We start from the raw sequence: 60,948 nt of genomic DNA, 5'->3' as shown, positions 1-60,948 counted from the left end.
CGTCGTCTTACTAGCGCCTAACGTCTTTTGGAACCTGCGGTATTACTCAATGCAACAATGGCAGGGGATCATTTTGAGCTTTGATTTATACCTATATGCATTAACAACTTATAATCACGAATACCTGTAGTCTAGCATTCATGTTCATTTCATTGTAATTACAACATTCATGCATTGTATGAGTAATATCTTTGGAAGATATGGGAAGTTGTGAAAGCTCATTACAAAAGTCACAGCAAGTGGCAGGGAAGAGGAAATGTTTCAGTGTCGTATGCGCCATAAGTCAACTCCAAAATCTGCGTATGTGTATTCGGGGGCACCACACGAATAAAATCCTCTCATAGAAAGTGGTCCTTTGGGACTCGCAGGATAAAAAAGACTAGCAATTTCAAGGATTTGACTGCAAACAAGAAGCATAAAGAGGATAGGATCACTAAAATCTAAAACGATTCGAGGACGTCACTCTTACATAGACAAAACATGAGACAAAATTACTTGGCTCCCTTTAGTGGAAGCACTCGCTCTCTTACCTACTCGCAAATTACAATATCAAACGTGAGTTATTTCTATCCACGTGTAAAACTGTGATCGAACACAAGCCTATCAGTAATCCAACATGACAATATGCAGCCTTGAACACGAGCCAATCAGTAATTACACATTTTAACCAGAGCCGTCAGATTCCGTTAGGTTAAATGATTTACCTTCATTTAAGTGTGTAACTTATAGATGCAGCCTGACCTCATGGGCCATCAGCATGAAATCATAAAACTCCTTTTCGGGGAGAACAAAAGGTGGCTCCACTCCGTGAAGCCCATTCCACATTGTTTTCGTTAGTGCCCATTAGAGATTTATGATTGGTTTGGTATTTCTGTGCTTTGAAAAAAAACTGTTTTTGCTGTGCTATGAGAATAAGCAGTTGTGAAATAAAGCAGCAGAGTGTTTGGTAAACTTTTTTGTAAAAGTGCTTTTGAAAAAAAAAATAGTATTATAGTGTTTGGTAAACTTTTATGTAAAACAGATGTGAAAAAAAGCAGGTTTTTCAAAGCTGGGTTTTGCAACTTCTTGTTTTTGGCTTTTTTTCACCCAAAATTATGAAAAAAAGCTGAAGCTGAATATTTACCAAACACAACAACAGTTCCCAGTTTTTTTTGATAACTTTTTTCAAAATCACCTCAATACCAAATCAGCTCTTAAAGCTGTGCTGCTTTTTTAGTTGGCTAGAAAATAAGCACAGTTTTGAGAAAAATAATTTCCGCACTCGTATTTTTTCTACTACTGTTTGTTTGCTGTGCATGGGACAAAAAGAACGTGCAGAAATCACTTTGACTATGCGAGCGCAGCGCTGCCACAAATCACTCAAGCTACAATAATTTCGATTTTCTTTGATCAAATAAACTGGAAAGTTTGGATCTTGAGAGCGAAAAAACTTGAATTAAAAGCATTAACAGTGAGAATATTTATTAATACAGGAAAAAACCCATATCTAGGTGCTGATTCTGCTGAACAAAAAAGAGCATAATTATTTCCTCAAACGAGAATCTGTAAAATTGTACGGAAAAGATTCGCTACCTCCCAGACAAGAGATATAACAGTCACACTACTCTCATCAGGTCCAACTCTTCCTAGACAAGAGACCTAACAGTCACACTACTCTCATCAGGTCCAACTCTTCAGTCTTTAGGCACTCTTCTTCACCTCCGCTGACTTGATGATGTCGATGAACTCAGGCTGGAGACAAAAAGCACAACAGAATCACAAATGTCGATAAACTTGGTGATAAGAAAGCTTTTATTTTACTAACGAAACATAGCACATGCATTTAGTATGCATTGCGAATGAACATTACCTTTAGAGAAGCTCCACCAACCAAAAATCCGTCAATATCAGGCTGACCAGCCAGCTCTTTGCTGTTTGCACCATTCACAGACCCTGAAAAAATTATACAATTCAGCCAAGTGTTGTGAATGGGAACAGAGAAAGATAAGTGGACTCCTTATCTTTCCCATATATACAAAGGAGAATGCGTGCGTTTTAGTCAACAGAAAGCCATGATAACTGAGTGCACTCCTTAAATCAAACACAAAGACATAATGAATTCTTCGCAAGAGAACAAATATGTTTACAACTCAAAATGACTTTGGCACATGATAGCTTCCATCCATACAACAGATGAATCCTACCCTCTAACCCCTTTCGAATTTCAATCTTTCACCCGAGTCAGTCATAGTAAACTATGTTTTAATAAGCATCCATTTTTGTATATAAGCAGAATGGAGACTTAAAAGTCCATGCTCTAGGGTAAAGAAACATGTATACAAATTGTCGTAAGCTGCATTATTGGGAGAGTCATACAACTTTTCAAAAAGTCACCGACTCTTTTATTAGTTCTATAGATATTATTCATCTTGGAGGGGGGAAAAGCTCATCAGTCAACAGAAATATATTTTAGTTGATTCAGAGTTGCAAGTGAGAAAAGGATGGGATGTCCAAGCAGATAAACAACAAAATGATGCAGTAGAGGTGTGAAACATACCTCCATAAATAATGCGCGTTGATGCAGCAACTTCAGAACTGACGTTTGCTTGAAGCCATTTCCTCAATTCAAAATGCACCTGTTGTATGGAGAAATATTTGTGTGAAACACAGACAGGGTGCAATATGTATATACATACACAAATGCATACATATAACATATGCATAATATCAGTATATGACCCAGGAAATCCCAACCACAAAAGTGGGTTGGTGACGGTTTAGAAATATTTGCTCATTCAAGCACCGTTTAATTCAGTTTTATCTGACCTTAAAGACAAAGAAGGCTACACAATCTTCTTGAATTGTGCCCATTTTAAAATTTTTACCAATAACATTTTTTCCCATGCTCTTACATACACAAACAACATCGAGTTCAAACTGAAGCTAATATACAAAACCACATCCAGCTAATCAGATAAAGGCACCACTTACTTCCTGAGCCTGAGCTGGAGATGCAACTTTCCCAGTTCCAATGGCCCACACAGGCTCATACGCCAAAACAATATTAGTCCAATCTTTCACTTTCTCTGCAATAGAAAGCATCATTTAGATGAGTAAAGAAAGAAAATTAAGCAGACTCACAAGTCACAACAAAACAAATATTCTTCAAACTAACAGTAGGCCAATAAAACAGAGTTCTGATATGCATTATGTACCTGCAATTGCCTTGGTTTGTGCGGCAACAACCTCCACGGTTGTGCCAGCTTCTCGCTGCTCAAGGGTCTCACCGACACAGGCTATCACCTTCAAACCTTGAGAAAGTGCGTATGCAACCTTATCCGCAACAAACTGAATGAAGTGTGTGATATATGAGAAACTATTACGCAGTCATTATTGATAAATTGATTAACAATACAGGGGAAGGGGAAGCATACCTCATTGGATTCACCCAAAATCAGTCTTCTTTCCGAATGACCAAGAATGACCCATGGAACCTCGAGATTGACTAGCATCTCAGCACTGAATATACACAACAAATCTTTTAAATTTACTTAATCAGAGTAAAATGCGAAGTGAAAAATAAAAATTCAATAGACAGGGCATGTATGATGCACATTCAATATATTCATGCTTATATGCCTATAGCTCATTGAATTTGTCACTACTAATTCATCACTCATCATCTAAAATATTTCCAGAAAGTCGAAAGTTGAAACTAAGTGATAAGGGTTTTGTAAACAAACGATCTTCACAGATTGATGCTTCGTTCTAATGTATTCAATTTTTTTTTACATCAGAACAGATGCCTCTTACTCCGATATTTCCTTATCAGCAATATAATTACATCTCTAATAAAAGTATCAATTTCTAGGCACATCATCAAATCATTAAAAATACACAAAAATCAGCAATATACATTCTCAATTTCTACAATTCACCGAGTTAAATCCAGATGTCAACACTACGAATCGAAAGCTAGTAAATCATAAATACACACACCTAACTTCACCAGTGAAGGCACCACCCTTCTTGACCCAGCAGTTCTGTGCAGCGACATGGAATTCGGGCCTCAATGAACCCTTCACCACCGGAAGAAACACATACGGAGGGCTAACCACAACCTCTGCAATCAGAAAAAGCCACAGAACAAATTAACGGTTTGATAACTCACACAGATCAGTAAATCTCATCAGTTGATTGAAGCAGAAAAAGGCAAATAAATCAGACTGAAATCGGAAGTAAATAATCGGTGCAATCAACTCACCCACAACATCTTGCGATGGAACTTGCCCCTCATTGAGTATGTTCACGATCTTCTTCACCTCATCGAAGGTTCCGTTCTACACACAGATTCAGAATCAGCTCAGATTTAACTAAATCACCACTCGGTTCGATCGAAATCAGAGCATAAAACAAATCGGAATCGAAAAAACAAGGATCTGTTTGGTTGCTGAGAAAGTATCGGAATCTGATTATTTTCCGTGAATTTCTTTGATTTTCTCAGCAACCAAACAGATTGAAAGACTAAAAAAAATAAACACATAGGAGATGACGAATCGGAGAACTCACGCATTTCCAGTTGCCGCCGACGAAGAACTTCCTGCCCATATTTTCTGGATATTATCGAAATCGGCACAACAGAGGGTGTAAACTGTGTTTTAGCCTTTCGGGTTTTTGGGGTCTGATTTAACTGCGGCTTTCCTTGTTGCCCAAGGGCATGGCATCTGTGGATTCCATTTGCTTGGGCCCACATTATCGGGCGGAATTACGTTTTTGGTCTAGGAATTTGGAATATGCTTGGGCGCATCATTTGGATTATGAGTAATGGACGAGGGGTAGGTTCGTCTATTAATGTGGTCTTAAGGGCCCGCTGGTTTTCTTTCCCGTGTGTCACGGGACGTGGGTGGTTGTTAGCGGATTTGTTAGCGGATTAGGTGGAGCCTTGGTGAGCTGAGTCCATGGATTTTTGTATCCACATTTGTATATGGGTACGGGGCTTTGGTATCCACATTTGTATATGGGTACGGCCCGCACAGGTCCACGCGGACCACACCACAATCTTGAGGGAGTAGAATTCTCTCTTCTATTATTCTTATCTCCTTTCCGCTCTTCTTCTATAGCTTTACTTTTTGTCTTATTGGCTTTTATTAAAAAATTAATATAAAGTATTAACGTAGTTTAGTCATGATTATTTAAGTAGGAGAAGAAAAAACGAGAGAGATATTAGAAAGAAAGAGAATCTTTTGAGTGTCAATACATGAAACAGTGGGGATCTCAAATTAAAAAATGGTGGGACCATGTGATAATTTTTGAATTTGAGCCAGAGAGGACTAAGGAGGTTTGGCTTTCGACTTAAGACTTTCTCCATCAAAAGTATAAATTTAAAAGTATTAACATCTAACTGTCTGAAGTTCCACTTGAAATGAGCTGCTCAAACTAAAATCAATGTCACAGATGTTGGTTTAACCACAAGTCTAAATGTTTCGCCATAATTCAAACCAAGTTCTTGGTTAAATCTTTGGCAACTAATCTTGTCGTATGCCTTGCTATAGAACCGTCTGAATTCTCTTATTTTTTTAAATCCATTTGCAATCCACTAAGGCCTTGTTTGGCAGCTCGGACTGTACTGACTATTTACGTCGGATAGGATAAATAGCCACCGGATAGTACTGACTAAATTAGTCGGGCGTTTGGTGTAGTATCGGACTAATAATTGTATTATTTATACTGTGTTTGATATTATACCGGATAGGAGGAATTCAAAATATTATTATTTTTAAGATAAAAATTGATGATTAATGGAAAAAAAGCACTTTGCAGAAATATTTATGGAATTCAAAATAAAGCACTTTGATGATTAATGGAATTCAAAATATTTATACTGTTGTTTCTTCACTTTGCACTGCAGAAAAAGAAGCAGTTTGCTTCTCCCATTCCCAAAGCAAAATGAAATGGAGACGGGCACTCTACAAAGACCATCAACGCCCTCAGATGTAGAAGCAGACCCTAAAGCCCGTTCGTGTCCTCTCTCTTATCGCGTCCTACACCGAAGCCTCTCACATCTCCACCTCTCTGTCATTTGAAGCATCACCGCCGATGTCAAACGGAAGCCAAAACGGGAATGCAGCAGCCATTGAAGTATTGGAACAACAACGTGCAGCAGCCGCGGCGAAGGGAAACGCAGAGAAGATAAAGATAATCTCGGTCACTGCTGCCATTGCTGCAGGACAGCCACAACCATTGAGTTTCGTCAGTCCATCGCGACTCTCCTCTTTCCTCCGCTTACGCAGTTCGCGGTGATCAGAGAAGGAGGAGGATGCGAAGTTGCAGGAGAGCAGAACAGAGGAGGAGCAGGAGGAGGAGGAGGAGGAGGAGGAGAAGTTGCAGGAGGGCGGAACAGAGAGAGGCGTGCTTCTACCCGACTAAATAATACCATGGTTTTGAGCGGTACAACTAAGCGGGTATCAGCCGGATAAAGGAAGTGGGGCCGGATTATTTAATCCGATGGCTATTTAATCCAAACTAACACCAAACACGGTACTCCGTATTATTAGTACTATCCGGTGTCTTATACGGTGTGCCAAACAGGGCCTAGTTTTTCTAAGGAGGTAAAAGAACCAAACGCCAAGTGCCAAATGCCATGTACGCATTAGTTACACCTAACACTCAAGGCATGCTGTTATATGCATGCGTGGTGCTTTTATATTCCTGTCTTTAAAAATAAATAATAATTATTATTATTTAATTAAACATTCTCTAACAAGTCACGCCTAATGTATTTTTTAAAGAATAAAGTCATGCTTTAGTCACTCAGTACTACGATTTAGTGGTATTCCTCTTTATTTGTAAGTGAGAAATCTTAGTTTCGAATTTCGTGCATGGCGAATTTGATACCTAATTAAGTTGTTTATTGTGTGATTTAGCCGAACTCTTTCTTTCCTTAATGTAAAATATATCGTTTTAGTAAAAAATAGAGTCATGCTTTAAGGTTGTTTATATAAGTATTGATGCGGCGTGCGTGTAGATGTTTGGTTTGTTGGTTTTTGAAAGTGCATCTCTGAGTCTCTGACGTTGCTTCTTGTTGCATGTCACCTTCTCGTATTGTAAAGGGGTAAAAGCACCAACCTAGTTGGAGCTTATATTCACTTGTACTTGTGTAAACTTATAAAGTTGTGTGTTGGATGATGTAACTTTGTTATGAGTTTCAAGGAAGTACTTTAAATGTAATAAGAAATTTGAAAATAAGATACATGTTTAATTGTTTCGTCAATCTATTAAGTATGGCTGAATTTGGTTATACATATTAGTTTTAGTGCCAGATGCCATGAGTATATAGGGTCCTATGCCAAAGACATAGGCTTCGAGCGTGTGAGAATGGTATAAGCACCAAGTTTGACGGTCTAGGTCATGTGTTTGAAACTTTAGAGTTTTGGTTTCTTGTAGTCTCATATCTTTGGTGAAATGCCTTAAGATAGGAATTGAAATACGCCGTGTTAAAATAAAATTTTAAAATTACACGTATTTGAGCGAAACCCTTTAAGCCCTTTTTCTGTTGTCGAACTTGGTGCTGCCTATATTGAGATTTTAAACTCTTTAGGAAATTGTTCAAGAAATTCACCAAATACCATCTCTATTTCCGAAATAAGCAAATTTTATACGGGATTTGGGCCTCCACACCTCTCCTTGACCAGAAGGATTTGGGCCTACCTCTTCTAAATCCAAAATTTTGAGTTAGGCCTGATTTGAAGTGATTTGGGCCTGCCAAATCTGCTAATTTTATATTAATATTTTTTAAATTTAATTTTTTCAAATTTTGTTTCATTATAAGGGGAGTGTATTCAATTGAGAATTTGAGATATTTTAATGGATTTCCATGGACTTTAAGAGAGTTTAATTGATCTGTATTGATTCCGTGAAAATTTTTTATTCAATTCCCTTGAAATCTTAAAGAGAGAGGTGAAATTTGTGAATGCTTAAAGATGGTGTATTCAATTGGGATTTTGAAGGATTTTAATTCTTTTAATGAATTTAGAGGTATTCAATTAGGATTTTAAGTAATTCTCTGAAATTCAATGGGTATTCAATCATGATTTTAAAATAGTTTATTAAAATCATTAGAAATCTGAGTGTATTCAATTAAGATTTTAAAGAAGTTTATAACATTTTAGATGTATTCAATTAGAATTTGATGTTAAATAATTTGAAAAAGTTGAGGAAATAGAGATAATTGAAGAGATTTCGTAGTATATTTTAAGTATCCACAAATCGCACCTCTCCCCATAAGATTGCAATAGAATTGAATCAAAACTTTACACGGAATCTCTACAAATCAATTAACCTCTTTAAAAGATTTATAAATATATTAAAATATCTTAAATTTCCATTTGAATACACTCTAGTAAATTGCACTAAGAAATCTCTCAATTTCCCTCAAATTCCTCAACTTTTAAAATTCTTTAAAATAAATTCATAATTGAATACACCTGAAATGTTATTAAACTTCTTTGAAATCATAATTGAATACACTTGAATTCCTAAGTATTTTAATAAACTATCTTAAAATCTTGTTTGAATATATGGTGAATTTCAAAAACTCACTTAAAATCCTGATTAAATGCCTCTAGATTCATTAAAAAAATTAAAATCTTTCAAATTCTCAATTGAATACACCCTCCTAAGCGATATTTTACACTAGGGAAAGATATATAGTTTAAATCCAGAATCTAGTGGTTACTCAGTACTACGGTCTGGTGATATTCCTCTTCGCTTAGAAGTGAAAGGTCTTAGGTTTGAATCTCGTGGATGGTGAATTCAATGCCAAATTAGGCTACCTATTATGTGGCTTAACTAAACTCCTCTGCTCAATGTACTAAAAAAAAAAAAAAAAAAAAACGTAGAACCTAGTGTGTTGAAGATAAAAAGTCTAATCACCGAGGTAATCCGCCTCTTTCAAATTTATTATTTACAATTATATATATAAACTTTGTAACAAAATACAATAAATAAAAGAAATTAACGGTTTATCACTTTATCATCAGCAACTTACAAGGAATTAGCTTAAACAATTATTTTCAAAGTCCAAATTTAAAAATGCCTAGTTTTCAATATATTTTACTTATAAAATCTCTTACTTACAAATAAAAAAAATATTATTAAATTATAGTATTAAGTAATAATATTTTGATATCTAAATACTTTAATTATTTTTCAAATTTTTTAGAAGAAAACAAAATTTAAATATTCTCATAAAAAAAAAAGTTTCCCGCCACCAAAGTTAGGGTTTATAAATCCCCAATTGTGCACCGCCATTTATGATACAAGCGTCCGCGCCATTCCATTCTGCATCCCCAAATATCCGACCCCAATCGACTTAATTAGAGCTCAATTTGCTACGCTATCACTCTCAATTCTTCATCGGACTCGATTATTCAAGGGATGGCAGGCCAAACCGATCCCAGCCTGTCTACCTTTTCCGGCGAAGAGGTTCAGCTCTCTACCACCGCGTGTTCATCTGTTTTATAAGCTTAATGTGGTTGTTTTGTTTTAATTTCGACCATTTCTGTGAATTTAATTATAATTTTTGAAATCGCAGGTCGAGTTTATGGCCGAAGACGAAATGGTGGAGATCGTTCCCAATATGCGAATGGATCCTCTCAACATGCTCTGTGTAAGTTGTTCACTTTTTACATGTTATTGTATGACAGACTGAGCTGGTTTAACTTTTAACTATGAATTTACAGGGAGATTTTGGTCCATTCTACCCGCAAATGGCAACCCAAGTACCGTTGTGGCTGGCGATTGCTATGAAGAAGAGAGGGAAATGCACAATTCGGCCCCCAGAGTGGATGTCTATCGGTGAGTCCTGCTTCTTTCGTGTTAGTTTGATTTCTGGTTCTGTGTTTGCAACACGATATCTAAGAATGTCGAAGAAATGTGCTTGAAAGGATTGATTTGTTTGAATATCCAGTAAAGTTTTATGCTTTGATTACGAATGTATTTGGGTGGTTACCATGCTGCCTTCGTCATTGCAAATAGTTCAAAATTTGTGTGGCTTCTTTTGGCTGCCATTGTGGAGTATTTTCGTTGGAATTGCTTGTGAGCCTTAGCATCAGCATCTAATATGTTAGAGTTTTTTGGTTTATTGTTGAAGGAAAAATAAATGACATCAACAGATGATCAAGGCTAGACGTAAGTTAGATTGACATGAGAATTTTTTAATTTAGTATATGAATAGACGTAAGTTATAGTCTCGGTCTTGGAGCCTCAAGTCTTAAGGTTGATCGGATTGAGTTATGATGTAATGGAATGTTGAAATATACGTATTTAACCGGAACCTTTTCATTTGTTGAATTTGGTAGTACTTAGTACTTAACATGGAATTGGAAATTGGAACTCAAACGCATTTCCATTATTTTGAACTCTCTAGTCATATGCTGTCAGTAATCTAACGCATTCCATATCTTTGACTTACGTTTTGGGAATAGAAAACTTGACTCGGATTTTGGAAGCAGAGCGCGATTCTCAGGCAGCATTTCAAGTTCTACCTTTCCATTATGTTGAAATCTCTAGCCTTCTTTTTGAATAGTAAGTTGTGAAACATTGTACATATTCTATATTTCGTTGTAAAACTATGTTGGTGGCATCTGAAACTTTTTTTATGATAGTGCACCCGACGACATTCCTGACATATATATGGTGAGTTCAGGACTCTTTCAACCTTTATTTAACTATCAATCATATTTGCAATGATCTCACTGTAGTTATTTCTAATAGGTGAGGTCTCTTATTAACGACATCAGGGATGTAAGGTTTCATAAGGTTGAGACTAGCTTAGAATCATTCGAGGAGGCTCACTCTTCTGCAGTGATGGTATGTGCATTTATCTATGGTGCAATTGGATGAACCGGTTGGAACAATTTTGAATGCCTTGTTATATAATATGGAACTCTTTTCTGATGTCATTTAATATGGAATTCATAATGGTGGTATTATATCCATGGGAACATATCATATATATTGTATCTGAACAGCATGTATTATCAATGAGTGTGTGAGTGTGAGGGCCACTGTGAGAGAAAGAGCATTGAGTACTTCTACTATGTGTTTACTTTGTTTTTCCCTTTTAATTGGTGCTCTTGAGCAGATTTGATTTGTACTTGCAGGTCAAGGATCTATCTGCCATGGAAGTGAATTTAGTTCGCCCATTTGTTGGGAGAGCCTTACAGGCATTTTATAAGCATGGCGGTCCAGAGCTGGTTCCAAATCCAGATGGAATGTCTGCCAGACGGCCACAAGCAACTGATAACATACCAAGAGTAAGTGCCTATGCGATCCATACTCTTTTCTTTTCTTTGTTTAGTAGAATTGAGAAGGTGAAGCGATTGATTGTGTTATTTGCTGGGAGGGACAATTTGTTTCATCAACTCTGACTGGCTGTTTTTGATTTATTTATCTGAGACACACAGTTTATAAAAAAAAGGTTTATTAACTCTATTCTGTTTTTTCAGCGCCCTCTGCGGAGACGGTAATAGCTTTCATAGAGGCAACATGTACCTTTCAATTCAGCCAGAACCACTAATTTCAGCATGCTCGCAAGGAAAGTACTTCTTTCCCCGAAAACCATTCATAGTAATAACCCTGTAGTTAAATAATGTTTTCTGTTGAACCATCACAGAGTAATGTTATTTTGTCCTTACAGTTATAAGACGTTGCTCTAATGCAGATGAGAAAGATAACCTGAAATTTCATTACTTGTAGAATAATCTATGTTTGACAATTACTGATGTCTGTTTGTGACTGCAAAAATGTTGTAGACATTGGTGCATGTTCCTTGATCTTTCTTGATAATTTTGTCTAGTTTATCCTGGTACCTAGGCTCTAGCTTTTTGAAGCGCTATGTTTATGAAATATTGGCCTGTGATTGATTGATTGATTGATTGCTTGTTGTTCGATTCATAAACCACCAGTGTCTCTTTAGTGCCTTCCTCCTTTTTCTAGTTCATTGGTGTTTGATAACTAAACAGCACTGTTGGAAGCTTTTAACCACTTTGTCTATGAGTCTATCTCAACGAAGTTCTTACCAACGCATAAACATTAACTGAGCGATTGTAACTTATGATGCAAGCTTATTGTTGTTGAAAATATAGTCATCTTTCAAGCTTCCTGGAACTTGGATTTCGACGTATTTGTCCAGTGCTTGTATGAATACATATAGTTATATTCCTAATCCCCCCCCCCCCTCTCTCTCTCTCTCTCTCTTGTGGTACTCATGCATTGAGAAACATATAAGAACAGAATTTAGCTTTCTGCTTAAACTATTGGATTAAGACTCTGCCTGTTTTGTATTGTTGATGCTTTTCTTCTGTATGCAGATAGATTGGAATAAGTTTTATTTAGCATATAGGTTGCTTTCTCATGCACTTTGAAGTTTGAAGAGAATCACTTCTCCAAAATCTCTTTCTTTTGAAATATCTTTAGGACTTAAGACAGAACAATTTGCTGCATCAATTATTTTCTAAAATTGTTCTGAAATATGATTAGCTGTAATGATTGTGGTGTCACTCAAATAAACAAGAACTGAACAGCCAGAATAAAAAGAAAATTGCAAATAATTGTGTCTGCTACTTTTTTCAAAATTAATTATTTGCCTTGATGTTTATCTTCATTTCCAGAATCATCAAAGGGAATCTTGTTTTCAAAAAGGACTGGATTGACATATTCCTGAGTGGTCCAAGTAGTAGATAGGGCCATAACATGCCTCATGTTCCCTCTGATCCCCCTCTAAATTAAAGGGGTAATTTATAATGGTGTCTGTTTGCCACTTGCATTTTTAGGGATGGTTCGATATGAGATTCTAAACCGAAAATTTTAGGGACGGAAATTTGAAGACCAATCCCAAACTAAAATTTCGGTACTCCCAATTTTTGGAATTTTTGAAATATTTTCGGTATTTCAGGATGGTTTGGTATTCCCAAATTTCATACAAATTGAAATAGCAATCATTCATACCAAGTTAAATTAACATGTAACCCAAATAAAATAAGTAACAAAACCCAAAAGCAAAAAATAAGTTACAAACCTAATATGTTTGAATACTAACAATACAATTTTTTGATTTCGTATTGAAGAAATGGACACATTTGTGGGATGTTCGTACGGGCAAATGTGGCAATAAATGGTTATGGTTACTACCTGTAGACCACACAATTATATTGCTAATAGTAGTTAGCAACCGTTCAAATGATATATATATATATATATATATATATAACTTATTTTTGGTTCGGTACCAAAAAATTGAGTAGACAATACTAAATTCTGTACCGAAATTTCAGGATCGGTTTGGTATTTCATCCCGAAAATTTTGGGAATTTTGGTTTGGAACTTTTATGCTTATGTGCAAAAGTGTTTTCCAAATAAGCATTTCTCAACGGATCCATTTGGATATATGCCTAGTTGTTGTAGAAGCCTAGCTTTTTATTTTTACAATTCGTTGACCCTAAAAATTACGAAACCTACATGGCATGCAAGCCGAGTAACTAATGAGCTAACTACGTCATTCGATTGGTGGGGGCGTGTCAACTTGTTTACCGAGCCTGGCCAAGGAGTACAATTTGTTGATGTTGCGTTGAGTGTTGCTGACTTCTTGATCTTGCAATTGCGGTCGAGGAAGGAACAATTCTCGGCTTTTGGATTCTCGAGCCTGAAGACAAGGCTGCTAGTTCTGCGAAGTTCACGAATCGTCAGCGTCGGATTCGATCATAGTGATTATATTCATGAGAGTATAAGCACGTCGAATCGACACAAGACTATATGGACACAAGTACTCAAAGGAGATGTATGTCTTGATGGTAAATGTGGTTCAGCCGTTAGAATGCTGAACTCTGAAACTCACTTGTGAGTATCCAATCATAAAATCACTCAGCGTTTAATGTGCCGAATGTTGTAACTCGTAACACCTTACTTCGCTGAGAAGGCTAATAAGATGACTTCTGCCAACAAGAATTCGGAAACCCTTCTCGACTGAGACTTGGATAGGTAACCAGTCGGCCTCGACGCAACAAGAATTCGAAAACCCTTCTCGACCGAGACTTGGATAGGTAACCAGTCGGCCTCGACGCAATGCTGTTTATCCAAACTGAAGGTGCTCCTCGGTCGGCTGATTTTACGGCAATAGTGCTATTTATCCAAACTGAAGATGTCGCTGGTTGCCTTCACAATGCTATTTATCCAAACTGAAGATGTGTCAGCGGAAAAAGAAAATAAAAAAATCTCAAAGTGTTCGAGAGGTTTGCGCAAGGCAATTTGTGTGTTGAATTGGAGGTGGTCTTCTTAGCGTTCAAAGCCTTGTATTTATAGAATTCGTAGTGCTCCGTTGCCGAAATAGATTTTCCCAGTTCCACTCTAACTCTTCTACAACCGGATATTGTGATAAAAACCCTTTGATAATATCACTTCGCATTAGTCTAAGTGTGAATGCCATGCTCCAATTTGTATTATTATCTTAACATATTAATTGGAAAGATAATTAATTGGAAAGACAATTCACTTCTCAAACCAATCACCTTACTTTTCTCAAGAATCCGTATCCCCCACATGTTGCAAATGCCTATCCAATTTGCAATTCGAAGTCATCCCATCTGCATGTTACCCATGCATACATGAAGACCACGTATCCCAATTGATCAAATTGTATTGCCACCTTATCACCAACACGTGTAAAATCTTTTCCTATTGTTCCACGTGGTTTTGTACGCGAGTCCATTCAACCATAGACCCCATGCATCCGACTAGACACCAAGTTGACATCCATCACCTAACCTAACCTATTCACCATTATCTTCGGCTTGCAGATCCATGTAAGGCCTCATGAAGTGTCCAAGAATCTGTATAATTTATTTTGTATAAGAAAATTAAGATAATTTATTAAAGGATAATTATTATGATTAAGAACCATAATATTATCTCTTAACAATAGCAAATTATCCTAACTTTCTTATCCGACCATTAAGAACCATGCTTACTCAACGGCCTCGATTGCTTGGGTCCATGATGTAAAATCGGGTCCAAACATAATTATTCCAAGTTTTTATTTTTTTGTGAATTATTGGATTCCAATTTCGCCATCATTAGCTTATCCGAAAGGGAAATTTGATATTTCAGATCGAGAGGTGAGTGTTTAAATTTTGTTTGGTTCCAGTGAGCCGTTGCATATGCGCCACCATGGCTTCCAGCCTGGCCAATGTCCAATTTGTTGGTGTTTCTCATTCGACGGAAAATACTGCTTTATTTCTGTTTCGGTGTTCCCCTCTCTCGATTTCTCTTCTCATGAGACGTGAGGAGAGAGATAGAGAGAGGAGCACAATAAAACGGAGGTGACGAATTCCTCCAGCATGATCACGAAGCTGTTAACTGTTCGGTCTGTTTTACTGAACCCGGTTAAGCGGTAGGTTTTATCACTTGGGCTGCGAGTTTGGTTGGTTGTTAGAAATGTGAATATATTGAACCATGGATGCTGAAGAAAACGTGTGGACTGCTTTGTTGTTGTTATTAATTTTATTGTGAGATGGCGATTTTTATTTCGGTTGAAGTTGAAGTCTAAGATGGGTGACTAGGAATTAAGTATTTGAAACAAATACAAGTTTGGTACGTGGTTGACCTTTTTTTTTTTTTTTATAGGAAAATTAACGAAAAGTTCAAATTTTTTTTATTTTTAATGAAAAGTCATTTTTAAAGGTATAGTGAATAGTATCAAAGAAATGTATAAATGTGGTTTTTCGTTAAAAATGAACAGTTTGGGAGTGTTATGTTAAACCTCCTTTTTTTATTTCATATTTGGTTTTGCAACCAAACAAAAGGGGAATATAAACATTTTCTTTGATCACATTTTGTATCATATATCAAATTGTTCTTTTCACAATTTGGAACTTAGCAAGTAAATTGTGAGTTAGAAACGATCTTCTTGCGCTATTTTTTCTTATTTTTGCACATATTTGTATATTTTTATTCATCAATTTTTGTATATTTTTATTCATCAATTTTCGTTTGAGGTTATTGTGACATCCCACATCGCCCAGGGGTGATCCTTAAATGTATATTCCCATCCCTACCTAGCACGAGGCCTTTTGGGAGCTCACTGGCTTCGGGTTCCGTAGGAACTCCGAAGTTAAGCGAGTAGCGCACGAGAGCATTCCCAGGATGGGTGACCCATCGGGAAGTTCTCGTGTGAGTTCCCAGAAACAAAACCGTGAGGGCGTGGTAGGGGCCCAAAGCGGACAATATCGTGCTACGGTGGTGGATCGGGCCCGGGTTGTGGTGGGGGCCCGGGCCGGGATGTGACATTGGTATCAGAGCCTAACCCTGGTCGCGAGTGTGCCGACGAGGACGTCGGGCCCCTAAGGGGGGTGGATTGTGACATCCCACATCGCCCAGGGGTGATCCTTAAATGTATATTCCCATCCCTACCTAGCACGAGGCCTTTTGGGAGCTCACTGGCTTCGGGTTCCGTAGGAACTCCGAAGTTAAGCGAGTAGCGCACGAGAGCATTCCCAGGATGGGTGACCCATCGGGAAGTTCTCGTGTGAGTTCCCAGAAACAAAACCGTGAGGGCGTGGTAGGGGCCCAAAGCGGACAATATCGTGCTACGGTGGTGGATCGGGCCCGGGTTGTGGTGGGGGCCCGGGCCGGGATGTGACAGTTATTTAGTATAAATAAACAGATTTAAGTAATGAGAGAAAATATATGGGTTGAAATCATATTTTGGTTTATAATAATTTGGTTGATCATCATATCTTAATATTAATCATTGTTCTATGTTTTTAAGAAATCGATGACTATTCCTAGCTATTCAAAAACTTGAATAACAATTGTCATTCATAAGGTTTGAATTTGTAACATTTTGTCAATATAGTTGGGTGGTATTAATCAAATAGTCATCGACAGACAGACTTGAACTTAGTCAAGTTAGTTAAAACATATCGCTTATTTTCTCTGCATTCAAATTTAAATCTTTCTTTCTCGTAATTTAAATAAATTTTGCTTAAATTATCGTTTCGATTAAGGGGATTTAACAAAGAAAAAGTTAGAGTATGGCAACTAGCGCGTGATCCACGTGAATGTAAATGAAAGTGGGGTTGGATCTGGGAACAAAACTGACCGACCATCCAATGTGAAAAGGAAAAGCGTGAGTTGGGTTCGGTCGGGTCGGGTTGCACACTTACCTCCCAATTGTCCTCATCACCTTTCAACGTACTTCATAAGATTAAGGGCGAGAAATTGAAAGATACTGCCTCGCAGCCGCGTGTGGTCCCCACAGTGGCGCGGCTGCTCTTATTACTGTCAAAATCATTTTGTTTTTGTGTTTCACTTTTCCAACTTATATTCTAAACCACCTTAACGTATCGTGTGATCTTTACATTGGCGCGTTTGCTCTTATTATCGTCAAAATCTTTTTGTTTTCGTGTTTCACTTTTACAAACTCATATTCTAAACCACCTTAAAGTACCAAGAAGAAACTTTGAATTCAAATTCGGTGCCGCGAAGGCGGAATACACTGGTTTAAATAGGGGTGGACTCGAAAAATCAAAATATACAAGCAGTCATATAACCAACGAAATATACAAACAATCTTAAAGAGTTTCATTTTATAAAGAATCCTCATAACGTTCTTCTAGATAATACAATAACAGTATACAAACGTATAAGTTGTTTTTGTAATGATAAATTAATCATACCTAACTAGTTGGTTTCCGCTGTAGCGCCATCTTCCACGCATCATAAATCCTGCCTTGCACAACAAACGTGTCATCATTCATCACCCATCGTTTCTGGACCATCCATCGTTTTTGGAACCCCTTCTATTTTTAGAACGACATAAATGAGGGCTAATAATTTCGTATTTTTCAAATAATAATTGCATCGCTGTCGCGAAAACGATTCCCCCCAATAATATCTATATATTTCCTTAAAAATAAATAAAAATAAATAAATACTAGTGATGGCTGAATACTTTCAAGTCGATCCTCGTTAGCAACAAAATACGAGACACCTGTCCAATTTATTTATTTAATTAATTAATAGCTGTCAACAAAAGAAGGGATCTCCGTGTAACTTGGGGCTCACGTCATTTTCCATTCAGGCGTTGTCCGTGCCCCAGTCCTTTACTGGTCCCCAAGCCCAAGGGGATATATCTCTACCTATTCGCGGAATTCCCATTTTGCCCATGGCCTTATCAACATAATTGCTCAATCAATTAGGGTTTTCTGTCTTATGATTCAAAGTTTAATAATTTAATATACATATATATATATATATTAGTAGTTTAAGCATATGAAACTAATCAAACCAATTGGTTGATAAAAGGGTTCCGTCAATCTCAATCTTTCAATTTTCTACATGTTATCAGCCTAACTGACTTATAAATGTTTTTATAAGATTCAAATGCGTCTTTATTAGGAATTAATTCTAAAATATGTTTACTAAATTTGATTTCAGTCATTTTAAAAATACTTCCAGACGAGCTGTATAATTATTGTTTTCTAAGAGTTGAATCAACATTGTGACTTGGAACAAGGTTAGAGTATTTCCAAGATGTACCAAACAAATACCAACTTGGAAAATAAAAATCCTTATTCTTCACAAATTTGAAACTTTCAGCAACAACCAACAAAGAACCCAATTAGGAACCGAATTGTTACTAATGACAGGTATTTACGTTAATTAAAACAAAATCCAGCAGACAACAAATCACCGTAAACAAGTTTCAGAACACAAACCAAATTACCATCCAAATACAATTTCCATCTTATCCATTTTCCCTCGATTATTTCCGTGGGACCGCCCCAGGATTTCTTGGTCCCAAAGCAAGCACACCAGGGCACTTCCGTCATTTCACACCATCCTCCACCCCCTCTTTATATGTTTGGTTCCTATTCCTATCCCATTGCTTTCGTTCCGGCCACTTATTCTCTCCCTCTGAAAAAAATCAAATCCAAATTTCACCAAAAAAAAAAAAAATCACATTTCTGAATACCAAAATCAAATTTCAGAAAAAACCCAACAGTTCGGAACTTTTTAATTTTAATTTTATTAATTTATGAGATTTTATTTCGGATTTTTGAGAGATTACGAGGCTTTGTTGTTAAATTTCCAGCAGGGGGTTGAGGTGGGTAGCTAGGGCTTTTGGGAGGAGGAATATGATCGGGTGCGGCGAGCTTTAACGTTGGATTTAAGAGATTATTGCTACGCGCGAGGAAGTGGAAGGGTCGTGGTGATCTTTAGAGAAGAAACGACGGCGGTTTGGGGGGTGGGAATGGACTGCCGGGTGGTGTGCATGGCGGGCGGCGACGTTTGGATGAGGGGTCAGATCGGAGGGGGTTTAAGCCACGAGAGCGAGCACGACCTCGCTCTCATGGTCACTGATTTTTGGGAAAACGGTAGCGTCGGAGCTGAGTCTTGGTGTAGCAGCGACAGCGATTCTGCTCTCTCCGATCTCGGTCACCTCGCCGACAAAATTCCGGTACGAATTATATTGCTTGCTCGTTTTGTTTTGTAAATTTGGAAACTTCAAAATTAATTGCTCGTTTGTTAATTAAGTTCTAATTTGAGTCAAAATTTTGAACTTTCCCTAAATTCCCAATTTTTATGAGTTAGAAAGTTGAATTCGGCTTTTCGAATTCGAAAGCAATGATTTTTACACCCAATTTTGATGTCCAGTTTTGGGTTTTATTTTGGTTCTGCAATTTCATATGGCTGAGTTGTTCAGCTTCATATTTTGCCCATAATTTGTTTTGTAACTTATAAACTTCAGAGTATTTATTAATTTTTCTTTTTATCAAATTCGAATTTGAGTCAAATTCTTGTTTTTTTGCTAAATTTCCAGTCTTTTAAAAGAGTTCGAAGTTGAATCCAGCTTTTGTAATGCGAAACCGATTATTTTTACACCCAATTTTCATGTCCAAATTTGGGTTTTATTTAGATTCTTCAGTTTCATGTTCTGCCCATGATTTTTGCACAATTTTGAATGGTGGTATTGGATTGGGATTGCAGTTTTTCAAGCGTTCAGTGGCTCAGTACGAAAACGATTTGACATCGGTGGTTCATTCTCTGATACTGTCCATCAGCGAGAACGATCTTAATTTTGTGAAGTCAGGTCAGTGCAATTCCAGCTGCATCAAGTTTGATCTGGTTAAGCTTCTGAGGCTGTCTGGTTATGATGCTGCCGTGTGCGCGGCTCGGTGGCAGGTCACTGGCAAGGTCCCTGGAGGTATGCTATTCGTCTCAATTCTGCAGAAGCTTAATTTTATAGAATTTGGGTTGTTCTTTCCTGCTGTTGTTCTTTCGTTGGGTGCATGAAACCCTTCTGTTTATATCTGCTCCCTGTATGAGATGTAAACCGAACCCCGACCAATATACGGTACTGTGATCCTACAAACTATGTTCAGAATTCAGTACAAAATGTAGCATAAAATGTTTCATAGGCTTCTGACTTTGTCAGCTCAATTAACCTTGGTCCTATAGGTTTCTGATTCCATTTGAGGTGTGGTAATTCTCAAGTTCTATCATTTTGAGAGTCTTGTTTCCGTATCGTCTTTTCGCAGGGGACCATGAATATATTGATGTGGTGAACTACAACAATTTGGGGAGCTCTGAGCGTCTCATCATTGACCTTGATTTCAGAAGCCACTTTGAAATAGCTAGAGCGGTTCAATCGTATGATAGAATATTGAACTCACTACCAGTTGTTTATGTGGGCTCCTTGACTAGGCTGAAGCAGTATCTTCAAGTTATGGCCGAAGCTGCTAGATCTTCCCTCGAGCAGAACTCGATGCCTCTACCTCCGTGGAGATCACTCGCTTATCTGCAAGCGAAATGGGAATCTCCGTACCAGAGACAGTTTAATATAGACGAACAGAATGTTAACGGTTCCTACAATTTTGACCACAAGCAATGCAGTGCGCATTTGAAGATGCTGCAGTCTTTGCTTCAGTCTGAAATTGAAGCAGATAGGCTGTTGAAGCAGATAAACAACGATCACATAAGGAAGCACAAGCCCGATAGGCGGAGGCACTCTTTGTTCAGGACTCACTGAGAATGTACACATTTTCGGGCCTTGAGGCGAGAGAGGGCTCTTGGTGAGACGCTTAATTGTGTTGCGGCTTTTCAGAATTTTTTTCCCAGACCTTAAATAAGCATGAATCTCCGATTCAGAACGAAGGCAGGTTCATATAGCCAACATGAATAGCAATAAGTCATACTATAGTTGATAAGTTTCCACTGTTCGTTCTTGCTGAGGAGTCTTTCATGATTCTTTTACTTACTCTGCATTCGTGTTAAGCAGCACCACCGGGTTTTCGGAATTGCTCCGGGTTCTGTCCAGCAGCCTCAACGCCCGATCGAGGTGGTACAAGTTCTTGCTCGACTACGATGCATAAATTTTCCGATTGTATCTGTTTTTTGTTCTTTGTTATCCTCTTGAATGTATCCCTTTCCCCTAATTTTTCTGGGCCAAGGAAATTTTGTCACTGTATCATTTTTCTGTTTTCCATTTCTGCAAATGTTGAGTTGCATAACTTCCCCAGCAGAACAACTTTTAATTTTTTTTTACCCTAATAATAATGTTGATGTATTGCTTTTTGCTATAATAATGTTGATGTATTGTTTTTTTAACACATGCAGAATTTGTTTTTTCTTTTTGTCTTGTGTATTATGAGATGTACCGGACCGTGCTTTCAAGTTTCAGGTAACTTGAAAAATTCTCGAATAAACCAAATGATGATAATATTAATCCATACAAGTTTATAATACACAGTAACATTGCCATACATGAACAAAATTCATATTAGAATTCAACAGGCTCATCTTTTCTCTTCTTTTTCTTTGGTTACAAAGGGGACAAAAATCCAGTTTGTTACACTAACAACTAATCTTGACCTAATTATTAAGAAGGCCATGACAGTCTATCAACTAACTAATCTTGATCGAGGACTCCAGTTTTCAATTGCTTAGTGCTTTCTGGTCCAGGGCTTTTCGGAGGATCGTAATGTACCTGTCATTAAAAGAAAAAAAAAAAAATCAATAGTAGATTAATTAAAGTACACGTAATAAAGCCTCTTCGGAAGGAGAATACCGCACAAACTACATGTGTGTACACACACAAAACGCTTTTTAATTGATTACGTGACCAATATGTAAATGTGACTGAGAGAAAGAATTCTTCATGATTACGTGACTAACTCTTAGGTATAAGAAATGACTGTATGTTCTCCTTTTATATATAATTTTGAGGAAAGAAAAAAAATATTATTATTGTCAATCCACAAATTTCATCATATATAAACTCCTCCCTGGTTCATACGAAAAATCATAAAGGAAAATTCATCTTAATTGCAAGTTCCCTTCACAAACCTCAATTTCAAAAAACTCCCTTCAAAATTTTTAATATAAAAATATTTCCATCATGATCCTTTAAAATTTCGAAAACAATCAAAACATGAATGTTAGAAAAAAAAAAAAAAAATAATAAAAAAAAAATATCACGACAAAGATACCAGATCACATAAGGTGATAATATTGAGGCTTACCCTGTAGAGCCGGCCGGTTTGCATCATGTCTCTTTCCTCCATGATCCAGTCAGCCATATGTATCTTTGGTAAATCCGATCTTTGAGAATTGCACACATGCCAAATTCTCCAGAGCTATCATCATATTCGCCTTCGCCTTGGTCATCAAATGTCTCAAAATCTTGCATTATGTTCCTTGTTGTAAGTCAAAATATGGTTCCTTATGGATAATGCTTGGATCCCCCCAATGGGATTTACTTGACCCTCCACTTACGATTGGTAAATTTTTACTGTCCAAACATTATAATAGGAGTCGTTCATTCTTTTTGTCATCATCTACGATCATATCTACAAACATTCTTTCAATGTGGTGATATTTTAGCCACTCTAATGCATAAAACAAATGGACGGTTCATCATGAGACATTTACTTGTTATCAAAATTATTGATTAGTTTAACATGTATGGATGACTAAACGATTTTCAAATTGAATGATTTTTTTGCAAGTATGATTTTTAGATGATGGTAAAGAGGTTCGAATTATGATATTCAGACGGTAAAAGTTCATTAATCATAAGTGGAGGGATAAGTAAGTCTCCATTGGGGGGATCCAAGCATTATCCATAAGGAACCATATTTTCTTTGACATCTTTTGGTCGAAGGTCTAGTACAGAATTTTTTCGTTAGATAGGTAGTTTAGATTATAAAAGATCAGTTGAAATTTAAGTTTATGCCGACTAATATTATAATATGATAGGTAGTTTAGCTTGTACAAGTACTTATATGACATGTAGTTTAGAGTGTAAAAGTACTTATATGATAGGTAGTTTAGCTTGTACAAGTACTTATATGACATGTAGTTTAGACTGTAAAAGTACTTATATGATAGGTAGTTTAGATTGTAAAAGATCAGCTGAAATCTCAGTTTAGGGCGACTAATAGGGTACCTGAGTTGAAAAAAAAAAATAATAATATAACTAATAGCGAGGCCCCCCAAGAGATTTATAGGTGTCCGAAATTTTTGAAATGTACTAAATTAGTTTTAGGAAATATGTGGTGTGAATAGAATGATTCTAACTATGGCTTATAGCACACAGTTTTCTATGAAAAAAAATTTGAAATTTTTAGCTTTAAGAAATATTTTGCGCTGGAGTTAAGGAAAATATTATAAAACTTTTGGATGTGATCTTACCGATTATTAGGTCATGAAACTATTTTTTATTGATTCTTAAAGTGAGAAAATAGAAAAATATCTTAAATTTGGGTTTTAAATCATTGATTACAAGTGTTTAAAAATGAATTATAATACATTTTGCACGGAAAAAATATATTTTAAAAAACACGAATATGATAGTTTGTTGTTATGGTAAGAGAAATAAAAGAAACATTAATAGAATAAAAAAATAAATAACAAACTGAAAAAAAAAAAAAAAATTTGAAAAGGGAGGGATCGGTATGAAGATAGCGACTTTCCCGGAAAAAAGTCGCTACCATTTTAGCGATAATCTTGAAGGAGTGTAGCTAGCATAGTACCGATCTTATCATTTTTTTTTCTTTTTTCCATTGAATAGCTATAGTAGATTAAAATAGTAATCACAATGCAAAGTATCAACCTAACAACAAAAAGTCATGACACATGGAGTCCTATTAATGGATCTAAATGAAAAAATAACTAAAAATTGGACTAACGTAATTGTTAGGCCATAAAATTGGGAAAGAGATTCTCTCCGGATCTCTCCCATCAAATCCACCCAATCACCTAATTCGGACCCTTGAAATTTATGTGAATGCCCACATAAAGAAAACAACCACATATGGCTAAGGGTGGAAAGTGGAAGAATAGAAGTCAAAATTATATTGCTTAAATAGTAGAAGTTTGGTTTTTATTGTTTTGGTGTGTAAGCCTTTTACATGCATTAAATGAGACGTATGCTTTTATCGTATTGGTAGTACAAAAAGATGAAAAGAAGAAGGTAATAATTATGTTTTTCTCATTTGTCCATTTCTACGTTCATTTCTGTTATCTGATACTAGTGAAGAAAATAAACAAAATAATACATGACTCCCATTTCACTTCAATTAGGTACGCATCATCTGATAATAACTATTTCCAAATGCTCAAGGTAATCATTATCTTGAATCCGTCAAAGCTCTAAAATACTCCAAAACAAAACTATCGAACACTCTAATGCTTTAGCACATTCAATCACATATATTAAACATTAGCCTGTTCTATCAACTATATTTTGCTCTCAAGTGAGGCATAAATACATATATATGTATATATATATATATATATTATATGGTCCCTTATAACCAATAATATCTCGGGATACTAAACCTAGTTAGAAACTAATTTTTTTATTTTTTTTAGTTTTACATATATTAAAATAAACAGTTAAATGGACACCCATTTATAACCGTGGGTAATGCCCATAACCGTCCATTTAAATTTCACGGGTAAATGGTTATACCCATAACCGTTTATTTATCTAAACGGTTATCCGTAACTGTAACCATCAAATTTAAATAAACGGATAACTACGATTACCCATAACCAATAGCTATTTGCCTATCCCTAACTACAGCAATAAGAACCGAAAGGCTCTACAAGGTAATATAGAGGCATACAGTAGCCTTTTAGAGCCTAAGGTTCACACAATTCGTCTTTCCTCTGCCATCCATCCGGGAAGCAGCCAACTATATTTACTTCTTGGAAAGTGGATGTAAAGGGCTTTGCCTCACCCCTCCTTACCCTCAGCATACTTTGATTCTACTTCGCGTGCAGCGCCAGTGATATTGGAGACAAATAATAATTTTAAAATTCAAATGAACTTCTTGACTACCATTATTTGTTATTTGGTGACTCCCATAAGAGAGTAACCTAAACTTTCTCAAGAGAACATCACATATTATCTGTGAATTTATATGATGAAGAAAAAAGGCGAATGGTGTGAATCGGCATGCTCTTCAAGGTAACTATATGAAAAAGGAAAAATCTAGATTGGCAGTTTGAAAATATTGTGGGCATAAATTTGTGCAGGGCTGCTCTCCTAAGGTCCTCTTTTAAAGGACTTGTGAGGATCTATTTTATATAAACCATTAGATTAATCCAACGGTAGCAAAACTGATGAGGTTATATTAGGCTGTTACACCTAAACAAAATGAAGCACCAAAAAAAAGGTTCACTCAGTTGGCAGATTTCGCAGAAATTATAGAACCAATATTCGAAATCGAAACGATAGAGTTATCGAGTCAAAGAAGCAACGAAGAGTACCATAACTAGCCTTTGTACAACAATAATAGTCATCCACCACCACCCCCTTTCCTTGATCGAGGCAGATCCAAATTGTGAAGGTTTTTTCTTTTCCTCCTTTTATTTTCTGTTTTATTGTAATCCATAACAGAATTCTAGATGCAATGCAATGCGAGATCGATGGATGGATGTGAAAGATTTGAGATTAATTAAGGAAGAAGGATTAGGGAAGAATGAATGCCAGAAATGACAGAAACAAGAAAGAACAGGAGAGGGAAGGGAAGACAAGGGAAAAGAAGACATGGCTGCTCTTCCATGTCCAAGGATCCTGTAAAATCTGAAATCGCGGCCTATTCTCCTTCAACCTACGAAATCTGAAGTCGTGGACCCTGTTTTTTTGGAGTTTCATTTCGTTTAGGTAAAAGAGGATTATATAATCTTATTAGTTTTGCTGCCGTTAGATTAATCTGATGGCTCATATAAAAGGGGTACTCACAAGTCCTGCAAAAGAGGAACTTAGATAGCAACTCTGTAAATTTGTATGCATTGTCTTTTTGTCGATGTGATATCAAGTTTTGATACAACGTATCTGGTTTTGTTTTTTCGCACTTGTTTTACAATGAGTCATTGTTATCTTTACATTAATTACTTAACATTGAAAGGAATCTATACAAATTAATTGAAATGGATATTACACGCGATGTAATGCTAGGAAGACTAAATTTTGAAAACTAAATGACATGGCAGTTGGTGATTAGATTATTACTTAATTATTGATAAACGTGCTCATTTACTATTGATGACACCTCATTTGGTTTTCTAATTTAGTTTTCCTAACATTACTCTTACACGTATCTGATTTTGTTTTTTCTCACTTATTTGACAATGACTCATTATCTTTACATTAATTACTTGACATTGAAAGAAATCTATATGAATTAATGGAAATGAATATGACTCGCATCTTTTGTGAAGAGAGTCAATGTACGAAGAACTAAGAAAATAAGAAAGAAAAAAATGACGAAATTTATTATCAGCAAATAAATAAAACATCTTTAAAAAAAAAAAAAATCCAACTTTCTCCGTGTCACTCATTTTTTTAATATAGAAATGATTTTTAGACATCCTTATTAGCTTCTCACATAATTAACCCTCTTTTTTATTGAATATTTTTCGAATAATGCCAGAAGCTTGTCCATGCTCGCTGGTTTTTCACAAAGAATCCAAACCGAGGACAATGACAGTAACCGTAAAATCTCAATGCCGCGGCAATACATGAGGAAAAAACTCACAAGTGAAGAAGAGTCGAAAGCAAAAGAGTAAGTCGAGAGCAAGTGCTTTTAGAATCTCAAAAAGACTTTAGAATCCCTATGTTTCATGACGCATCTAAGCATCCTGAAACATATTTTTCCATCCCCAGTGATTTGTTTGATGGTGGTCTAAATAAAACTGCAGGTGAAATGATCCTCACTGCGTTCAAAAGGCTCTCTTTCAATGGGTTTCTGTTTCTTTTATGTGTACACACATGCATATCCAAGGAAAAAAAAATGATGCGACTGTGTAGGGTGTAAACAAAGGAATGAAGGAAAGTGATGAAAACCATCACCTGAAATACATATACAGAAAGGAGGAAAAGCGAATTTGATTATGATAACAGCAATTGGCTCATCTTTCTTTCTTTCTTTGTTTTTTATTTTTTTGTTACAAAGGGGACAAAAGTCCAGTTAACACACTAACAACAACTAATCTTGACCTAATTATTAAGAAGGCCATTACAGACAAACAACTAACTAATGTTGATTGAGGATTGATCAATCCTCAATCAAGGTGATACCCATTCTGCTCCGATTATCAATCACTTCATGCTTCTTGGTCCATGGTTTTCCGGACTGATCATAGTAGATCGTATAAGGGGATAATGTGGAGGCTTACCCTGTAGAGCCGACCAGTTAGCATCATTACCCTTTCCTCTATGATCCAGCCGGGAAGTAGCCAGCTGTATTTAGCATTGGTGTTGTCATGGAGGGTCGATGTAAAGGGCTTTGCCCCACGCCTCCTTGCCCTCGGAGTCTCCTTAGCTTCAAAAATTTGTGCTGTCGCCAATGACATTGGCGACAAGCAGTTGTTTTCAAATTGATATTCAACTTGAGCTTGAGCAACGTTGTATGCCATTTCCGGCCCGTGACTTCAAGCTTTTTTTTTTTTTTTTTTCACTCTTTTTCCTGGGTGAAGACTTGAAGTCCTTAGCAGCCTATGATGATGGTGATATGTACATCTGGTAAATCATTGATTCGATCATTAAAAAATGCGTACAAGTCAAATTCTCCAAAGCCCTCATCACATTCCCCTTCACCATGGTCATCAGATGTCTCAAAACCTTGCATCATGTTCTGGATGTAAAAAAAAACCTAAAGAAATTAAAAATCAATATAGTCTATCTTGTTTGTAAACACATACGAAATACACTTGTCTTGGGTTCTTTTTTTATAGATGAAGTGGAAGGATCTTGAACATCAATTTTGAAAATACGGTGGGCGTAAAACTGTGTGTGCAAAACTATGTGCGCAAAACTCTCTGCGCATTTAAGTGTGATATGCCTTGTTTGCCTTCTGTCCTTCAAACCCATTTAACAATTGTCCATTCTTATCTTTATATTAATTGCTCGATATCAAAAGGAATCTTTACAAATTAACTCAAACAGATGTGAGACGCGTTTTGAAATGTGTCATTACCATTCATAAATATACATATTTTGTGTAATGGCTTCCACATGAGTTAATTCTAGTAACGTGTCTCATGGTTTTCATTCATCATTCTTTTGCCCGAGCTAGGATGGGAAAGTATGCATCACTCTTCATTATATGCGGGCTTTGTTGGGCTTTCACGTGAACTTAAGACCTTGAGTTTGGTTTCCCTTTTTTTTTTTTTTTTCCTGACTTGGTTGGCTTACTAGGGAAAAGGAAAAACTAGGTCTAGTCTCTCTCAAACTCTCATATGTGAACTTCAAAGATTGTGGGCCTGGATCTTTAGGCTCTCAAGCATTCCAAAGTCTTCCATAATCTTGACTCCTTGTAGGCCCGATAAATTTTTGTAACCATCCACACCACAATTCACTAGGCAAGCCCCAACATGTCACTTGAGCTCATTTTAGCGTGAATAGTATGTAGTTAGTGTGATAGAGCTTGTCATGATGAATATGCATGGATTTGTATGGGCATGCCGTAACTTATACAAATGTCTGGTTTATTTATCACAACGTGACATGGTTGCAAATATTTTCCTTTCTAGATTCTGCACATTTGCATGCATTTAGGCTTGAATTGGGGCTTGTATCACAATCGGGCCTTGAAATTTAATTAGGTTTGCATGTGACATTCTTAACCTCAATACATATGATATTACAAAATTCAAATGTGACTATCAAAAACAAAAAACTACATCTTTAAACGATATGCTGTGTGAAATATATATCATAGAGCTAGACAAAACAGAAAATACAGACAACCAATCAAACCTATATGTGATCCAGCGCCTTCCAGAAAACAAAGAAAACACCAAGCTAGACGTTTTGCACTAACAATCTCGTTGTTCCATTTTTAAAAGAGGCAAATGCCTTATCATTCAAGTATATGTACAAGGTATAAACTCCTTTCTGACATAATTTGTGTACATGTGATTTATGTGGTGTCAAACACACCAAATTCACTATAGTCACAATCTAAGTGAAAACAAGTTGAATAGTTTGCATGTCAACCATTTGGCATATTCTTTAAGAAGAATGAACTCGACCAATTAAAATATATGTGCATGCAACTGCTTAAACTTGGTGTTAAAATCACAGTTTATTTCTTTTTTGACTTAAATTTCCTTGAACATCCTATTTCTTTTCGTTCAATAAAACTATATTGTTCTTATTTCTCAAAGCTAGCATTGGATTAAAACCAAAAACCATATAAACAACCAGAGTCATCGCAATTCGGGCTAGAAAATTATTAAACCCTAATTAGAAACTTTCTTTCTTGATGCCTTGCAGAAAAATAATAAGAGTAGGTGCTTTGCATTCTTGGTGTGCTAAATGCGTGCCGACCTGTGTGTTCTTGGACATTAATCCTCAGCCTCTCGTTATTTACATAAGTTACAAACCGCGCAAAGATACTCGAACATGTCAGTTTATTGCCTTCCAGGACAAAAAAGAAGAAAACAAAAAAGACAACAAAATCAGTGTGCGTAAGGGTAAAGATAGGGAGACTAAAATTTTAAATTAAATTTTGTAAACTAAATGACATAGGAGTTGATAATTGGATTATTATTTAAGTGTTCATTAATGTGTTTACTTTTTATTGATGACATATCATTTAGTTTGTAAATTTAGTTCAAAAAATTTAGTTTCCTTAGCTTTTAAACAATTATTTTTGTATCATTTAGACAATTATTTTTGTGGACACGGTGGCTACTCAGGAAAGTTAGGTCAAATGGTTGAGGAATGTAATAGATATTAAATTTGTAGATAAAAATTGCAAGCTAAATAATTTGTTACCAATAGAAAATGAGCACATTTATCAACGTTTACTAATAATCCAATCATCAACACTTATGTTATTTAGTTTACAAAATTTTATTTATAAGTTTAGTCTCCTTAACATTAATTCCAAAAAGTTTGGTTCGGTTTACACTTTGGATATTTTGGAACATCGAATTTTGAAGATGCTTTGTTCACTGTGTTTTAATTTTAATAGTGTAGAATAAAGAGAAAAAGTTCTCAATGAACACGTTGAAATATGGACACACACTTCTGATTAAACTAGTAACAGTGTTTTGTTATTTCCACGTGATAACATGTCCATATAGATAATCTATTCGTCTTAAGGTAGTTATTTTAAGGTTTTGATGTGTAATAAAGAGATCAAGTTCAACCTCATAATTAAGCATACATCAAGAAAATTCAACAGGATTTAGCAGTGAATAGAAATCACAAATGAAATTGATATTTGACCAACTACAGGTCACAATCCCATTGTCCATTATCTTCTTATTTCCTAGCCTCGGTTTCTTTCCCCTTCCCCACTATAAATACTTGACCGCCGACTCCCCAATCCCACAAAGGAAAAGGAGAAAATCTAACTTCTCCCAAAACACCACCACAAAAATGAAAAGAAAAACAACCATGGCTACCACCAAGCTTCTCCTCTCCCTTCTCCTCCTCGTTCAGCTCGCCGCCACTGCCTACTCCATCGGCGTAAACTACGGTACTCTCGCCGACAACCTCCCGCCCCCGGCCCAAGTCGCCAACTTCCTCAAAACACAAACCAACATCGACGCCGTCAAAATCTTCGACGCCAACCCCGACATCATCAAGGCCTTCGCCAACTCCAACATCTCCTTGACTATCACCGTCCCCAACAGCGAGATCCCAAGCCTCACCAAGCTCCGCACTGCTCGCCTTTGGATCATTGATCACGTCAAGCCGTTTTACCCTGCAAGCAAAATCAAGTACATTGGCATGGGAAACGAGGTCCTTCACTGGGGGGACGATGCTCTCAAGTCGAGCCTCGTCCCTGCCATGAAGACTTTGAACAACGCTTTGGTCCTCGAGGGGATTAAAGACGTCAAAGTCTCCACCCCTCACTCGCTCGGAATCATGTTGGCCTCCGAACCCCCCAGCATGGGCAGGTTCAGACCGGAAGTGATTCCAATTCTGACCCAAATGCTCCGGTTCTGTAGCCAAACCAAATCGCCTTTCATGGTCAATCCGTATCCGTACTTCGGGTGGTCACCCGAAAGGGAGAACTACGCTCTTTTCGGACCAAACGAGGGAGTACACGATAAATTCACCGGCAAGTTTTACACTAACATGTTCGATGGGTTGATGGACGCGGTTTACTCAGCTGCCAAGGCAATCGGGTTCAGTGACGTGAACTTGATTGCGGCCGAGACCGGTTGGCCTTCGGCTTGCGAGTTCCCGGTTTGCTCGGTTCAGAACGCTGTGGACTACAACGGGAACTTGATCAAGCATGTTGAGTCTGGGAAGGGTACGCCATTGATGCCGAACCGGAAATTCGAGACTTACATCTTTGCTTTGTTCAATGAGAACCAGAAACCCGGTCCCGCCGCAGAGAAGAACTGGGGGCTGTTCAAACCGGACATGACTCCGGTTTACAATGCTGGGGTTATGCGCAATCAACAGGTTGGTAATGGTTCTTGATTAATTGTCTTGTGATTTTCCTTTTCACTTTTGTTACTTTATTAAGTAATGTGACATGGAATATTTCTGCGCCTCACTAATAAAGATGAAAAATAATACAGTTCACAAAAATAATAATTGCAAATTCATCCAATTTATTGAATTGAATTGCTATGACTAAATAATGTGTAAAGTGAACCGATGACATCAGTTTTTGGTTTTATTTTTTATGTAAATTTGTAATTAAATGAATCAAGATAAGAAACAAATGAAACATTGTCAACTGAATAGTAAACATAAAATTTTAGTTACTTCATGTTCTTTACTTGAGTACAAATTAACCAAATTGAATAGTCATCCTGCACTCATTCTTTAACAAATCGACATTCGACTAACGAATAGAAGTTTGAACTTGAGTATAATAGAACTAAATATTTTCTTAATAATGTGGCTTAATTCATGTCTGCATTGACAATATTATTATTACAATAATAATGTATCATGCATACTAAATTGTTGTATGATTTAGGGTGGTGCAACTCCTGGACCAACAATGAAAATTCCAACACAACCTTCTACACCAGCTGCACCAAAAAGCGAGAAACAGGGAAAGCCTGCCAAACCAGCAAAACCAGCAACACCGGCAGCAGGCGGCAACAACAGCGGCAAGAAGTGGTGCGTGGCAAAACCAGGAGCCACCGACCAAGTATTGCAATCAAACATTGACTACGTCTGCGGCACCGGCGTTGACTGCAAGTCCGTTCAGCCTGGCGGCGCTTGCTTCGATAACAACGTTAGGGCCCGTGCGTCTTACCTCATGAATACTTACTACCAGGCTAACGGCCTTCATGACTTTAACTGTGATTTCTCTGGGTCCGGACAAATCACCACCACTGACCCAAGCCGCGGCTCTTGTAAATACAACGCTTGAGCGGCTGAGCTTGAGGAAATGATATGAGGAACGGAAGATATGATTTTTTCCAATTTGGGGCATTATTTCAATGGCCAAGAAATTGATTAGGAAAGAATATGTTTGAACAAACAACTTGAAGAAACCCCTAAACAATTACTGTAAACACGAGAAATTCCTGAAACAAGCGACAAGAATACGTGTACAAAATAATATTTTGTATTAATGATTTTGGGGTTACAATCTCTTTGTAATTTGGTCCTCTGATTCTATCTTCGTAGGGTGTGGGTTGTTGATCCAAAGGGCCGTCGGGCCTTGATCTAAGGATGCACAGCTGATGAATGGATCTTCAAGGGGCGTTGGGCTTGATCTTGAAGGTTGATGGATGAACGGATCTTCAAGGGCTTTTGGGCTTAATCTTGAAGGATGAACGGATGTGTGGATTTGTTGAGGTTGTTGATCCAAAGGGGCCGTTGGGGCTTGATCTTAGGATGAACGGATCTTCAAGGGCTTCTGGGCTTAATCTTGAAGGATGAACGGATGTGTGGATTTGTTGAGGTTGTTAATCCAAAGGGGCCGTTGGGGCTTGATCTTAGGATGAACGGATGATGAGCGATGAACACTTTCTTCAAGGGCCGTCGGGGCTTGATCTTGAGTTGGTGGAAGTTCTTCAAGGGCCGTCGGGGCTTGATCTTGAATTGAACGGATGATGAACGATGAACACTTTCCTCAAGGGCCGTCGAGGCTTGATCTTGAGTTGGTGGAAGTTCTTCAAGGGCCGTCGGGGCTTGATCTTGAAGGTGGATTTGACGAAGAACGAAGATTGCTTTCTTGATCCTTCGGGGTTTGCTTGAGAGCTTTAGAGTTTCAAGGCTTCTTTCTTTCTTCCTTCCTTCTTTTCTTCTTTCCCTTCTTCCTTCTCCTTCCTCCCTTTTCCTTCCTTTCTTCCCCCCCCCAAAATGAATGCCTTTGGCCTCCTATTTATAGAATTCCAAAACTTGATTTTTGGATTTAAATAATCAGATGAAATAAATCATTTCTGCCAGGTATTGACACGTGTCATATTTGATGACTTTTCCAATTTATTTCGATTTTTCGTTGAGGCACACGCTACATGTAAAATTTATGTGATACGTGAGTGTTGAAATTTTAATTATTGGTCAACATTCATTTCACCGAAATTTTGATGTCTACAAATGCCCCCACTTCAAGGCGCGTCGTAAACATGTGCTTGTCACGTGTAGAAGATGCGTTTTGAAGTCCCTTAATGTAGATGTCAACCCAAGGGCCATCGAGGCTTGATCTTGAGCTTGACTGGAAGATTTTCTGGTTTCCTCCAATCGTTGATTTTCCGCAGGCTTAATCTTGAACTGGGCTGGAGGATTCTTTTGGTCTCCTCCGAAGGTCTGAACTTACTCCTTTGATCTGGAGTTGAATTTGATTCAAAGGTGGTGAACACTTGATTTTGAATCGGACTTGTGATTTCTTCAAGGGCCATCGAGGCTTGATCTTGAACTGGGCTGGAGGATTCTTTTGATCTCCCCCTACCGTTGATTTTCCTTTGTGCTACTCTTGAATTGAGTAGCAGGATTCAGACACATGGCAGGCAAGCGCGAGGTGGAAGTGATGACCTGTTTCTTTGTTCAATCTTTCCCCAATTCGTATTGAAGAGGGTAGATCGGAAAACTGACTCCAAGTGCCGTCTGATTGCTCTTTTCACTTTGCCATGCGAGTAATAACAAGGACAAAGGAAAGGACATGGAGAAAGCATGATATAAGATACCTTTGCTTTTGAAGAAGCAGCGAATGAATCAGCACATATATTTGTTGTGCTTGTCTCCACATGCTTTGATGTATCATTTTCACTTGTCTTACTTGCTCCCTTTGCAGAAGTGGTATTTCCTTATGCAGGTTTGGCATCTTCTCGTGTAGTATTCGTCCTCTGATGCAGGAGTTGAATGCAACCTTTGCATTTAAATGGTGCTTCAAAACATTACTTCTCAGCGACGATGAGTACTCGAGAGCAATGCAAGGTAAGCAACCAGGCAAAGGTTCCAGGCAATCAGTTCCAGGTCGGAAGTTTGATTTCAGGTTCCGACTGATAACTCTATTTCCCCTTCTCCTGTATGTAAGAGCAAGGACAAAGAAAAGGACAGGGAAAAAGCATGATATGAGATACCTTTGCTTTCGCCCTTGATGATATGAGATACTTTTGCTTTTGAAGAAGCGGTGAATGAATCAGCACATGCTTCCATCTACCGTTTCCTCCTGGGTCATCTGTGCTCCAGGCATCTGGTATCATCTTTGGGGAAGAGGAAAAAATTGAGTATTTTGAGATGTTTTGCTGGGAGTGTACTCTCGGAGGTGAGGAAGAGTTGGGCTTTTTTTCTTGTTTGCAGGTTTGTCTTGCCATAAAAGATGAAGGTCGACATATATAGGGATTTCCCAATAGCAAGTGGTGGTACTGTTCTTTTACCCTTGTCGACAAAGGTTTTGATTCCGCAAATTCGGCTTTTTGAAATAGTGACGACTCTTCGATCTTTGAATACACCTCTTTGACGCCTCTTCGATTTCTGAACGAGCGTCTCTTTTGACAAAGTGGCACGCGTTTTTTGAAAAGCAGAGAAAGCGTCGCCGAACTTTGCGCTCGTCAGCTAAAGATGTGTAGCTGCGATGATGACCTCCACGTGATATTTTGACCAAGTGGCACCCGTGCTCTGAAAAGCCGCGAAAGCGTCGCCAGCCTCCACGTGATTTCAACTTTGTCGAAGATCTTTTGACAAAGTGGCACCCGTGCTCTGAAAAGCCGCGAAAGCGTCGCCAGCCTCCACGTGTTTTCAACTTTGTCAGAGATCTTTTGACAAAGTTGAACGCGTTTTCTGGAAAGCCGAGAAAGCGTCGCCTAACTTACGCCGGAAAATCCAGCTTTTGAGATTTGCAGAGCGATGTCTCTTCACCTTTTTTTTTTTTTTTTTTTTTTTTTTTTTTTTTTTTTTTTTTTTTTTTTGAACAAGCGGCCTTTCGATCTCTGAGCAAGCGCCTCTTCGTTTTTATAGAGGTATTGATCACCTCTAACATGCACAACTTCGAAGGTTGCTCATTCCTGAAGATCATCTCCGGCCTTTTGAGTTTTAACTCCATCCACCCATCTCTTTTAACACCTTTGAAAAAAAAATGGCTAACCCATCGAACCTTAGCTTAGAATTGAGTCTCAGCAGTGATCCGGTTGCGCCGCTTCAAGGTAATGTATGGTGTCCTTCTTTCTTATCTTCTGACGGTCCTCTTACAGGTGAAGACTCAGTGATGCAGGACGCCACAACAGCTACAATAGTAGCTAGGAACCTCCTTACTCCAAAAGATAGTAGGCTGCTGTCAGGACGGTCCGATGAGTTGGCCGTTCAAGAGTCCCTCGCTCTTAGTGTTCAGTGTGCGGGCTCTGTGTCCAACATGGGCCAACGCCTGCTTGCTCGGTCCCGTCAAGTGGAATCATTGATGGCAGAGGTGGAAGATCTTAAGCAGGAGATTAAACAGCTTAAGTACGAGAATAGAAGTTTGCATGTGCTTGCAAATAACTATTCGTCGGGCATGAAGAGGAAGCTTGAGGAGCTTGATGATCGTCAACGGTTTGCAGCTTTCTTCCAGAGGCACCTCTTTCCTGGGTCATCCAGCGTTCCGCCAAGTATTGAGGCCTCGAATGCTCTATCTCCGATGCCTCTTGCTCCAATGCCTTCTGCTCCGAGAGTGTTGCCACGTAGTGGGGCTTCACGTACACATCCTTTGTGAAAGCTTCAACTTTTCTCTTTTTTTTTTTTTTTTTTTTTTTTTTTTTTTGTACACATTTGTAATTTCTTGAAAATCAATGAACATGCTTTGTTTTATTTAGTGTATTATGCTAAATACAGATAAAACATGTACATCACCGTCCATCACCATTTTTATTCTTTTCTTTGCTTTCGGTGGCGCTGATCCACCATTCATTTATATATATATATATATATTTCAGATGGTGCCAGAAGCACCACCATCGTTTTTTTTTTCTTTTTTTTTTTTTTTTATTTTTTTTTTATTATATATATATATATATATTTTTTATTTTTCTTTTGAAAGATGCTTCCAGCATCATCATTGATTTTTTTTTTTTTTTTATTATTCTTTTGAAATATGCTTCCCGGCATAATCATTGCTACTTTTTTTTTTTTTTTTTTTTTTTTTTTTTTTTTTTTTTTTTTTTTTTTCTTTATAAGGCCATCTGCAAGGCTGAGTTCGTGGGTGAAAACCCAGGCGAGTCCCAGAGAAGACGGAGGAGATCTTTGGGTGTGAGTTGACAAACTTTGATTTTGTCAATCACATTCAAAGGCAGCAGCAGAGGCAAGCAGACGGATGAAATCTTTGGATGTGAGTTGACAAACTTTGATTTTGTTGATCACATTCAAGGGCAGCAGCCATGGCGGATGTGCAGAAGTAGATCTTGAGGCAAAGTGTAAGGCGTCGAGTTTGAAGGCCGGCTAGTCGTTTGACAGCGGTCAATGAAGCTCTTCGTTGATTTTGATCATGGTGGCCAGAATGACGAACTCGAGGTAGTGCAAGGCGTCAAGTTTGAAGACCTGTTGAAATAGCCAGACGAATGAAGCTTGCATCTCCTTCTGCACCCTGCTTAAAATCCCCTGCAAATCTTCGAAGAAGAGAATCTCTCTCATCTGCAACGTATAGCTATGGAGCTCTCGAATTATGAACACCATGGAAGAGAAGGCCCCTTTTTTTTTTCAATCAGACTTTTGCAAATTTCTTCTTTGCAATAATTATGTCGCCACTGCTTTTTTTTTTTTTCTTTTTCTTTTGACTTGCTGATAGTGGCACGCATCATCTTTTCCCTTTTTTTTTTTTTTTTTTTTTTTTTTTTTTTTTTTTTTTTTTTTTTTTTGAAAAGGTTTGCAGCAATTTGGTCTTCATCAAGGGAGATGACACTGAAATTGGAAACTGATGCTGCAATTTTGCTCTTGTCAAATTTGCAGGTTCCACGATCAGTACCAGTGTATGGATAATCCTCTTCCTTCCACAATAGCACTCCCACACCCGAAAGTCCCAGTTCCGATCACCCGAGAAGCCTGGTGGTGCTCGATTTTGGTGGCGGTGTTGTTCCAGGTGAGCACAGTGAGAGTGGTGTTGAAGTATTCGCGGACGCCGGTGACTACACCACTGGCGACGGTCCAGGCGTGGACCCAGGAAATGGAGCAGTCGCGGTCACAGCCCTCGACGAGGACGGTGAGGCCGAAGGAGGCGATGGACTCGGGGACGAACTGAAACGATTTGTTTTGGGAGCCGGTGAGGAGGCGCATCAAGAACTGGTGGGTCGGCGGACCATGGAACCACCACTCGAGGTCGGTGATGGATTTGAGAGGATTAGGATTTCGTTGCAGAAGCATTTGTTGGAGAAGGCTTTCCCGGATGCGGCGGCGCCGAAGTAGTTATTTGACGACGAGGAGCCGCTGGAGGACGAAGTTGTGGAGGCGGCAGAGGCCGAGGAGGAAGACAATGGAAGCAGCAGCCATGGCGGCGGCGGTTTCTCCGGCGAGATCGGACCCGGGATTGCTGGTGGCAGTGAAGGGTCGAGAGAGAAGGCAGGCGACGGGGAAGCTGGCCTGGTGGGTGCGGGCGAAGCTGAGAGAGCTCAGAGGAGTTTGTCTGGTGAAATGGAAGGGTAGCCAGAAGGAGTGGGAGTGAAGGAGAAGAGGAAGAAGACAGAAGTGGTAGGATTCTCCGGCGAGCTTAACCGGAAAAAGTGGTGTTTTGTGGTGGAGGTTGGAGTCAACCGTAGAAACAACATATAGTTCAATAGTCCCTCTCTTCTTTTAGCTACCTGGTTTTGAAAAAATTGCAGCTTGTCGGGCCAAAGAGAGAAGACAAGGGGTCTCCCGATCAGCTTTGACAAAAAAAAAAAAAAAAACAAGAAGATGCACCAGCAGCGTTAAACACCACCAAAGCTACACCTTTGAAGACTCCAAAAAGGGAACCGGCAAGCAAGGACATAAATACAGTACCAGGGATCATGAAAGTCTGCATGAATATATAAACCATGCAGTATCCTAACAGAACCTGAGCAGTGTAGTCACTTGTGTAGTCCTCGAGGTGAACTCTGAGGATTTGAAGATCTTGGAGGCTACGGGGGAGCTTGAGGAAGCTGTAATCCGATGCGGGCATGGTCAGGTAAACAGCCAGAAGGCCAAACAAGAAGCCCAATACGACGGTAGAAGCCAGGGTCACCTCCCAAAAGCTCAACGGGAACTTACTATTATCAGATCCCACTTCTGCACCAACCACGTTCACATCGCCGCCACTGTCGTCTCCTTTCCCTGCTGTGCTTAATGGTGGAAGTTCAGAAAATAGAAGTGGGTTTAACTTCACCTTGGCTGCCTTTTCCGCTGCTCAAAGTCAAACATCTGCATCAAAACGCCTTAATGGGGATCTGTCTAAAGCTGAGGACTGCTACACACAAGGAGTGAAATGCGTTTCTAGAAATGAGACATCTAGAAGCTGTTTTAGGGCATTGATGCTGTGCTATAGCAACCGTGCAGCAACACGTCTGACTGTTGTAAGAGATGCACTTGGGGACTGTATAATGGGCCTGCAAATCTGCTTGTTGGGCTCTGCAGACTGAATATGGTGCGATTGAGGATGTGGACCAAGACGTTGATGATAAGGGCACTCCCAGCTCCTTCCTTGCCTTGAGAATGACAGAGTGGAGAAAAGCTTCAGGCCCAAAAGCAAGCCTTATCATTTCCTTCTCCCCATGGTCTTGTATCAGGAGTAGACCCATGATTTTTGAAGCATTTTCTGGGTCCAAGAGGCCATCCAGTTGTTTGGGCCGAGAAGTAAAACATTTACATATATATATATATATATATATTCTTTTTTTTTTTTTTTTTTTTTTTTTTTTTTTTTTTTTTTGTTGAGAAACTGTAATTTTTTTTTAAGTAGAGAATATATATATATATATATATATATATATATATATTTTTTTTTTTTTTAATACATAGTAACATATGTATATTTTTTTTTTTTCTTTTCTTTTGTAATAAAATTGACTTTATTTAATGAAACATTTATTTATTTATTTTTATGTGACTGTACTTGAAGTTTTGAAGTTTCAAGTTGCCTACGTACTCTTCCAAAGAAGAGATCAAGTCATAACGTAGTTCAAATGAGTGATGGTTTTGATGATAATTTTGGTGATGATTTTGCCGTACACAGTTTATGCTCTTGCGGGCCAGGAGCGCCTTGGTGCCGTTTGCAGTTTCAGCTCGTGCAGGCAAGGAGCGTTTGTTGTCGCCTTTTATGCTCGTGCGGACAAGGAGCTTTGGTTGTCGCCTTTTAGGCTCGTGCGAACGAGGAGCTTTTTTTTTTTTTTTTTTTTTTTTGAATTTGTCAAACGATCTTAGAGGGGCATTCCTTGCAATCTTCATAGCAAGGAGTCTTGACTGAGTGATTGAAGAAGTCTTTGGGGAAGAAATCGCGCATTGTGATGGCAACGGACGATCTTTGTGTCACAACTTCATCATCCTCAACACTTTCATGTAGCTTTGACGGTTGACGTTGGTTGCTTTGCCCCCTTTCCGATTGGTGAACTTGTGGAGGAGACCTATGTTTCTTGTGCATTTTCTTTGGAGTGACATAAGTCCACCCTTCAACTTCACTTGACTTGACTGACATGGTTTTGGAGCATGCCCCCAGCGGTTGAGGTGAAGATTTTGAGTTCAAAGAGCCAGAAGTGACGGTGGTATAGTTTGACTTCACCACATCATTAAGATCTAGCTCGATGATCCCTTTCTGAGCCAACTTCATGATGAGATCTTTTAACACAAAGCACTTTTCCGTCGGATGACTAATGAAGCGGTGGAATTTACAGTACCTTGGACTATCAGTACGGTTCATCTCTTCTGGCCGTTTGCACTCAGGTAGGTCGATCACCTTTTTGTCAAGCAAGTCTTTCAACATGGCAACCACGTCAGAGTCGGGGAATGGATAAGTCTTCTCCTCAAGCTCCTTTAAAGTGCGTCTACGTATCTCTTGATCACGAAAAGCTTCGGTTTGAATTGCCTTGCTTCGTGTAGGGATTTTGACTGGAGTTGTGTTGACCGCCATTGCTTCCTTGGTGGGTTTCCACGTAGCCTTATCCACCTTTGGCCCCAAAACTTTGTCATTCTTGTAGTCGGCGATCTGTTCTTTCTTCCCATGACGGTTGATGCTTAACTCCATATCATGGGCGCGGGTGGCTAACTCCTCAAATGTTCGTGGTTTGATGCCTTGAAGGATGTAGTGTAGTCCCCACTGCATGCCTTGAACGCACATCTCAATGGCAGAGGTTTCAGAAAGCCGATCTTTGCAATCCAGACTTAGAGAACGCCATCTATTTATGTAGTTGACGACGGGTTCATCTTTCCACTGTTTCGTGCTGGTTAGCTCTAGCATGCTTACAGTACGACGAGTGCTGTAGAAACGGTTGAGGAATTCCCTTTCTAGCTGGTCCCAACTGTTGATAGACTCAGGTTCGAGGTCAGTGTACCAGTCAAAAGCGTTACTTTTCAGCAAACGCACGAACTGTTTGACGAGGTAGTCTCCCTCTGTCCCAGCATTGTTGCAAGTTTCAATGAAATGGGCGACATGTTGCTTTGGGTTGCCTTTTCCATCGAACTGCATGAATTTTGGGGGCTGATAACCCCTTGGCATCTTCAAAGCATCAATCTTCTTGGAGTAAGGCTTTGAGTACAGTACGGAGTCATGCGAGCTTCCTTCGTACTGCGTCTTGATAGTACTTGCGATCATCTCCTGTAGCTGCTGGATAGATAGAGATCCCATGGATGTCGTTGCTTGGTCTAGCTTCGGCTTCTCTTCGACTTTCTCCACTGGTGGCTCCTCTTCTTCGTCGCCTTCTTTCTTTAATAGGCCAACAATTGGGTCGACTTTCACGTCGGGCAGCGCATCTAGTTGGTTGACAAGTGCGGCAATCTGCAAGTCCTTCTCTTCCACAGTCCGTGTGAGCTTTGCAATTGCTTCATTCATCTGAGCTAGCTGCTCCTCGATTGAAGTTGCTCCAGTGGTCATGACTTGCATGGTTGTACTGCCGCTCGAATCAGCGTCGGAGAGTAGGGACTCTGAGTATTTCTTTGGGCTCTCCCCTTTTGATGCCCTTAGCGAGGCTAGGGTGATCACAGGCTCGTACCTCAGGTGCTCTTGTTCCTTTGACAGAGTTAATGCAGGGGCGGAAGCTGCGGCAAAAAGATCTCTTGCCTTACTTCGGGTTATGATGCCCGAAATATCACCACTTGCGGCGATGATGTTCTTGTTCTTTGCTTTGATTGCAGGAACAGCTTGATCCTTTCTTGATGCCATTTGCGTTTTTCGATGATTTGAGGATAGAGATGAGAGGTAGAGATTGTCCCACTGGGCGTGCCAAATTTGTAAACACGAGAAATTCCTGAAACAAGCGACAAGAATACGTGTACAAAATAATATTTTGTATTAATGATTTTGGGGTTACAATCTCTTTGTAATTTGGTCCTCTGATTCTATCTTCGTAGGGTGTGGGTTTGTGGATGAGTTGTTGATCCAAAGGGCCGTCGGGGCTTGATCTAAGGATGCACAGCTGATGAATGGATCTTCAAGGGGCGTTGGGCTTGATCTTGAAGGTTGATGGATGAACGGATCTTCAAGGGCTTTTGGGCTTAATCTTGAAGGATGAACGGATGTGTGGATTTGTTGAGGTTGTTGATCCAAAGGGGCCGTTGGGGCTTGATCTTAGGATGAACGGATCTTCAAGGGCTTCTGGGCTTAATCTTGAAGGATGAACGGATGTATGGATTTGTTGAGGTTGTTGATCCAAAGGGGCCGTTGGGGCTTGATCTTAGGATGAACGGATGATGAGCGATGAACACTTTCTTCAAGGGCCGTCGGGGCTTGATCTTGAGTTGGTGGAAGTTCTTCAAGGGCGTTGGGGCTTGATCTTGAAGGATGAACGGATGATGAACGGTGAACACTTTCTTCAAGGGGCCGTCGGGGCTTGATCTTGAGTTGGTGGAAGTTCTTCAAGGGCGTTGGGGCTTGATCTTGAATGATGAACGGATGATGAATGAATCTTCAAGGGCCGTTGGGGCTTGATCTTGAAGGTTGAACGGATGATGAACGATGAACGGATGTGTGGATTTGTTGATCCAAAGGGGCCGTTGGGGCTTGATCTTAGGATGAACGGATCTTCAAGGGCTTTTGGGCTTAATCTTGAAGGATGAACGGATGTGTGGATGATGAACACTTTCCTCAAGGGCCGTCGGGGCTTGATCTTGAGTTGGTGGAAGTTCTTCAAGGGCCGTCGGGGCTTGATCTTGAAGGTTGGATTTGACGAAGAACGAAGATTGCTTTCTTGATCCTTCGGGATTTGCTTGAGAGCTTTAGAGTTTCAAGGCTTCTTTCTTTCTTCCTTCCTTCTTTTCTTCTTTTCCTTTCTCCTTCTCCTTCCTTCCTTTTCCTTCCTTTCTTCCCCCCAAATGAATGCCTTTGGCCTCATATTTATAGAATTCCAAAACTTGATTTTTGGATTTAAATAATCAGATGAAATAAATCGTTTCTGCCAGGTATTGACACGTGTCATATTTGATGACTTTTCCAATTTATTTCGATTTTTCGTTGAGTCACACGCTACATGTAAAATTTATGTGATATGCGAGCGTTGAAATTTTAATTTTTGGTCAACATTTATTTCACCGAAATTTTGATGTCTACAATTACCACAAAAGCCATCAACACAAATCTGTTACAAAGATAATAAATGCAACATATTCATATTGTCAGCTACAACCGGTCATCGCTGAGGAATGAGGCCACGTAAAGTCATTTTTGGTATACAAAACTACATATATTATCTAGCCATTACTAAATCGCGACCAACCCTACACCGAGAAGGGATCACCAAATAGCTCATCTCCCTCTTTCCGTACTTTATATTAGAAAACAATGAACATAAAGCAATCAAGGGTTACTTCTTACAAATCTGCCTAAAACCTTAACAACTTCAAACTCAAGTAAAGCAACAAAACGCATTTTGGGCTGTGCCAAATCCAGTCCTCAAATCGTATTCTTAAGAATAGGGCTGGTGAAGCCAGGCCTAGACTATTGCTACTAGATTTATCTTTGGGCTGTGACAACATTGAGACCAAAAGCAACAAGAAGAAAATATAATATCAGTTATTTTGGGAATGATATGAAGTAGGGTTTCGGGAAGACAGTTTTAAATTTGAATTATCATGCAGAAAATGATAGTTAATATGAGTAAAGATAACATATAGCTTACAAACCTAAGGGCCCCCTGATAACGACATCCAACCTGCAGACTATAGTTTTGTCTCTGTATAGTGTGTTTATATGAATCATACAAACTCACTAATTACCCTTAACTGAATTATTGCTTTCAAATTTCTTCTCTATGTTGCCGACGTCGAAAGACTGACATCGAAGGATGGAAATCTAACCTAAACATAAAGTCAGATAAAAAGTTGCATACATGAATTTTCAGGCTACATCGGTGCTATATTAATGAACAGTTTATATGTAAGTGGCCAGTTGTTTTCTGGATTGATTGTTACTATTATTGGTTGGTTTCTTGTCTTTTAAGCAAGTGTAGACATAAAATGCTTCTTTTGTAAGTCTCAATTAATCTGAGATGACTTTGTTACGATTGTTAACTGCATGCCTCTCATCATTTCTCTTCCACAGGATATATGCTCATAGCTGGTGTAGTACTCTTGCAATTGATTTACCAAATAAAATAAAACTATGAGGATCTCCAGTACACAATCTTATGGTATAACATGTATTGTTTCTTCACATACATTAATTTGGAAAAAAAAAGAATATAAATAATCATGCAAAATAATTTCATCACGGGTATTTTATGTGCACGCAACGTAAATTTGGATGTAGTATTCCTATTTTGTTATATTCCTTACACATTTTTATCCAATCATAATAATCTTTTTTATATTTCATTTTGAGAGAGAACAAGAATTTGAGTTTTCATATCGTTGTGAGTAGGGGTGGTTTTTGATGTATCAGATCGGAAACAAGCATTCCAATGCCAATCCAAAAAAGTTTCGAAATCAAGTATTAGTTCCAATTTCAAAATTTTGGAGTATCAGAATTTATTAGAAATTTCGAATCGGTTTTATCTCTGAATTTTGGGAACATAATTCAGATCTACCACATTTTGCACCACTTTGAAAATTTTCATATGTTTATGTATCTATCAACCATTCAATATTTTTTATGTGATTTTTTAATATTTGTAGGCTGTTATGTGGGTGTATGACATAATTATATTAGGCAAAATAAAATAATATGTTTAATTATATTCTTCATTTTATGTATATTAATATAATTAAATATATAAAATACGTAATAATATAACATCCCACATCGCTTAGGAAAGTGGATCCTGTAAGCCTTATATGTATATTCTCATCTCTACCTAGCACGAGGCTTTTTGGGAGCTCACTGGTTTTGCGTTCCGTAGGAACTCTGAAGTTAAGCGAGTTCACGCAAGAGCAATCCCAGGATGGGTGACCCACTGGGAAGTTCTTGTGTGAGTTCCCAAAAACAAAACCGTGAGGGCGTGGTCGGGGCTCAAAGCGAACAATATCGTGCTACGGTAGAGTAGAGCCCAGGATGTGGTGGGAGCCCGGGTCGGAATGTGATAATTTGATATCAAAACCAATCCCTGCTCGGAAGTGTGCCGACGAGGATGTCGGGCCTCTAAGGGGGATGGATTGTAACTTCCCACATCGCCCAGCCTTATATGTATATTCTCATCTCTACCTAGCACGAGGCCTTTTGGGAGCTCACTGGCTTCGCGTTCCGTAGGAACTCCTAAGTTAAGTGAGTTCGTACGAGAGCAATCCCAGGATGGGTGATCCACTAGGAAGTTCTCGTGTGAGTTCCCAAAAACAAAACCGTATTCTCATCTCTACCTAGCACGAGGCCTTTTGGGAGCTCACTGGCTTCGCGTTCCGTAGGAACTCCTAAGTTAAGTGAGTTTGTACGAGAGCAATCCTAGGATGAGTGATCCACTAGGAAGTTCTCGTGTGAGTTCCCAAAAACAAAACTATGAGGACGTGGTCGGGGCCCAAAGCGGATAATATCGTGTTACGGTGGAGTCGAACCCGGGATGTGGTGGGGCCCGGGTCGGAATGTGACAAATAAAGTATAACTAAATATACAATAAACATGATATGACAATAGAGCATACTTCGAATAGGATAAGTACATTCCAATTGTCATTTAATTCTTCAAAAATTTTCTGAATAGGAAATGTTGGGGCTCGAAATAGAAATTTTCGATTAGTATTAGAATCAAATTCAACTTGCACCTTTAGATGTGAGAGTAAATGAGCTATCATTGAAATTATATTAATAGAGTGATAATTAATGTGAGTCGCATATATACTTTGTATACATGAATCGAAGAATCAACTTTAACCCATAAAATCTCAATATATTCACTGGTAAAAAAAACCGAGAGTGAAAATCATTACCTCAACGTTCATTCTTATATGCTCTTTATCTTTTTATCTTTTTCTTTGTTTAAAAAGTTGATGCACCATTGACAGATAGACTCCCATTTAACTTTTGATTTTTTTTTTTTGTAAATATTTATACACGTTTTGTACTCTTTGTCGTTCTTCAAATGATAAACCCTTAAAAAAAAAAATATGCTAGGCCCCCTTACTGCCTGTGGGAATATCTTGTAAGAGTTGTTGCCTTTAGTTGGTTGGTACTCTCACAACCTCTAGTCTAGCATATCTTTCCCATGAATTGATTGAAGGCAACGGTGACTTTGGTCGCTAGGAAACCACTTTAATTTAATCGGAAGACTTTTGGGTTGTAATCAGATGAGTCACATGAGGCAACCATACCTTATCTCTCTACGACTTAAGGTTAGTATTCTTCATTGAGTATGAGTCTTTCCTCTCATGCTAACAGAAGTTTTTAAGATTGTCTTATTGTGAACTAGTTAGTATAGAAATTATTTGTGCAAGACAGTCGTTCTTTGTTTTGTTAAAGAACTAATTTTATATCAATAATACTTTGATACATTCTTTATTGATGCCTTACCAGCACAATATTAATAATTTGTTCTTTAATTAAAAAATGGACATCCTAATAAAAAAACTGTTAATTTATGTATGTGAATCTCATATGCATTAGCAGGAAATTAGGGATTGATGATACATGAATTTGAGCAAATGGGTGCAATTATGATTGGAGGGGGTCTCAAAAACGTGGTCCTACTCTCACTTAGCTCATATGTGAAACATAGAGAGGTTAATCATCATTTACAAACCCAAAATCTTCTATTTAGTTGCAAATGTCATGATTCTGAATTCTGGTAAAAGGAGACAAAGATTAACTGCATTTTGGTTCAGAGAGAGTCAACTGAATCTAAGTAGATCAGTTTGGTGTCTTACCAAAACCCATGCCATCTATTTTGGTGAGCCAATTCCTATCTAATTCAAGGACCAACCTGACCTATTTCAACTCTGCATGAACATAATACTGTAAAGAATGTGCACATAAATAATCCATCTTACGTTTACAGAAAGCATGTACAATGTCTTATGGCATCATCAAACATATATAGAAAGCAAGGGATAAGCTTTTTTCGGAGAAGTTGTGTTGTATCACAAGTTTTAAATACATGTATCTTCATTTCTCTCATCACGTACATGATTAGAGAAAAATGTAAAGTAAGCCTAACCATCATATGACAAATTTTTATAGTTTAGTAATGAGAAAAGAAGACATAGTTGTATACAACTGAGTGATATGACAAATTTACTTTGAATAATGATTATTCCACATCACGCAAAAACCTCTCCCATAGAAGGGGTCTCCACGTAAAAAATCAAAGACACAAATAGGACAAAAAATGAAGTTTAAGTAACGAGAGAAATAAACACATAATTGTATACAACTAGTGATAAACAAATTTTGATTATTCTGTGTCACCTAAGAATCTCGTTTAATAAAAGGGATATTCTCTTGTGTCATAAACTTACTATGTGAAAATTATTTGTTAGGTGAGCAATACATTTTTTAAACACGTGACAAACATGTATTTAACAATTATTTATTATGTGGAAACTTAGTTGCAGGAGAAAATTTTAGAGTCTCAATGTAAAGGATCATGGATACAGATAGGAGAAAAGATGAAGTGGCAACATCATCACCTATTTCGTTATTCTTTCCATTGATTGAAATAAAATAAACTAATAACATTTATGTATAATATTGGATTAGCAAAACTAAAAAGAAACACAAAAACTCCAACACAGTATACCATCCAAAACTCTGGATTGGTTTAATTATCATACACTAACAAAAACCCACCAAGCATCAACCACCAAAGACCCAAAATATTCCTCCTCTACAAACAAACCATGGGAGAGAAAGAGAAGAAGATCAGTAACAACAAGAACAAGAAGCAAAAACATCAACACCCAAATGACCAAAACACAAAAACAGCCTCAGATTTCTCATTCAAGCCAAGCTCTGATGTCAAGGGCCTGCGGTTTGGAGGCCAGTTCGTCGTCAAATCCTTCACAATCCGGCGAGCAAGGCCACTGGAGCTTTTCCAACTCCTTTCTTTCCCACCCAGCAAACCCAGCAACAATAAGCTTCCGTTTCCTTCCACCACAGCTTTTCTCCCCACAAACTTCACAATCTTGGCGCACCACGCCTGGCACACCCTCACATTAGGCCTCGGCACCAAGACGTCCAAGGTGGTTCTCTTCGTTTTCGAAACAGAGGGCATGAAGGCCGCCGTGGACCGCCTTTGGCCGCTGGAAATCCCACTTGGGGAAGTGAACAAGCGGCTCATCAGAGGGCTGAGTGGTTGTGAGATGGCTCGATTTAAATTTAGAAAAGGGTGCATTACCTTTTATGTGTATGCAGTTAGGCAAGTTGGAAACTTGGGTTTCTCAAGTGCTGATGATCTCAGAACAATTTTGCAGTCTGTAGTGGCGCTTCAAGATTTCTTGGATCACACTGCTATGCTTGCCATGCCTAACCAGAGATCCATTAGCTATGCAAATGCTCATCCCGTGGCCATGGCTCACTAGGAAATATTTCATATTTTTAACTTTTTTTTTTCATGAACATTATTATCTTCTACAAGGGGTTTAATTTGCTTAATTGGGTTGTTGACCCTTTTTTTTTTTTTTGGGGTTTTGTTATTATGATGGGGAAAATTGGTTTATTTGTGGAAGATATTGATCTGTTTTTGTTTAATTTTGTTGGAAGCAAATTGTGTATTTTAGTATGAATAATTTGGAATTCTGTTATATACAGTGAATTGAGCTTCCCTATATGTTCATATATCTGTGTTCACAGTATATGGCACATGCTGCCGCAGAATTCTAAATCCAGCAGAGGTAAGTGACAGATTTTGCAACAGTTTTTCGTTGATATTAAAAATTTTAAAATTCAAGTGGGTTCATGAGTTCCATCTTTGTGCTTAGTCCTACTATTTCATAATTTAGCTCCAATTACATGAGAAAAAGCTGAAAAACTCGCATGCAACGCATTTCATATCCTTTCATCTCTAATCACGTGGTGTGAGAATGTAACAAGAGATTCAGTGAGGGTACGAAACCTGTTGCAGGTAAGTTTTACTCAAATTATGGGAGGATTAGTTGAAGAGTTTGCACGATCATCAGTACCCTAGTTATATAAATATGGCTGATTCTGAATCCTGACACAGCTATTTAGTAAATTGTTCCCAGATTTTAACCCCGTGAACTAAACATCGAAGTTAAAAGAGATTTTTCAATATGATCACAATACAGGATGATACATCATGTGTTATTATATAAATGGTGAGATATGTGTGGTAAAAAGTTAATAACTTAAAAAATACAATTTTTTACTATTTATATAAAAACTTTTAGTATATCATCCGTGTTCCGATCACAATGAAAAATTTCTCCAAAACTACAAAGCCACACATCCTGCCCATTGGTCTAGAACAAAAGTTATGTTTTTATATTATTATTTACTGCTAAAATTTCTTGAGAGTTTATACTTAAATGGTTCCTTTAAATAAATAAAAACCAATAATTTAGTAATTAATAAGTTTCATGACATGGTGCATGAATGATCATTGATGTGAATGTGATGTTACTGATGTGATGAGTGATGAGGATGGTTAGTAAAAGGTCCGTTTGGCATGATGGAAAAAACAATTAAAATGGGGTAAGGTTTGAATTTGAAGGTTGAAGGGCCAACTTCTCTCCTCTCGCTTCTTTTTTAGCCTAAAATCAATCAATTTCTAATTCCTGTGGCTTTAATCATGACCAGTCCTTGAGAGAAGGTCCATTTTCTCAACGACCTTTATTTTCGAAGGAATCATGGCCATCTATGTCCCCTCCATTGTTGCCAACTAATTGACTGGACTGAGCTGCTTTATGTATACGACTGCATGTACATATATGCGTGGGGGTAATAAGTATGCTACACCACCTTTGTGTTGGACTCATAATTAGGGCATAAGATGTCATATGGTGTCACATGAAATATACTTCTTTATCCACAGAAAAATTTGTATCCTAAAGAATTTGTAGCTTAGTTAATAACGTAAACATATTTTGCAATCGAAAAAAAAGCTTATTTATATTGGCGATGTCATTGGGATGACATTGTAAGTCAGTCATGCATTTTAACTTTCTTAACTTGAAACAGTGTCATAATGATATCTCTGTTGCATAAGCGTCGATGTCATATCTTCAATTCCACCCTCCCCATATGGTTTTGTTTATAATAATAATAATAATTAAATAAACAATACCAACTTATAAAAGGTTGGTAAAATTATTGCCGGTCCTTTATTTGTTGTGGTTTTAACATCTAAACTTGACAAGCGTGTGGGGTTTTCATACTGGTAGACCTAAATTAGCCTGAATTGTTTTGTGTCATGTACAAGTTACAACAGATAACCTGTGAAGAAAACCAGAAGAAGTGGTAATTACCTGTTTGTTTTCTGTCATGTAATAACAAAGAAATGTGAAGAAAACCAGAGGAAATGGTAATTCGTTACCTGTTTGTATGCTAATTTTTGTGGGAACATTAGAGCAAGTCCACCCATTTTAGGGGCAAGGTAGTGAATTGCCCTTACTATTCATTCTAAATAGTAATTGACTTTGTGCAAGTTCACCCATTTGGAAAGAGAAAGGAAAATGGCAATGATGATTTTTATTCACATACATATGTATATATATATATATATATATTATATTTTTTATGTTTTCCTAGCCCTATCCTCCACGTGTCATTATCGCCTTAGATTTTTTATGAGATTTTCGACAATCCACGTCGCGCCACGTGTATTGAACTTTGTAAGTTTGTTGGCATGTTGAATTTTGTAAGATTGTTGAAAATTAAATATTGAGTTGTGTTGTGTGTGGTGTTAGTTTGTGAGAAATGAAAAAGATGGTTAGGTATTTATAGAGTATTTAAATTGATTTTTTTAGATTTTTTACCATTGGATTAATCATGGCCGTTAATTTTCAAAATTATTGTTGTTGGATGCCACAGATTTTTTCACGTGGCAGCTACAAAAAAAGTTACAAATCTTTTTACTATTGGAAATCCAACTGTTCAGATCAACTAGCCATTAGAAATCCAACAACTGATGGGCCAGGAAAAACGATCTATTTGGCTTAGTGGTGCACAGCGCGGGGGAACGCCTCTGCTGCGTGATGTCATCGTCGACGTCAACCACTGGCAATGAGCTCAAGGCCCGGCAATTCTTGCCTGGCAGTCTAATCCGGCAATTCATGCCTGGGCAGTCCGACGGCTATTGCCAACAAACCAATTGCCTCCTTCATTTTGGAGTGGTGGACCTCATTTTGTTGGGTTAGTTCACAAGCTTCTAAAAGTCAACAAAGCACTCAAACCAGCTCATATATATAAAGACCGAAGCAAGTCCTTGATTAGTTTGTAAAGATAGTTCACAGGCATCTAAAAGTCATGACTACTCAGGAATGACTTAAAGAGCAAAAGCAACGAGTAGGTTACAGTAAAAATGCAACATTTAGACCATCTAAAGATAAAAATATATGTGAGTTGACAACCTAGACCTTATAACGTCACAAAATCACATGAAGTTAAAAAGTATTTGGAAGGGAAAAAAAAATATTTTGGAAGAACATATGCGAGCTGAATCATTTCTAGCATGATGGCTGAAAAAGAGAGAAGATAGGTGATCTCGTTGAACATAATTGAACAAAAATGTATGTGTACTTTTTAGATTAAGCATATAAATACTATTTGTTGATACGACGATCAAATGGAATTAATAAGAACTTCAATAAAAACGAAACATAAAAAATAGAACGCCCACCGTGGGGCTCGAACCCACGACCACAAGGTTAAGAGCCTTGCGCTCTACCAACTGAGCTAGACGGGCTTGTTAAGCTTAATTCCCTTTATTAATATATGAAGTTTAAGTTTCATTCGTCAAACGTAAAATTGGCCGAGAGTCCGCAGGTCTGCACTTCTTTTTTAACTTGGAAGGAAAGGAGCAGTGCAGCCACCGTCTCCACTTTGGGACCTGCAAAAATCAAACCAACAACAACAATGGAGTTCGTAATTGTATGGACAATGGTGGAGCTCCTGCTCGCCCTCATTCTCGTCGTCGCCACAGGTTTAGCTTCTGCCGTCTTCTTCGAAGCTTATCGCAGAAAAAACAACAACGCGTACGTTCTTCTGTCTACTCTTCAATTCTCGCCCTCTTTAATCCCTGGAAAAGATTAGTTCTTTGACTTAAATTTGATGTATTTAATTTATAATTTGTTAGGCATGTTGGAGCTCCCGCGATCTTCGAGGACCCCAATTCGTTGAAACAGGTACATTTAGGTTGCAGTAATCCAATTGGTTCACGGTTCAAGGTTCATTCTTGTCGCTTGAATTAGGGTGGGTTAGATGTTGATGCAAAATTTTGGGATTAGGGTTTTGCTCCCAGAGGTTATGCAAGTCAACCCTTTTCGATTTCAATTATAAAATGGTCGTTTGATGTGTTGCTGAATCTTCTGGGAGCGTTTGTGTTAGGTTCCTTGCCCTTCTATATTTGATCCAGCAGAGAAGTATTTATCTTTGATTGTCCCTGCATTCAATGAGGAGCTTAGGCTTCCCGGAGCACTTGATGAAACCATGAAGTAAGTTGAAGCTTAGCTAATTGCATCTCACTTCCCCTGCAAAATGTATTATTGATTCGGTTTTTTCCTTGCTTCCTTGATCTGTGCCGTTCTAATTTGGTGATTCATTGTTGATGGGTTGGTGATATATCAATCGTATTATATTGTAATGATATCTAAATATTACTTTGTAGTTATCTTCAACAGCGTGCTGCGAAGGATAAGTCTTTTACTTATGAGGTACTCTCTTGGTTCTCTCATTAGCTAGATCAACTGAATTCGTTTTTTACTGCTGTTTATCTAGCACCATAGCTGATAGCGTAATGATAAGATGCACTTATATAATTTTACCCCCAGCAAGTACCTAGATATCCGAACCTTCAATTGTGAACTGTTGTTAACTAAAGGCTTAGGTATTAGTAGTTACTGATTATTAAACACTTAAATCAGTTACGTGCCTGGTTCGTTGTCCATCGCCTTTGCTTTACTTAACAAATGTTCTTCTGGACAGGTGGTGATTGTTGATGATGGAAGTGTTGATGGGACAAAAAGAGTGGCATTTGAATTTATAAAGAAATATACCGTGGACAATATGAGGATTATCCTTCTTGGTAGGAATCATGGAAAAGGTGAAGCTATCAGAAAAGTGAGTGTAATCTGAACCAGTCCCTTGTAACCATATCTGATGTTATTAAACGGCCCATATTTTTTCCTTTGCGCGTGACAATAATTGATTGAAGCTTTTTACGTATGTGAAAGCATTGTTTAGGGAATGCTACATTCACGTGGTGAGCTACTTCTAATGCTGGATGCTGATGGAGCAACCAAGGTTAATGACGTAGAAAAACTTGAAAAACAGGTTTGTACCAGAGCATCCTAGATATCTTTTTACCATCTGACATTTGCTTCCAGTTGTTGGTGAAAAAATTCTAACAAAGCTACTACATACTACCTTGTGTTTTTCATTCCAGATTCATGCAGTTGCTAAACAGGATAAGTTTAGGGACTCATCTGCGGATAATTCAAGTTTTAGAATATCTGATATCCCCATTGCTGCATTTGGTTCTCGTGCTCATCTTGAGGGGAAAGCCTTGGCTACAGTTGAGTTTTGCTTATGCAACTTGCAGCTATATTTAATTTTAATTCTTATTTTGCTTAAAATATTGTAACTGAGCCAGTTAACTTAATGTTTCAGAGGAAGTGGTATCGCAACTTTTTAATGAAAGGTTTTCATCTTGTGGTTCTTTTGGCTGCTGGTCCTGGAATTCGGGATACACAGGTCTGACTTTTTCTTCTGTTTTACATATATGTTTCTCTTTTCTTGTATTATTTCTTCTTCTAATTTGAGAACAGCGCCACATGGTTACTAGTTTTTGCCTTTTGTCATAGATAGCCTACTAGATTTTAAATAAGGCACTGCTATTCTGACATGGTATCCTTTGTGCATGACAGTGTGGGTTTAAGATGTTCACTAGGGCTGCTGCAAGGAAGATTTTCACTAACATCCGTTTGAACAGGTAAATCCACATTGGATTGTATATATGGCATTCTGTTTGAACTGGGAACTGCACTTTAGATGGAAATTTGAAATGGTTTATGCTCACTTCTGTTGCTTCCTAATTAACATACAAGCATTATTTTACTGCTCCAACTTATCATTCATTGAGTGCCTTGTAGCTTATGCTGTTTACAGGTTTGGAAGTTGAAGGCTGTGAGTAGACATATTTCAGAACTTTGAGATTTCCAGGTGGCCATTCGATATAGTTTCTCTATCTTTTTAAAAAAGGAAAACTAAAGCTTAGAAGATAGTGAAGTATTCAGTATGAGAATAATAAATGCATTCATAGGGTAGCAGATATACAATTTATTGTATCTAAGGAGGTTTGGAGCTTTTCCGTGCGGGTATGCCTGATTAGGTTCGTTTAATTTTGGCCTATTGTGGGTGAATGAATGGTGAATACCTTCTAGAGGATTTGGTAACATGTTTTAGGAATTGCATGCAGAATTTGCGCCATGTGGATTCTGTAATGGTGGGCAGTCATGAAACCTGATCGATGCATCAGTTCGATGTTTTGATATGTTCTATGTTAGCAAAGTGGCTTGTAGGATGACTATTATATTCTGATTTTCTGTGTTTATATGATATTGGAGACTCTCTTACTGATTGGTTGTGGATTTTCTGCAGGTGGTGCTTTGATGTTGAGGTAGTGTACTTGTGCAAATGGTTCAAAATTCCAATGCTTGAGATATCTGTAAACTGGTCTGAAATTCCTGGATCGAAGGTGAACCTGTTGAGCATTCCAAATATGCTTTGGGAGCTTTTGCTCATGTCTGTTGGATATAGAACCGGCATGTGGAAAATTCGCAGCTGATTATACACGAGTTATACATATCAAAAGCCAGCGGAAAGCAAATACTCCTTATTAGACTACTACAAGGCGGGTGGTTCGTTTTCCTTCCAAAGCCGTTGCAGAGAGCAAATATAGAGGGTTTTTACTTCAAAGCCTGTTTTGGCAAAGCTGTGATCTAACAACGGGATTTTAGTATGAAAATTCATTTGGGGCGCTACTCTTTAGTTCCTTCTAGCGATAGATTTCACAGGTTCGACATCAGAATAGTGTCCCCTTCTTAATCAGCACTTGAAAGTTATAAGCTTGTACGTTTAAGAACCAATGGATTATATGTTGACAATATATTACTTTTACGACTATGAATCGTCATGACTGCAAAACTTTCTGAAACATAATCTGGCTTAGCCATGTTGGTTTTATTGCACTCTTTCAGGGAAAGGGATCCTCTCTGGATCCATTCCACCAAATCCACCAATTCGGGTCCTTGAAATTTGATCAAACGGCTAAAGTTATTATAACTTTTAAAGTGAGCCTTTGTTTTTAGCTGTTAGATCAAATTTTAAGGCCTCGGATTGGTGAATTTGGTGGAAGGGATCCGGAGCGGATCCCTTTCCCTCTTTCAGTGGCTTGAAGAGTCATAATTTACAAGTATCGCTTTTTGAAAAGTTGCGGTTTACTGGTAAGGAGGAATGTCTTCGTAAATGCAAAGAGCCCAATATTGTTCGAAGAGGAATGCAATTTAGCTACGAGTAGCCTGGCATGTGGCTAGAATGGCCAGTTAAAACACGAAAGTTTGTGTAGAGGCATTTCATGTCTCCGTAAGGCGGGCCGTAAGCCTTTCAACGAAGAAAAATACAAAAAGCACCTGCTTCACCAGGTGTTGCAGCTTATATTGTTTACCTATTCAATAGGTTTGCCTCAAAGCCTAATGCATCCAAGTCGATGAGATTTCAGATCTCTACGGGAACGCTTCCGCGTATCCGATTCCTTTTAAATGTCATTCGCCTGAGCTTTGTTGAGAGGCTGCTGATTGATTCAGATAGCAGTCCTCCAAATTATTGTGATCAATAAATAATTTTTCTAAATTGGTGCGATTGACTTGAGTTTTAAAAGCGTAGTTCTTGCAGGCGGAACAAACGACCACTTTCTTGAGGGATGGTGTGGGTAAAGCTATTGTTTTGGAGGATTAATATCCTGAGGAAACTCAAGGTTCCAATGCGGGGAGATTGTGTACCTTCAAGCTGGCTTGATTGGAGGTCGAGCACTGTGACTCCCTGGTGTCTTTGGCCACAAGTTATGCCATGCCACTGACAGAAGTCGAGGGATCGTTCCATGAGCTAAAGATGCCCACTGTATCATGGAGTAGTGGGAGCTAGTAAATTGTAATCCAAGTCCTTTTGGGAATTGGTCCGGATCGTTGGATGAGATATTCATCCAGCATCGGTGATCAATTGATCATCACACTAAGTCGGTCGCAGGAGCAAATGTTGAGTGTGATTAGAAGCTCCCGATGGATTACACGTACAGGAGCAAATGTTTACAATTACCTACTATCTTCGACCAGGTCCAAAACCAGAGGCCAAAAACAAAAGAATGCTTTTGGCGTCAAAGCTAAGTATTATGGGATAATACTTTCTATCATTTGGGATAAGCTCATTCCCTCACTTGCAAATAACGTTCTTCACTATATAAATTTTGTAAGTAGAATAGTTCAATTTCTTAATCTTCGTTTGAAGATCATCCAAATGTATCAAATGAATCAACAGTATATGTATCAAGTAACTATTAACATGAGCCGTTTCGATTTATTGATATATTTGGATAACTAAACGATCTCAGATTTGAAATTTTTTTTGCAAGGACCATCTTTGAATGAAAATTAAGAAGTTGAATTATGAAAATTTTATGGTAAAATTACGTTATTTGAAAGTGGAGGAATCAGCTCATGCCCCAAAGGATAATGCAAGTATTATTGTCCTATTTATGGGAGTCTTGGCCTACATTTTGGTATTGCATGAGGTCGACCTAAACGAGTTTCTAATGCACTCCTCACCAACGAAATTGAGAGTTCAAATGTTTTATTTTGGTCTTAAAGCATTATTAATTAATTAAATTATCCTAATTCTTCTCATTACATATGCAAAAAACAACTTTCAGGGAGCAGTTAGGGTTTGTTGTGGTAAATGGAGTAGTTGCAGTTCTTACGTAGGTACACAATGCTCAGAATCCAATCCATATATACAAACACTGTATCACCTCAGAAACATTCCAAAGCATGCACGTCGATCATTCCGACTTCCGACGTGAAAAACAGAAAAGATGAGCGGTCCCTTGTTCAATGAACTGAAGAAACAAGCATCTTCCTTCTTGAAAGAGAAGATGAAAACCGCTCGTCTGGCGCTGACTGATGCAACGCCTGCAGAACTGTACGTTTATGTTTCATGTAATCATGTTTACTTAATGATTATTTCCTATTTAATTATTCATAATCTTCGTTGTGGGACTTGTAATTTTAATGAGAGTTGGTGTTCGTGTTCTTGTGGGAGGCGTTCACAGAATGACAGAAGAAGCCACAAATGAAAATCCATGGCCACCAGACACTCGTAGCATTGGAGTAATATCAAGGGCTGCCTTTGAAGTTGATGATTACTGCAGGATTGTGGACATTCTACATAAGAGGTTTGTCAAAATTTTGAAGAGCCGTACTAATTATCCAACGTCGATATTGTTCTTAATTTAACTGCCTACTAGCTCAACAGGTGTGAGGTTTTAACCTAAAAGACCTCGGTGTATTTAGAAATAGAACAATTTATTATATATTGTAATTTGTTTTGACAATTTCACTGACGGGGGATTTTCAACGTGGTTAATGAGTAGTTTTTTCGTTTTTATACGAAAGGAGGAATCGAACTCGAGTGCAAGGTTTAAATTAAGCTAACAAGTTCCTTCCCTTCTTTTGCTACCAAACTTCAGGCTGTTGAACTTCAACAGAAAGAATTGGCGAGGTTCTTACAAGGCTCTAATTCTATTGGAACACCTTTTATGCCATGGACCATTGAGAATTGCTGGAGAGTTTGAGGACGATAAAGATCTGATCAAGGAGATGGAAAGGTTTCAATATATTGATGAGAAAGGGTAAGAATATATAATCTACTATTTAACATGTTTACTGCCTTAACCCTTCGTTATTAGCCGCATTCATCGTTAATTGAGTTCGTGCTTTCGGTTGCATGCAGGTTTAACTGGGGGTTGAGCCTCAGGAAGTTATCGAAGAGAGTACTAAAACTTGTCGAAGATGAGGTGTTTTTCAGGGAAGAGAGGGCCAGAGCTCGGAATCTAACAAGCGGAATCGAAGGGTTTGGGAGCTTGAGCCCGCAGCGTTCTTCTTTCATAGATTCAAGCTTGAAGCGCTCGTCTCTTAAAACATATGAGAGAAGTAATTCTCACTACAACGATCATCAAAGTCACGAAAGCCAAGTCTTCAGCTCGAACAAGAAGTTTGTAATGAAAGAAGAGATGGAGAAACAGCAGCAGAATGATGATCACAGCGACATCTCAAAACCTGATATGAACCTTGACATAGGGAATCACCCATTTTGCCAGGATGAGCATCAGACGGCAGAGTCCCTTCTTTCTACTGTAAATGAATCTTGAAATCCCCGGTGCTGCGTAGAACATAACCTGGTTGTATAAGTTTTCGACACACGGTTTGAATATACATACATGTTCAGTGATTGTAAATCCGGCCAACATCTTAGTGGTATCATCGGAAACACGAGTACTTTGAACAGATAAAATCATTGCAAGATATTAACCAACGAACCGGAAAGAGGGATCGCAGAATTATGAACCCAGAATAGAAATAAACCAAAGAAAAGCGACAAAAACAAATAATAGCGCAAGAATTGACCCATTTCAAAATCTGACTCCTAAGCTTGTCAAAGTCATAACACCAGCAAGTGAATAGCATAAAATGATAATAAAGTTAGACACAATTCTCTCCATGATTCTATTGTCTATAATTTAGAAGCATTTCCTATGGACAATAGACGGCCCAGACTCATCGTACTCTGCTTTTGCAATCCACATCTGCAATCAAGAAAACAAGCGGAAAGCTCGAATTAGTAATCATCCAAGATCAAACTGGAACAAGATGTAAAAGTGCAGAAATGAATACAAACCTGCTGGAAGGTACTAAGGGAAGCCAAGATGGAGCCTCCTATCCAGACACTGTATTTCCTCTCGGGTGGTGCCACCACCTTGATCTTCATACTGCTTGGGGCTAGGGCAGTGATTTCCTTGCTCATTCTATCAGCAATGCCCGGGAACATGGTTGAACCACCAGAGAGTACAATGTTGCCATACAGGTCTTTCCTGATATCAACATCACACTTCATGATGGAGTTGTATGTGGTTTCGTGAATGCCTGCTGCTTCCATCCCGATCATTGATGGTTGGAAAAGGACTTCTGGGCATCGGAACCGCTCTGCGCCAATGGTGATGACCTGCCCATCTGGTAACTCATAGCTCTTCTCAACTGAAGAGCTGGTTTTGGAAGTCTCCATCTCCTGCTCATAGTCAAGGGCAATGTAAGAGAGTTTTTCCTTCATGTCCCTCACAATTTCACGCTCTGCAGTGGTAGTGAAGGAATATCCACGCTCCGTAAGAATTTTCATCAAGCTATCAGTGAGGTCACGACCAGCAAGGTCAAGACGAAGGATGGCATGGGGGAGGGCATACCCCTCATAAATGGGGACCGTATGGCTGACACCATCACCAGAGTCAAGCACAATACCTTCACAGTAAAACCAGCACACCCATCAGCAGAGACGAGAATAAAATGATTTGGGTTGAATTAAAACGTTATTTCAAAACAATCATGCATGCCATTCTTCGGTAATTGGACACAATTTCAAATTAACACCCGCAGTAGGAAAGACTAATCAATTTGCTTACCAGTTGTACGACCACTTGCATACAGGGAAAGAACAGCTTGAATGGCTACATACATAGCCGGAGTGTTAAAGGTCTCAAACATTATTTGGGTCATCTTCTCACGATTGGCCTTGGGATTCAGAGGGGCCTCAGTTAGAAGGACCGGGTGCTCTTCTGGGGCAACACGAAGCTCATTATAGAAGGTGTGATGCCAAATCTTCTCCATGTCATCCCAGTTGCTCACAATACCATGCTCAATAGGGTATTTCAAAGTTAATATACCACGCTTGGACTGAGCCTCATCACCAACATAAGCATCTTTCTGGCCCATGCCAACCATGACACCAGTGTGACGAGGGCGCCCTACAATGCTAGGGAACACAGCTCGTGGAGCATCATCTCCAGCAAATCCAGCCTAAACGGTAACATGAAAACAAGCTTTAGGATACAATGTCCGGAAAAGAAAGATAAGAAAAGGCACACCCATCCAAACCATCTGCACATCAATTTTAAAATGGCATCTTGCCAAACCAATATAAACATATTT

General features: G+C 38.3%; 9 protein-coding genes, 1 non-coding gene and 1 pseudogene across 13 annotated transcripts in view; 6 read left to right on the top strand and 5 right to left on the bottom strand.

Annotated features, from left to right (window-relative positions):
* Positions 1-1,414: 1,414 nt before the first annotated feature.
* Positions 1,415-4,708, bottom strand: LOC103935459 (triosephosphate isomerase, cytosolic). 2 transcript variants are annotated; one of them, XM_048590838.1, is made up of 10 exons: positions 4,549-4,708; positions 4,244-4,319; positions 3,979-4,102; positions 3,414-3,498; positions 3,195-3,327; positions 2,971-3,065; positions 2,537-2,615; positions 1,850-1,932; positions 1,676-1,731; positions 1,415-1,625 (listed from the first exon to the last, which is right to left on the bottom strand). In XM_048590838.1, exons 1-9 carry the CDS (start codon positions 4,585-4,587, stop codon positions 1,681-1,683), a joined length of 765 nt encoding a protein of 254 aa, XP_048446795.1. In that variant the 5' UTR covers positions 4,588-4,708; the 3' UTR covers positions 1,415-1,625; positions 1,676-1,680. The 2 variants fall into 2 exon arrangements, with proteins under 2 accessions (XP_048446795.1, XP_009343505.1); XM_009345230.2 differs by having other exon boundaries at positions 1,415-1,731.
* Positions 4,709-9,277: 4,569 nt separating this feature from the next.
* On the top strand, positions 9,278-11,848 carry LOC103935448 (DNA replication complex GINS protein PSF2). Its single transcript, XM_009345219.2, has 8 exons — positions 9,278-9,462; positions 9,572-9,646; positions 9,720-9,834; positions 10,464-10,563; positions 10,644-10,674; positions 10,753-10,848; positions 11,142-11,294; positions 11,487-11,848. The coding sequence occupies exons 1-8, from the start codon at positions 9,415-9,417 to the stop codon at positions 11,505-11,507; spliced, it is 639 nt and encodes a 212-aa protein (XP_009343494.1). The 5' UTR covers positions 9,278-9,414; the 3' UTR covers positions 11,508-11,848.
* A 7,065-nt stretch (positions 11,849-18,913) lies between these two features.
* LOC103937278 lies at positions 18,914-21,649 on the top strand. Its single transcript, XM_048590682.1, has 3 exons — positions 18,914-19,495; positions 20,026-20,242; positions 20,577-21,649. Exons 1-3 carry the CDS (start codon positions 19,289-19,291, stop codon positions 21,065-21,067), a joined length of 915 nt encoding a protein of 304 aa, XP_048446639.1. The 5' UTR covers positions 18,914-19,288; the 3' UTR covers positions 21,068-21,649.
* Positions 21,650-30,885: 9,236 nt separating this feature from the next.
* LOC103935426 (glucan endo-1,3-beta-glucosidase) lies at positions 30,886-33,132 on the top strand. Its single transcript, XM_009345201.3, has 2 exons — positions 30,886-31,978; positions 32,505-33,132. Exons 1-2 carry the CDS (start codon positions 30,941-30,943, stop codon positions 32,904-32,906), a joined length of 1,440 nt encoding a protein of 479 aa, XP_009343476.1. The 5' UTR covers positions 30,886-30,940; the 3' UTR covers positions 32,907-33,132.
* A 4,649-nt stretch (positions 33,133-37,781) lies between these two features.
* On the bottom strand, positions 37,782-38,323 carry LOC103935438 (senescence associated gene 20-like). Its single transcript, XM_009345209.3, has one exon. The coding sequence runs from the start codon at positions 38,306-38,308 to the stop codon at positions 37,907-37,909; it is 402 nt and encodes a 133-aa protein (XP_009343484.1). The 5' UTR covers positions 38,309-38,323; the 3' UTR covers positions 37,782-37,906.
* Positions 38,324-38,538: 215 nt separating this feature from the next.
* Positions 38,539-39,699, bottom strand: LOC103937268 (annotated as a pseudogene).
* Positions 39,700-48,155: 8,456 nt separating this feature from the next.
* LOC103935407 lies at positions 48,156-49,292 on the top strand. Its single transcript, XM_009345175.3, has one exon. The coding sequence runs from the start codon at positions 48,364-48,366 to the stop codon at positions 49,042-49,044; it is 681 nt and encodes a 226-aa protein (XP_009343450.1). The 5' UTR covers positions 48,156-48,363; the 3' UTR covers positions 49,045-49,292.
* Positions 49,293-52,315: 3,023 nt separating this feature from the next.
* Positions 52,316-52,388, bottom strand: TRNAK-CUU. The gene has a single exon. It is a non-coding gene; the product is annotated as a tRNA-Lys (tRNA).
* An 84-nt stretch (positions 52,389-52,472) lies between these two features.
* On the top strand, positions 52,473-55,829 carry LOC103935392 (dolichyl-phosphate beta-glucosyltransferase). Of its 3 annotated transcripts, none has more exons than XM_018644505.2 (11): positions 52,473-52,677; positions 52,779-52,827; positions 53,030-53,136; positions 53,310-53,355; positions 53,627-53,761; positions 53,885-53,974; positions 54,087-54,215; positions 54,311-54,394; positions 54,568-54,632; positions 54,793-54,862; positions 55,301-55,436. In XM_018644505.2, the coding sequence occupies exons 1-10, from the start codon at positions 52,559-52,561 to the stop codon at positions 54,851-54,853; spliced, it is 885 nt and encodes a 294-aa protein (XP_018500021.1). In that variant the 5' UTR covers positions 52,473-52,558; the 3' UTR covers positions 54,854-54,862; positions 55,301-55,436. The 3 variants fall into 3 exon arrangements, with proteins under 3 accessions (XP_018500021.1, XP_009343441.1, XP_009343432.1); XM_009345166.3 differs by having other exon boundaries at positions 52,474-52,677; positions 54,809-54,862; XM_009345157.3 differs by lacking the exon at positions 54,793-54,862 and having other exon boundaries at positions 52,475-52,677; positions 55,301-55,829.
* Positions 55,830-57,613: 1,784 nt separating this feature from the next.
* Positions 57,614-59,219, top strand: LOC103935377 (clathrin interactor 1-like). The gene is made up of 4 exons (XM_009345138.3): positions 57,614-57,892; positions 58,023-58,145; positions 58,440-58,601; positions 58,703-59,219. The coding sequence occupies exons 1-4, from the start codon at positions 57,786-57,788 to the stop codon at positions 59,118-59,120; spliced, it is 810 nt and encodes a 269-aa protein (XP_009343413.1). The 5' UTR covers positions 57,614-57,785; the 3' UTR covers positions 59,121-59,219.
* A 138-nt stretch (positions 59,220-59,357) lies between these two features.
* LOC103935384 (actin-1) overlaps positions 59,358-60,948 on the bottom strand; it is a 2,903-nt gene continuing 1,312 nt past the window's right edge. The window contains exons 3-5 of the mRNA XM_009345149.3: positions 60,423-60,816; positions 59,648-60,261; positions 59,358-59,555 (exon numbers count right to left, since the gene is read on the bottom strand). Of these exons, the coding sequence (XP_009343424.1) occupies positions 59,490-59,555; positions 59,648-60,261; positions 60,423-60,816 (1,074 nt within the window). The 3' untranslated portion in view covers positions 59,358-59,489. The remainder of the gene's footprint in view (positions 59,556-59,647; positions 60,262-60,422; positions 60,817-60,948) is intronic.

The sequence above is a fragment of a genome, unplaced genomic scaffold (assembly GCF_019419815.1).
Source record: "Pyrus x bretschneideri cultivar Hongxiangsu unplaced genomic scaffold, Pyrus_bretschneideri_v1 Contig32, whole genome shotgun sequence".
NCBI lineage: Eukaryota > Viridiplantae > Streptophyta > Magnoliopsida > Rosales > Rosaceae > Pyrus > Pyrus x bretschneideri.
Note: the sequence above shows the minus strand (reverse complement) of the source record. Positions and strands in the feature narration are given on the sequence as shown.

Coding starts and splice junctions, on each gene's coding strand:
- LOC103935459 (XM_009345230.2), bottom strand. CDS start 4,587: ATGGGCAGGAAGTTCTTCGTCGGCGGCAACTGGAAATGC. Junction 4,103..4,243: donor TCCATCGCAAGATGTTGTGG/GTGAGTTGATTG, acceptor TTCTGATTGCAG/AGGTTGTGGTTAGCCCTCCG. Junction 1,732..1,849: donor TTGGTGGAGCTTCTCTAAAG/GTAATGTTCATT, acceptor TTTTGTCTCCAG/CCTGAGTTCATCGACATCAT.
- LOC103935448 (XM_009345219.2), top strand. CDS start 9,415: ATGGCAGGCCAAACCGATCCCAGCCTGTCTACCTTTTCCGGCGAAGAG. Junction 9,647..9,719: donor ATCCTCTCAACATGCTCTGT/GTAAGTTGTTCA, acceptor ATGAATTTACAG/GGAGATTTTGGTCCATTCTA. Junction 10,675..10,752: donor ACATTCCTGACATATATATG/GTGAGTTCAGGA, acceptor TATTTCTAATAG/GTGAGGTCTCTTATTAACGA.
- LOC103937278 (XM_048590682.1), top strand. CDS start 19,289: ATGGACTGCCGGGTGGTGTGCATGGCGGGCGGCGACGTTTGGATGAGG. Junction 19,496..20,025: donor ACCTCGCCGACAAAATTCCG/GTACGAATTATA, acceptor TTGGGATTGCAG/TTTTTCAAGCGTTCAGTGGC. Junction 20,243..20,576: donor CACTGGCAAGGTCCCTGGAG/GTATGCTATTCG, acceptor GTCTTTTCGCAG/GGGACCATGAATATATTGAT.
- LOC103935426 (XM_009345201.3), top strand. CDS start 30,941: ATGAAAAGAAAAACAACCATGGCTACCACCAAGCTTCTCCTCTCCCTT. Junction 31,979..32,504: donor GGGTTATGCGCAATCAACAG/GTTGGTAATGGT, acceptor TGTATGATTTAG/GGTGGTGCAACTCCTGGACC.
- LOC103935438 (XM_009345209.3), bottom strand. CDS start 38,308: ATGCTTCTGCAACGAAATCCTAATCCTCTCAAATCCATCACCGACCTC.
- LOC103935407 (XM_009345175.3), top strand. CDS start 48,364: ATGGGAGAGAAAGAGAAGAAGATCAGTAACAACAAGAACAAGAAGCAA.
- LOC103935392 (XM_009345157.3), top strand. CDS start 52,559: ATGGAGTTCGTAATTGTATGGACAATGGTGGAGCTCCTGCTCGCCCTC. Junction 53,356..53,626: donor ATAAGTCTTTTACTTATGAG/GTACTCTCTTGG, acceptor TCTTCTGGACAG/GTGGTGATTGTTGATGATGG. Junction 53,975..54,086: donor TAGAAAAACTTGAAAAACAG/GTTTGTACCAGA, acceptor TTTTCATTCCAG/ATTCATGCAGTTGCTAAACA.
- LOC103935377 (XM_009345138.3), top strand. CDS start 57,786: ATGAGCGGTCCCTTGTTCAATGAACTGAAGAAACAAGCATCTTCCTTC. Junction 57,893..58,022: donor GATGCAACGCCTGCAGAACT/GTACGTTTATGT, acceptor AGGCGTTCACAG/AATGACAGAAGAAGCCACAA. Junction 58,602..58,702: donor CAATATATTGATGAGAAAGG/GTAAGAATATAT, acceptor GGTTGCATGCAG/GTTTAACTGGGGGTTGAGCC.